Here is a 72,089-nt window from a genome sequence, read left to right on the forward strand (position 1 = left end):
AATTATTAAAATCATATTCTGATACAGATGGAAAAGTCTAATAATTATAACAGGAAAAGATTTCAACATAAAGAGTGTGTGCTTCATACTTATGAAATAGAAATGGGAAATTACTATAACTAATTACTGTTGCATGCTGTGAATACAGATTCAAGCAAAATAAACCCACAAATTCCATCGTGTGTGTGTGTGTGTGTGTGTACACGCATGCATGTGTTTTCCTTTTTGGACAAGCAATTCCATTATCTTTTTTTCAATGGTATTTACAGTGTATTGAAAATTTAAAAGGTTATTTTAGCCAAAATCTCCCACTGAAGTTACTGGCACAGAATCTGTTCCTATGAGAACCTAATGATTAATCAAAGATTCCTATTTTTCTTTTTTGGTCTTTTATCTGTAACAGTGTGAGGAAAGGAGAATAGATTTATTTACATATCTAAGTTACATTGCTTCTCTTTTCCTAAGCATGCTTTTAAAACCTTCTCTTTTTCCCAGCCTCTGTTTGAACCATATGTTTATTTAACATGTGTTGTGCAATTACTCTACAAAGAGCATCCAAAATCCCTCTTCTGTGTTCTTGATAACTGCCTGGTATTTAGTACTCCCTCTAGTATTGTGTTTCAGTAAACTTAACATATTTGCAGCTGGTTCCCCTGTCTGTATCATTTATGCAGATGAGAAACATAAAAAGATTTGGAGTCATAGCACCTGTTGGACTTCCCTCTGTATTTATTTGCAGATTGGCACATTTCCGTTTGACATATAATCTGCTTTCTGTTTCAAAATAGTTTCCTTTCCATTGACACATTTGCTCCTGAATAACTCCCTCCTCATCTCTCCTTTCTGTATCAGAAAGCACCGCTCACAACAAAGACACAGGAAGGATTTGAATAAAAACTTGTGCCAGGATGTATGACAGATTTACAGCCTTCAGAGGAATTTGCAAAAGAAGTGCTAGTGGTAGTAGTCACTGTGCCTGTCTCAGGCACAATTATCATCAATGTTGTGATTATTGTTATTATACAGTCAATAACCTTCCTGTCCTTTCCCTTCATATAGCCCAGTAAGGTTTATATAGCCCATCAAGCTTGACTAATTTTTTTTTAATCACAGTAAATATCCCATTCCTTGAAACATAAAATGATTTTATATATGTTGAGTTGCAAAACAGTTTGCCTCTGGCTACAGTTTTGTACAGAACAAGTGTCAGGGAACCGTAAAGACCACATTTTCTACCAATCCTGTTGGATGGCCTTGGACTCTATCCTAAAGACAGTATATGTCACATGTTATTCTTTCTCCTATCCCGTTTACAATGTGCTCAAGTATTTGCTTTATATTGAGGTGAGCTTTGGCACTGTTTGGTTGCCCTTAAATCTTTCACAGCTTTTGTGTGCCCTTAAAAGCAAAAATATAAGATAGTGTGAAAGTCTTTCTCACCTGATTTTTAATATAATGTCCTGCAAGGAATGATGGACTCTGTGGGCCTAGTCTGCTTACATGAGAAATCTGAGGGTGACATGATACATTTGGGACATCCCTTGGGCTTCAGAGATAAATGCATAGAATCATTTCCAGCTAAGCAGTATTTCTGGTTACAACTAGGAAAATTCAAAGAACTTGGATGAGCGGTATGCTTTCTCATGCTTTCTCTTACGCTTCAAAAATGCTTTTCTTACTTATTCCAAAATATCTTACCAAATCACAATGCATCTGGATGCATCTGGATGATGGTAAGTGAAATGGGAAACACTGCCTGGACTATGAAATCAAACATTCTATGGCATTTATGAAAGATCAGAACGACCTGATCATGGGTCTCAGAACAGTATTTAAGCTTAGAACATGAGGTTTTTTTCCTGTGCTCCATTTAGTCTTTTCCTTTTCTAGGATCGTGAGTAGTTTCCTAGGTTTCTGTCTTGACATCTAAACACTACCATGCAAGACTGAGTCTTCTGGTTTTTTCTTCTTGCACAGAAAGCTGTTTACATTTGAATGCTACCACAGTACGATACAAGCACACAGAAAAGCCAGGAGTTATCTGAGCTTTCCATTTCAGGTGAAGTATTTCTAAAATACTTCTGAAGAAGATGTTCTAGTTCTGATTGACATTTATGAACATATAAAATTTGTAGGATATTTTAAATTGCAAACTTCACTTTCAGCTGTGTTTATTCAACTTGTTGCACTTGCTTTCTTTGCTTCTTATGTTTAGGTGCCATGGTGTGTTTCCGGAGATCTTTTATCAAACTTCTTTATAATTAACACAGGAGATTTTCAAAAAAAAGGACTTAATCTATATCTGTTTGTATTAACTCCAGGAAGAAGAAAAGGTAGCAATGTGAAGTTCCTATTCTGTTTTAAGCACTTTTTAGATAAGAATTATTTTATGAAATTGTATAAATGCTAGTAAATTTTATATTAACCTTTCAGCTGGTTATAGTAACTCTAAGAAATGCAAGAAAGAAATATTCAATCAAATCAATGTAAAAGGACACAACCCCCAAGAGTACGTTATATATTATATAACATCAAATAATATTGTATATTTAGTAATTTATTGCCTTAAAAGATTCATATTGAGTAAAGATGTGCATATCATTCAACAAAACCTGGACCTAAGTAGCCGCTAGACAGCAGAGAATTTATTCCACTCTAATTTGCCTCAGCTTTTTCTTACCCTTGTTAGCATTGTATTAGGAATTCATTTCAGATGAAATGAGCTGTTTACTCTGACAAACTCTCTGCCAAAAAGTCTTAATCTAAAAATACAACTGGATCTATAGTGCCTATTAATAGGAAGCAAGTGTGATATGTAATGTAAAACATTTAGATTCTTCCTAATGCAACACAGATTTTAAACTTCATTGCCAGTACATTTTGGATGTACATGTGCCTAATCATGATAACCAAATATTTTTTAAAAGTCCATGGGCACTTGCCTTCAGTGAGGTTGCATGGGGCATAAGTTGGAACAGCACAGGCCCCAGGAGTCTTTATGAGGCATGACTTTCCATAAGTTGGACCTTTTTATATAATTCACTGTTTCTTACTAAGTGAAATAACAAAGAATTAGCTTCACAAGGGCCACTTCCCAGTTTTCAAGCAAAAATCTACAGTCAGAAATAAAATATTAGACTACTTTTTTCATGCTCACTCACCATGATTGATTTCTTCTGTACAAAATGGAGTTTAAAACACATTTTAGACATTAACAAAAGAAAAGATATAAAGATTTGAATGAATTTGTCATAAAATCATCCAGTTCTATAAAGCAATTACCAAGGCATTTTTTCCATGAATAACACATTTTTGGAAAATAGGAAATACTTCCATGCTTCTTGTTTGCATACCACTTATTTGTGGAAATTGGATTGGTATTTTTTGCTTATTTCAAATAAGCTTAGTTAGATTGATGGAAAAGATACAGAACTGAAAGAAATTGATTTCTATTCAAGCAATAATAGTCTTGACTACAGGGTTTTACACTGAAACCACTGTAGTTACACTGATTTACATCAGCCAGGGATCTTTATCTTATAAACAATTTGGGTCTTGTTCTTACTAATAGTATATATGTTCAGTTTCAAAAGGGACACTCATACACTTGACATGAAGCACATGTGGAAATATTTGAGATATAAAAATAGCAATAGAGAAAATCAATATAGCATGTGATAGAAATGGTCATATTCTGGAAGTGTGTTGGGATTCTTTGCATTTAATAAACAGACAATAGACACTCTATGTTGTCACATAGGCTGTTTTATTCTCTTAAATTGGTAAACAAGAAATTGTTAGTCTTTCTGATGAAATAGGAGAATATCTCTGATGAGATAGAAGAAGTATTATAAAGGAGAGAATCTGAGAAGTGATAGCATTGCTGGAGTTGTGCTGGGAGATTCTACCCTGATTAAACAAACTGATGTTTTGAAGAATTATGTGCAAGCCTATGTAGAGTAACTGTGGTGGTCCTGAAAGATGAAACAATGATACAAACTTATATTTGAGTCTGTAGAAACTGGGAATGTGGGCTCTCAATACTTATCATATTGGTAATATCATATAATTGTATGTATAAACTAATATCAAACTTCAGCATAAACTTAATTATCTTATTTTGTCCACTGTAGAAATAATGTTCCTGGGTACATTCTTCTGACCTGTAGACTTTGTTTTCTGCTATTTAGCTAAATTTATTTACAGATGGGTTTTACTGAATTATACTCTTAGCCCTTTCATAAATCATGTCTTCACTCAGCTTTTGATTTTAGAAGGTGAATAGAATGTTTCAGCTTCACCTGACAGAACCAGATCTCCATTTCAAGACAGTAGTCTTTCCTGCATCTATTCCACTGTGAACTGCTTTCCTCCAGAGGGTGTCTTGCTAGCACTTTATGGAGTAGTCTATTCTGGATGCGACCTGGGGAGACCTCTGTAGAATGACTTCATGGGAATAGGGACACTGTAAGAAAGGATTCTTGTGGTCAGGTGGCAAGTTCCCTGCTGTGGACAACCAGATGAACAGGACATCGGGTCCTGCTTCACATCTTCCATGCAATTTAGATACCACTTAAATCATGGAGATTATTTTTGTCCATGTGGCTATACTTACTTTAGTGAGTAGAGCAGTTCAACACAATAGTTTTACAGAGTATTGTCAGTGTTGATGATGCAGTGTCCGCACCACATGCAGCTGAAGGGTTATATTTCAGAATATCTCATCTGGTCTCAAGCACTCAACACACTGATTGGAGCACATTAGGCATCTTTAAGGAATTTCTCTTCTGGATTCATTTGCTCTGAAAGGAATCCAGTTTTCATGCTTCGAGGCCACTGTGTTGCCAACCACAGCACTGTGATTGAGACAGCCAGGAGATTTTCTTCAAAAATATGCTAGTGATTCTGATTAAAATGAGAGTAATAGATCCACCCTTTGTGTTCCTTTTCTACAGTAAACTATTGGAGTGCTGTTTATCCTGCCATTGATTCTTGGTAGTATCAGAATTTGTGTGACGGTATACAGTGTAGAATAAACCATATGGCACAATTCTGAAAAATAAAAGTAATGATGCTGAAACAGTAAGATATTGCTGATGGTTTGAATTAAAATGAGTAATGAATACTGTTTGAAGTAGAAGTATGTGAACAACAGTTTTTTCTTTGTTACTTACTAAGATGTGATACTTCCTTGATTTGCTTGTAAAAATAGCTCTTTGAATGTATTCTTTATTTCTCTTTTCATACTATCAACAGCTATTGGCCATCACAGCAGGATGGAGGAATAGATAATAGAATGTTCTGTTCCAAAGGACATATGCAACTTCTTAAGAAATATTTAGGTTTATATTGTAGTATTTAGACACAACCCATATGTAGGGTGTGGTATGGATGTGGACAAGACTGAAACTTCTTGGCACCTAAAGTCCTTGGTTTACAGTGGCCCTATACAGCTTCCAGATTTCTTGGAATTTCTCCTGGAATTCATACTGATCTGGATGAGGGAGAACATATGGAGATTTTATTCCATGTCCTCCTATAAGCTTCATGACTGAAAATACAGCAACATGCCCACTTTCTCAGGGAAAAGTTGGTATATTTTGATGATTACTGGAAAGGCTAAAACCTGGTTCTTGATCTTTAATCATAAACCGTGTTGCTGGTCCTTTACAAACCTGCTGTGCAAGCGCTGCTCTTCAGTGTTCCTTCTGACAGGGCACCATTAGGGCATACCTGTGTATTCAGTAGCCCACCAAGGTCATCCTTGCTCAAGACAAGTCTTCAATGAAAAGCAGTGAAGCAGACAATACTGTGGGACCTTAAAACATTTTGTGTATTCATTTTCACACACTTTATTTCTCTTGTAGCTTCTGTTGAGGGAATTTTTAAAGTGCAGTAAGTACATTCAGCAAAATACCTTTATATGACACATATATGCACTATGTCTCACATTGTTTAAATTTTTTAGCCTCTACTTTCAGCATGATACTGGAAATATCTGTAAAACATGGAGGGTAGTATGTGGCACTCTTTTACACATTCTGGGCTGGCATACAGTTTTTTTAGGAATGGGGAAACTCCTGCCAAATTATTTGGGAATTCCTAACTTATTTAACCTCAACATTTTATATCACTAATGAGGCCTTAAAAATAGCAATCAGTAAACAAGATTCTTCACTCAGTTACATTTATAATTAGGAGTAACTTCTTTAAAGTTAACTGATTAAAACCAATTACTTGAGCTGAACTCTGTGATCAATAGCCAGCATGCTCTGTATAAATCCAGAGCATATCTATCTAAATTTTTGCCTATATCTGTACATATATGCCCACCTGTCATGTATTATAATTAAATATTACCCTGTTATAGTCTATGACAGCAAAGGCTGTAAGTCCTACTGTAGTCCCAGCTAATGAAAATATTTTTGAGTACTGCTGATTTACAGGTTCTCTGATTTTGGTCTTGTGAGAGACACACAAAAGTGTGACATTACCATTGCCTCAGGAATAATATGAAGGAGCCATCACGTTCCAGCTGAGGGGAGTCTGATTTGTGTGAAGATCTGCACCTACCTTCAAAAACTAAACACTGCAAATTGCAGCATCTTGGTTGATGAAGGGTCAGTGTTAACCATTTGAGCAATGATTGTGCCTAAATAAATGTGTAATTAACCATGGAACTCAGCGGAACAACATTATGTATAAAGTAGCTACAGTAGGTTTACTTATACTAAGAGTTTTCCAGAACAATGAAGTTTGTTATTACAATACTGTAAATGACAGAAGTCATCTTTCTTCACAAGAAATGAGAGCTAACTGTCATGCCTAAGAGACATTTTCCAGCCAGCAGTGTTTTTTTGCCAGGAATTATGTATTGACTACTGTGCTAAATAGCTGAAACTTTGATTCCTCCATATTTTATTTAATTAGACAACCTTCCAGTCAGCTATGACTCCACATCAACAAAATCAACTCTTGCCATTTACACACCCCTGGTGAATAAAAGAGTTTTAGAGAGAAAACCTATCATACATATCAGCCGGCTACCTTTTTTATGCATTACCCTTACTGCAAGATTTTTTTAAATTCCTTTCTAAGTACATCTATATATCAGTATTAATACAGCTCCATTTAAAAGATTCACGGAGTTTGAAGATGGGCTGCCTTCAGATCATCAAGTCTAAAAAAATCAATTAAAAATTTGTACATGATCTGTAAGTATACTCTGAGCTATTTATTAGGAAGACATCCAGTTTTAATCCTAGATGTTAAAGTGATGGAGAATCTTCAAAGCCCTGGAACACGCACTGTCAGTGGAAAATTGCCTTCACTGTTAAAAAATATTTTCCTTATTTTTAGTTCAGAATAGACTTTTTGATAAAGAGGAACTCCAGACATAATTTTCTGGATTTAAAAAAAAAAAACAACCCACAGACACTTGTATTTCATTGCGTAATACAGTTTTGGTTGCTTGCTTTCCATCTTCTGTGACAAAATATAAAGCATATGATACTGTCACAGCTCTCAGAACAGTATTTAACACAAAAAGATCATGCTTTTACCTCTGCTTCAATGCCTGAACCCAGAGTTACTGGGCAAATGCACCTATGACATTTCCTTACTTCCTTGACTGCACCCCTCTCAAGTTTCCGGCCATTAGATATTACTTAGCTTAGTACAGAATCACACAATTCTTTGCTAAAGCTGGATCATGGTACTAAGGATCATTCACCAGAACAGATCTGGCTTAACTTCAAACCCTTCAGTCTTCTCCCTTTGGCCATACAGCTTCCTTTAAGTTAAATATCACATATTTAGAAGAAAGGCCTAACTCAAAACCCCTTAGGCAGACTGCACATTTTCAGACTGTATGATATTTACTGCCTTCCAAGGTGGTACCCAGTAAATCAGCTGCCTACAGGCTCTTCCAGTTTGTGCAGCTCTTTGAAAAAATGGTGTTTTCAACTACAAGGAAAAAGGAGGCAGAACCTGATTTGCTGCATTATCTTCTAAGTATGTTTTTGACAGGTCTTGGCAGTCAGTGGTATACCTTCCTTCCTTATGCTTTCATAAACTGTAGTTATAAAACAAATATTCTTCAACAATCATTATAAATTTGACTGTGAAGTCACACAGACAAAACTAGCGTGGTCTCATAACATTACGTTGCTGCCCTGGCCCATCTCACCTGCCATGCTCATAAAACTGTGCTTATCAATAGTCAGAATATTCTTCCAGCGTAGCTCCCACCTAACACTTGTTTGATACTAAGAAGCCTGTTGTTACCCTCATACCCAAAGCTGATGTGATCGTATTTTATGAAAAGGTTACCTTCCTAAAACTGTCAGGATCACGTAGCAATCTGTTCCTGCCTCAACTTGCTAGGGCAGGGATCTTGAGAAATTACAGTCTAAAGACTACTTCCAACATGAAAAGTTTTTGTTTTCTAATGGAACTTTAAAATCTTTCTGTTGAACATAAAGGTATTCCGTTACATGTAAGTTTGTGTAGTGGTCATAATCTGAAAGTTTGATCTAAGTAGCTTACAAAAGCAACATTCTTTTGGAAAATGTGAAGACAATAATTCCCATGTAAAAAAAAAAAAATCTGTTTTAACATATGTAAAGAGGTAAATAACATGGTGTACATACAGGTTATACTGCAACAGTCACAGAAGCATAAAGGGGTAGAAGACCTAATTTCCAATATATAGGTACAAACAGCCTATACCAGCTGTGAAAAAAGGCTCTTGTGTAGGCTGGAAGGAGGTCAGGATATTTGCTGCCAGATTAACTTATACAGAAAAACCTAGGGTCTAAACCAGAAACCAGACCAGTCTAGGAGAATACCTTCAGAAATAATGAAAGAATTTTTGGAGGTTGAATGCAGTGGACATGGTTATCTTAAAGAGCTGAAGTTTCTTGTTCTTGAAGTTGGATTATAGGTTGAGAAAGAAACACTCATAAAAGGTGTACCGAGGTTCTCAGTCATAAGTAAACTAATGTAATTTGTAATTTTTGCCTGGTGGTGACATATATATCATATATATATATATATATATATATATGCGCGATCATAGTGGAAGTAATAGCTTGTGTTATTTGAAACTGGACTGTGTAACTTGCCATAAATATTCTCTAGCTTATTTGAACCTTACAAGTTTGGGATTTGGCTGGTTCATGAGCACTGCATATTTAGACTGTCCTATTCAGACTTGCCAAAATGTATGTTTATTTGCTGGCAATGTATATTACTTTCTGTCAAAATATGAGCTCTTCTAGAGGTAAGAAAGCACTTTCCTAACCGTTAGAAATCTCTTGCAGATTTTGAGAACTCCTGGGCCTGACTTCCCTTTTGCAAATAATGGAATAAAACAAGCAGAACTCCATGGTAACGGGTGGAGGAGAGGCGGCTCCATCTGGAGATCTGGAAACCCGGATGCGATTGCAATAGCAAAGCAAAACTGCTGGACTTAACTAATGTCCAAAAGAAAATGCTGCCAATAACATCTCAAAATTGATGACTCTCCATTACCATTCCTCCTCTTTCTATTTATTCTCTGCTATTGCTATCCCTGGAAAGGCTTGAGGGAGTACAAAATGGTCAAAATAATCCTAAGGCCAACAGTTTTTGTTCTGATGTACTCAGAATAAAAAGCCGGCAGACAAATAATAAAACCCACCTCTGCAAGCACCTAAGTTCTACACCATTATGGTTTTATTGTACCTAACAACTTGTTAATGATGTATCTATCTGTCATGATAATCACATCTATCTATAATTTGGGAGTCACTGCAACTCCAATAATGTGTGAGGTTGAGAGAGTGGCATAAGAGGCATTATCATATTGACTGCATTACAGTAATTCAGTCTTAAATGAAGCGAGTGGCTTCAAGATGCACCGAAACCACCAAAAGCTTTGAGCTTCTAGTTAAATGCAGATTATAAAAGGCATGCTTAATAACTGGAAATCCATGTGCTGCCATAGATTTGAAGGGGTACCAAAAATGCAAACAAGAATCCTTTTATGATAGTTTGTCACTTCCATAGAGGTGCTGTTAACACACAAATGTACACTGGCACTACAGCATTTTCTGTCTAAATGCAGTTAGTACATTGCTACACTTCTTCAGCTGTTACTAAAGGTACCTTGTACAGCTTCCATAAAATTTCTTGTAAATGGTTTTTGTATGAGTGAATAATAATTATTTTAGCAAGTGTGAAACTGTAGTCTGTGAGATTTTCACTGATTGCGTACCTTCAACTGAATACGAAAAAGCTGATTTATGCTTGAGAATCAACATGCAAATAGAAAAATAACATTTCACTACATACTTTCTATTGTGACAAGTATTGAAATTTATCAATCTGAAAATACCTCAGATTCCACTGGGTACCTCCTTCTTTCCAAGGGTTTGCATCCATAAATAAGAACCTTGGATTAACAAAATAAATAAATAAAAATGGTGATCGACCTCTTGTGTACTGTAAAATTTTTGAGAAGAAGGATTTTAAATGGAAAGGTGACTATATATCTTAAGTGGCTGTTCATTAGCTAATCATTAAGGTAACTCTTAAGTATTTTATAAGATAAATCATTTGGCACTGCATTAAGTTCAATGGGTTTATTAAGTCAGTTGAGAAGTCCATGTGAAGAGAAACCAGAAAGCAGAGTTTTAAAGGCCTGTCTTGAAAATTCATTATCATCAATGCTTGAGAAAAGAAGGGCGTCTGGAAAGACATCCCACAAAAATTATGTGGAAATTGCATTTCTCTAGGTCTGAATGATTTCTTCATCTAGTCTTATTTATCCTATTCACATCATGAGACAGAGATAAAACGTAGCGTTCAGTCCATCTAGCAGCACGTTCTGCCGTAACAGGATCACTGCAGTTTCTTTCCAAATTAATGCTCTTGGACATCCTCCGCTTCTTAACTAGCACTGAGGGTAGCCTGAAGACCAAAAGTATCAGGGCTATTATATGGAGTCATTAAAGGTGCTAGAAATGTCATTTAATAAAGTTATGGATTAAAGTTGTTAATCCAGTTATTAGTTGACAATCTGGGCTCAACAGAGACGTAAATCTAATTTAAATATATTTACCTGATAATTAATTAGCTGAATTAGAGCATATTATTTTTAAAAAATGCATAAACCTAGTCCAAACTGGGAGAAGCAATACTGAATTTCAAGCAGGGCCATGTTACAGCTATGCATGCTATAGCTGAGATCATAATAGGCCAAAGAAAAATAAGCAGTAATATGCATATGAAGAATATTCCAAACATTTTTGAAAAATACTTTATGATACATGGCAGCATGTTAATTGTTAGTGGACAGGGATTTCATTACTGTGACATCCATGTGTAGATCAGAAGGACAAAAAGCTGGGCATGAGCCTGCAATGTGCACGTGCATCCCAGAAAGCCAACTGTACCCTGGAATGCATCACAAGCTGCATCACAAGAAATTTTTTACTATGAGGGGGGTGAAACACTGGCACAGGTTGCCCAGAGAGGTGGCGGATGCCCCATCCCTGGAAACATTCAAGGTGAGGCTGGATGGGGCTCTGAGCAACCTGATCTGGTTGAAGATGTCCATGCTCACTCACTGCACAGGGGCTGGACTATTCTATGGTTCTATGATTCTATGGAAGACTGAAAGACAACACTACACACTTACACATGCAAAATCAATGTGCTGTACACATGCAAAATCAATGATCTGCACAAAAGTGTGCTGCAATACCTATTAACAAGGCTTATTTCAAACAGTAATTGCTCAGTGTCACCTGTGAAGGACTATGATTCAATCCCAGGTGTCATCTCAGATGTCATTGTATTTGCATTCAGTTCATCTTTAGAAGATATTTTTTATTCCCAACAACTGCATTCACAGAATGTTTTGATAAAGCCTGATGTCTAGCCAGCAAATAATTTTTGCTGATCCTGTACATGGTGACTTGAAAAAGATGTTATTTTAAGCAAGTTCCGGAACACACATAATACTTCTGTGAAAATGGATTTTGCAGTCATCTCAGGGAATTGAGGTGCAGAAAATCTACTAAGCTGGATTTCACGCAAGGAGGAAAAATGTTTCTGAGGCACATACTATAATTCTGCTTTCTGTTTCCCCGCAGATACCTTTACAGATAAACAAAAACATATGCTACAGCTACAAGATAAATTCTTTGTTCACTAAATAAATGTAGTTTAATATACTTAGTATATAAAGTATATGGTTTAGTATAGGAAATACAGGGTTTGTCACATAATTTATGGACACCTAAATCGCAAAGAATACTTTACACTGAATATGTTTCTAAATTAACTTCTTTGTCCTGGGACAGAATATTGGTATACACACCAATGGCACTCTGATTGTTTTGATTCACCTTATCTTGTTAATTCCTTGTGCTCTGCAAACCAGATTCTGTCTTGGTATATGTCATAGCCCACAAATAAGGTAACAATTTTTCAGATTGCTTAACACTGTATATTAGGAAAGCAATTTTTAACATCAACCACAGACCTGAAAAATGGGTCAAAAAGATCAGTACAATAAAATATGGAACTAAATATTTTGTTTTCATTCAATTAAACACTTCTTTCTTCCAGGTTTAAAAAAAAAAAAAAAAAAGAAAAAAAAACCCCAACCAAACACAAAAAACCCTTTTCAAAGAAAACCAGTAAAAATCAGATAATTTCCTGTTATTCACGAAAATGGTGGGACTGTAATTGTCCTTTTCCTGTTTCCAGAGCAGCCCACCTGCAGAAAGTGTGGAAAAGTACAATTCAGTTCTCTTTCTTGGAAGAAGACATTCCACAGACATTCTCCAGACGCTATGAAAATGCAGTGAATCCTTCTTGCCACTGTTGTGTCACATACTTAAACAGCTATTAACAGTTTGATTCAGATCCTTATTCTGAATCCAGCAGAGTATATTCCATTTGCTTGCCAAAAGTGTGTTGGGTGTCAATACCAATAAGGAAGGAAAAATGCCCTTTTTTATATATGTATGTAAAATAATTACTTTGATATTTTAATCCAGAATCAGAAAGTAGGACTGATTTCCTTGCTCAGTGGTTAAGATATTCATGTGCAAAGTAGCATCCTGTCTTTTTCTGAGGTAGCCTATCATGTAGAGCGTGAAGAACTTTTTTTCCTGCACAGTGGAAGATAAATGGATATCACTTTCCTAGTTTAAGGAAAGAGTATGTATCTCCAATAGATGACGTACTGCTTTAATACAACGGTACAAGAACTCCTACTGAAGAATAGAGAAATGCTAATAGATAAATGCTAATGTTTTTTGCTCCTCCTGACAACAACAAAAAAAGTCCAACTACTGACAAATAAAGCGATCCCTGCCCTGTTATAAAGACAAAACCCCAGCATGCTTCTACTCAGAAACTGGCTCTGTAAAATCTGCATTATGCGGCTCTGCATTTATTGTCTCTCAGGATCTGCAGAGAAAGTTTTCTTAGGTATTTCCTAAGTGTGAGTCCTGGAAACTATGAGAGCTGCTTTGATTTCTTTCTGACTTATACATTAACACAAGTATTAAGGACTCTGTCAAACCAAGTCAACTGGGAATACCTTCTTGCCTTCAATTTCTGCCTCTAGTTTAATCTTCTCTAAGCAGAGAAAACTGAGGGCAGAATATAGTCCTGCCTATGGACTTTGTTCTGATCCACTGATGATGTGGGAGCTAAAACGAAATATGAGTCATTTTTCCGTAGCCATTTGGCTCTGCAGTGTTTCACCATGGACCAAAAGCTAATTTTGTCACTAGCATATTTAGCTGTAAATTTTTATAAACAGGTATATTAAGTTTTAAAAGAAACATTATCTGATTGCTTCAGTGCGCAGATTGATAGATCAAATACTGACCTAAAAAATAAATTTTCTGGAAACCTAGTGACACAAGAAGTAGAATATCAACACAAATATTTTTATTAATGTTTTATACATCATAACTGCATCACGTTTTTGAGTCATCTATGTATGCTATGATTTTATATTGAACTTTTCCCAGAAAACTCCAGTCCTTTAAGGCCCATTAGATAGCCATAAGTACAATCTTAATCACAGTAGTGCTAAACAAAACATAGAGGCTACATCAGAGCACAGACATGACCCACGAGGAACATCCCATGTAAAGGATAATGCGGAGGCACCGAGGTGCCTGCCATGGTCTAGAACAGAAATGAGATGTTCTTCCTTCTACACCACACCACACAAAGAACTAAATCCTGAAACAAGAAAATGAGAAGGAGCTAAGGAAAGCAGAGAGGACAAGTGTGCAAGGGGATTATTGAGGTGACCAAAGGGTTGGAATGAAAATGAGAATTTTCCAATATGGAAGAGATATTATACCTGTACTGGAGAGGCAGAGCAAGCTATTGAAACTGAGGTGGAAAAAACTCCCAACAAGCGTACAGTGGAAAAATGTGCTTTTACAACAAGAATATTTACATACCTCTATGCAGTAAGTATTCAAAAGTGATCAGGCTTGGGGTTTAGCCAGACTGAAAAGCCCTGACATAAGTGGCTGAGCCGAAATTAAATATCACCATTAGAGGTGATACCTTGATAATGTCAGTTCAACTGAATAGTGATTTCCTTCTAAGTGATTTTTCTATGGGAAAGAACATTGAATAACAGAAATGCCAGAGTCTAAGAAGTCTCATGTCATCCTACTTTTTTATATTTTAAGTCAACTGTACAGAATGTATGATGGACCCAGGGTCCACCGAAGTGTATGGTAAAATTTGCAAGCAGATTGACTTCTTTGAAGGGAATATAAATACTCTCATGTTTGAATAAAAGCACCTGCTAAAGCACTCTGAGAAAAATCAGGTTTGCTTTTCTTTCTTTCTTTCTCCTCTGCATTTTCCAGTTTCCCAAAGTTATTACATTTGTTATCTGCATTCTCAACAGTTGTTAAAACAGACATAGAAGAATGGAATTTATCATGCTCTCTGTTCCCTACAAGAATTAAACAATGCATAATACTTTGCTTTATTCCAGGGACTTTGTCATTCTGATATCAACATTAAACCATCTGAATTAATAGATATCCAAGCTAAAACTAATTTGGATGATAAACACATCTTGTATGAAAGTTCAGATTTTGTATTAGGGACCCCTATATATAAATGATAAACAATTCTTTTGCATATGTTGGAAGTCAAAAGTGTAAACTTCATCTGTTTTCTTAAAGCATTCTGTGCTTTGACAAGGTCAAAGTAGAAAAAAACTGAGTATAGCAGATATTGGTATATGTGATTTCTTCCATCTGTTTTTATGCAAATACCAACTCAGTAACCATAAACCATCTTATAATTCTTTTCTTGTTTATGCCAGCTTCAGGAAAATGTGTTTCACAGAATTTAGTAAAACAAATTAATTGCATTGACATAAAGTCCTATAAATACAGTGAGCCATCTCTCTCTTTCCTGAGATCTTGATCATCCCCATTGGTCTAACTTCTTAAAACTTTCCTATTGCAGGTATTCCATAGCTTCCTAGAGAATATATTTCTATGCCTACCTATCTCACTACCAGAAAAGAAGTTTCATTAAGATACAGAATAATCACAGAATCACAGGATCACAGAATGGCAGGGGTTGGAAGAGATCATCTTGTCCAACCCCCCTGCTTGAGCAGGCACACCCAGAGCAGGGGGCACAGGACCGTGTCCCAGCAGGGTTTGAATGTCTCCAGGGAAGGGACCCCACAGCCTCCTTGGGCAGCCTGTGCCACTGCTCTGGCACCCGCACAGGGAAGATGTTTTTTCTCATATTGAGGTGGAAGTTCCTGTGTTCCACCTTGTGCCCATTGCCCCTTGCCCTGTCATTGGGCACCACTGAAAAGAGTCTGGCCCATCCTCTTGACACACACCCTTTAGATATTTATAAGCAATAAAACGAGCCCCCCTCAGTCTTCTCTTCTCCAGTCTGAACAAACCCAAGTCTCTCATCCTTTCCTCATAAGGGAGATGCTCCAGCCCCCTGATCATCTTGGTAGCTCTCCACTGGATTTGCTCAAGGAGTTCCACATCCTTCTTGAACTGGTGGACCCAGAACTGGACACAGCACTCCAAATGTGTCTCACTAGGGCAGAGTAGAGGGGGAGGATAACCTCCCTCACCCTGCTGGCCACACTCCTTTTAATGCACCCCAGGATACCATTGGCCTTCTTGGCCACAAGGGCACGTTGCTGGCTCATGGTCAGCCTGTTGTCCACCAGCACTCTCAGGTCCTTTCCAGTAGTTCAGGCCCCAGCCTGTACTGGTGCATGGGGTTGTTCCTCCCCAGGTGCAGGACCTTGTACTTGCTTTTGCTGAATTTCATGAGGTTCCTCTTGGCCCAGCTCTCCAGCCCATCGAGGTCTCGCTGGATGGCAGCACAGCCTTCTGGTGTATCAGCCACTCCTCCCAGCTTGGTATCATCAGTGAACTTGCTGAGGTTACTACTCTATCCCATCATCCAGGTCATTGATGAATATGTTGAACAGGACTGGACCCAGCACAGACCCCTGGGGAACACCACTAGTGACAGGGTTGTAACATCCTTCCTTGTTATAGAATAAGTTATTATTTCTTGCCCTACTCAAAATTGGCATCGGGAATTACTGATGGTTGTCTTATTTGCTACTCTGGACTAAATAGTTTTCTATTCTTTCAGCTTTTTCTTATGAGTCAAGTTTCCATTTTTACTGCTCTTCTTGTCAATCTCCAATGGATTTTCTCCATTTATTGCAGACTAACCATGGTGTCTTCTGAGCTAAGGCTGGATGTCCCAGTGACAACTGGATGTGGCAAACCAGGAGGAGACAAGTAAGGTAGTTAGGAGGCATGTGTCAAAGAACAGTTAAGGAGGGTCATAAACTGAGGGGTAACACAGGAGAAAGAAGGATGAAGATCATGAGTCTCTACAGCCAAGTATGCTCTTGGATCTTTAACCTGGGACTACGATCTGAATTAACATCTGAAGGTCTGGACTAATTTTCATATTTTCTCATCTAATTCCTTGCTTTCAACATCCAAGAAAGGCAGGGCTTCTAGTGTGGGACATGGGTGAATCTCTCTGGGAGCAAATAGAAACTCAGGTCATCACCTGCTCAGGTTGACTTACCCACGATCATAAGAAATTTACTGATATTGATTCTGATATATGTATACAAATCTCAGAAAACAAAAACCAGAGTGTTATTTCTTAATATTATTATCACTTCCAAAGTTGTGTAGGTGCAGCCTTGTTACATAGTTGTAAGCCACTTTCACAGCCAATCAAGCAAAGACTTTCAGTGCCTGGACACAAGACATCAAATAATTTATGTGAAGGCTAGCATAAGTGCAGAAATGAAAAACCACAGAGTCCTTCAAAGCAACTGGAAGCCAGGTTACGTTCAATATTTAATGTTTATTTTGGCACCGAAAAACTTTTCAAGTGAGGTTTTGAATTAAAACCAAACTAAATGACAAATAGAAAGCAGTTCTTTTCAGCTGAGGATGCCTGGGTTATGACTGAAATGATTTTTAATGTTCAGGTTCCAATTTTAGAAGATGGTATGGTAACAAAACTCCTGAAAGCCCTGATTCTGGTGTATGTGAGTTTCCACAATAGTAGAATTTCTAATAGTATTATATTACAAGTACCCAACTTTGCCTCTATAACAGAGTTCAGTTTTTATTTAGTATGGGGGGATTTTATCACAAGTAAAAGGGAAAATTGTTCTAATAATCAGAAGGCCAGGAATCAAAAAAAAAAAAAAAGAACCAGTTGTTTGAAGCTATGAAAGTTCCCTAGAAGTATGCTAATTCCAGAAAGTGTAACACCCTTTAAATCTTACGGGTACTATGAAAGTACACAGTCTGGCCTTACACATCATCAAATAGTACCTGAAGTTAATCTCATTTTGCATGTGTTGTACAGCTGGTTAAAAACATAATTTAACAGTAATTAAGATTTTTTAAAAATATATTTCCTTGGGATTTTCTCTGAACTAGAATTCTAGAATAACCAAATAATAATTTTACATGGATATCCTTTTGCTGCTGGACATCGTGAATCTTTGTAGTATAGTCTCATGCATGGACTGTTTATGCTTATAGGCTTTCCAAATTGCCAAGTAAGACCCATTAACTTGAGCTAGTAATGAGCATAATTTAGATTAAATACACCTTATTTCAAACCTCAGGTGAGTGAAGTATATGCACAGTCAGCTCCTATTGCACAGCTGATGAGCGGTACTTCATTAAGATGCAATTACTTTTGACTGTGTGGCAAGACCTCAGGGACTTCTTTCAAGAGCTACCTAGAATTAACCCTCTGCATACCTCTTTGGTTTCATAATGAGTTTGAAAGAAACTAAAAAGGTAGTACAACAAAGTTAAGTGTAAGGCAACTTGTAGAACCAATTCAGGAGTGGAAACAGAACATGACTATTTTTTCCAAAGAGAATGTATTTAGAGATTCATGAACTACAGCTGGTCTTTTCCCTTTTCCAGACAGCTCTCTACAAAAACATGCACTTGTTACAATATGTAGCATCGTACCGCAGAGCTCAATGATCCACTAAGACTATCTCTTTGGAAGCAACAGAACACAACACTAGTATTGTATGTATTAATCTTTAAAGGGATTAGTTTACAAAGCCATACCTTTATAATCTCAGTCTCTTACAATCCACATTAAATATTCTGTGGAATGCGGAGAGTGACTAGTACATTTATCTGTCCCTGACCCAAAGCTCAGATTGAAGCTTGTCAGATTGTCAGATTTTTCCACTGAAATTCAGGTTTCTCATTTATGGTAAATGTGATGGTGTTTGAGGGTCTGATTGTTTCTTTAAGATTTCTGTGTTGCATCCTTACAAACTTACTTGTAATATGCTTTTTCTTGGCAGGATAACTCCCAGTTAAAAGGGTAAAATAGTCTTATATTAAGGAAAGCAAGAAGCTGAAAACAGCAGGGGCCATGATATCCACCTGGCAAAAAGCTGTGCCCTCAGTGTCTCTCACGGCCCCTCCAGCTGCAAGATCTGATGCAGCCATCCAAACAGAGCTTTCAAGGGAACATGCAGCCATCCAGGTCCTGGGCCACAGGGTGTGCCTGAGTTTTAGCTCAGTATCTGATGGCAGCAGTGGGCTCAACTCTGGGAGATGCACCCAAGCAAAGGAGCTGCTCAGCCTGGTGAAGAGCTTCAGGAGGAGATGTCCAGGCTGAGGAGTATCAGGGAGTCAGAAGAGATTGACTGGTGGAATAGTACTTTACCATCCCTGAGACAGATGTACCAGCCAGCAATGGCACAAGAGACAAAGGACCCCCTATCCCCTCACCACTAGGCAGAAGAAGGAGACCCAGGACATGGGGGAGAATGGAAGAATGTGGCTACTTGGGATGGCATGTGAATACACTCTTAGCCTGCTTTACCTTCCCAGGTGCCCATACACAACATGTATGAGACCCTGGAATTGAATGGGCAGACAACTGATGATGTGGATGTAGGTCCCCTTCTGAGGGGAATGGAGGGTCTAATATGACGACCAGAACCAACCAACAGGGAAGTCTGCTGCCTTCCTGGGGCCAGAGTAAGAGATGTCACTAGAAAACTCCCTAGTCTGGTAAGGTCATCAAACTATTATCCACTGTTCTTCATATCAGCAGAGAGGAGGTAGCAAAGAGAAGTCCAAAGGCAATCAAAAGGAATTTCAGAGCCTTCTGTTTCAACATGTGGGTTTCAACATAGCATCTGTGGGCTGCATGCAAAGGATCCTCTAAATGTAACCTAGCAAAGGCGAGCCTGCCATCAGCAGGTTTTTAGTTTGCTGTGCAATAGTCTACAGCTCTCCATTGAATTTTTCAGGGTCCCAGGAGGCAGCAGATGAACCCAGCCACCGACACAGCACCCACAGAGCAAAATCCAGCCCTTCCAAGAAATATCAGCCTGCTGCCACGTGAGCTGGAGCAAAGTGAGGCAACATGGGAGGACTACAGAGGTGCTGCTTGCCACTGAAGGGAGGAAATTTGCGTGGCCAAAGCTCAATTAGAGTTGAAGTTGGCCAATACTGAGAGGGACAAAAAAGGGCTTTTTAAAATACATTAATGGAAAAAGGCAGGCCAGAAAGAACATTGGCCTGTTCCTTGACAAGCATGGTCTCCTCACAAACAGGGACACAGACAAAGCAGAGACATTTAATGCTTTCTTTGCCTTGGTCTTCAACACTGATAATGGGCTCTGGGACCCCCAGAGCCCTGGGCTAGAGAACCGTGACTGTGGGAATGATAAACTCCCAATCAACTCCAAACTTGTGCAGAACTTGCTGCTTCAGCTGGATCACTGTAAGTTCATGCTGCCTGATGACATTCATCCAAGGGTACTTAAAGAGCTGGCTGATGTCATAGCAAGACCTCTCTCAATGACTTTTCAATGCTCGTGGGAATCTGGAGAGGTCCCAGTTGACTGGAAGCTGGCAAACATTGTCCCAGTCTTCAAGAAGGGCAACAGGGATGACCCCGGTAACTACAGGCCTGTCAATCTCACTTCTGTGCCGGGCAAAATTATGGAGATTATTATTCTGGGAGTTATTTAAAAACACCTGAAAGGCAGTGCAGTCATTGGTCCCAGCCAGCACAGGTTCGTGAGGGGAAAGTCCTGCCTAACAAACTTAATTTCCTTCTATGTCAACGTTACCCACCTTGTTGACCAAGGGAAGCCAGTCAATGTAATCTTTTTTGGTTTTCAGTAAGGCTTTTGATACTGTCTCTCACAGTATCCTCCTGGACAAAATGTCCAGCACACAGCTGGATAAACACGTAATGCAATGGGTGAGAAGCTGGGCTCATAGGGTCATAGTAAATGGGGTTACACTGGGCTGGCGGCCAGTCACTAGTGGGGTTCTGCAGCAATCCATCTTAGGGCCAGTACTCTTTAATGTCCTCATAAGTTATTTGGATGCAGGACTTGAATGAATACTAATTAAATTTGCTGATGACACAAGATTGGGAAGAGCTGTTGACACACTCAAAGGCAGTTAGGCCCTGCAGAGAGATCTAGACAAATTAGACAGCTAGGCAGTCACCAACCATATGAGGTTTAACAAGGGCAAGTGCCAGATTTTGCACCTGGAGCACGGCAACCCTGGATTGACATACAGACAGGGGTACGAGAGTCTGGAGAGTTGCCCTGCGGAGAGCGATCTGGGTGTTCTGGTTGATGGCAAGTTGAACATGAGCCAGCAGTGTGCCCTGGCAGCCAAGAGGGCCAACTGAGTCCTGGTTGCATCAAGTAGTACATTGCAGACAGTCAAAGGAGGGGATTGTCCCGCTCTGCTCTGTGCTGGTTCGGCCTCACCTTGAGTGCTGTGTGCATTTTTGGGTGTCACAGTTCGCTAAGGATATAAAGCTACTAGAGAGTGTCCAGAGTAGGACCATGAAGTTGGTGAAGGATCTAGAGGGGAAGCCATATGAGGAGAGAATAAAGTCACTTGGATTGTTCAGCCCTGAAGAGAGGAGGCTGAGGGCAGATGTCTTCACGGTCTGCAGCTTCCTCACAAGGTGAGGAGGAGGGGCAGGCGCTGATCTCTTCGCTCTGGTGACCAATGACAGGACCCGAGGGAATGGCAGGAAGAAATGCCATTTTTGGTCATATGGAGGATGACCAGATGATAGATGGCAAGAACTAAGAAAATTCCCCATACTATTGACCTACTACATTGTATCTTGTGAGTTTAGTTTTGCTCTTATTGTGTAACTTAATTTTATGCAGCATTTCCTCACAATCCAAACAAAATGCAACAAGAATAAATTACATATCATTTTTATTTACTAAGCTTCCTACAATAATATTAAAACAAGAGGTTGGATTTAGAATGAGAACTACAAGCATGTTTGATAATATTCAGGATTTAGAAAACAATGACTTTCAAACTCCTTTTTTTGAATTAGTAACAAGAAAAAATAATACATTTTAGTACAAGACAAATCCACTTTACTGAGCACAGATTATGTGAGCTTCCAGACCACACTCATACTTCAAATATCCTTTGCTATATGCATTGCACAAGTCCCATCGATATTATACATGAGGACCTCACATTCTTCCTGCTTACTTGACTTATTATCTAGATTACATGTAGGGTACTGACTTTCTAAAATATTACATTTTTCCATCCAGTTCACACTCTTCATATTATCATGCCAAATTTTATCTTTCATGCAGGTGAGTGATTTCAGCAGGAGATATCTGAATGACTCGAGGGACTTCCCCTCAGGCAAGCAAGTGCTTTTTTCTTAAACCTTCCCTCATGAAATAAATAATTAAATATAATTGACTTGTAGAACTGTCTTTATAAAATCATATTTGGAGACAAAAGTTTCTTCTAGCATAAGTTATCTTGAAGTGAAAATGCAATCATTTTATTTGATTCGTTTTGATAAATCCTTCAGAACAGCCCTTTCCTGAAACCAAGTGCTCTGCTGAGACATACACATTTCAAAGCATGTCAGATAATGTTAGAAGTGTTACGACATGACACAAAAAAAAGAAGACCTGATAAATTCATAGTTCTAAACAGACTCTCTGAGAGAGATTAAAATTAAGTCTACACATTCACAAAAAATTAGTTTTTCCATGTTTCCATTTAACAGCATTTCCCATTAGTGAAGTCTTGTTTCTTCAGTAGGCAATCAAGAAAAGAGAGTTCTCTTTCGCTAACTAATGAAAATGCACAGATGGGGAAAATACACAGTTGATGTATGCTCACCTGGTGTTTGAAATATGATAAAGTTTGTAACAGAAACCCTCAAACTTCCATCAAACAAGCTAAGGTAATAGATACACCAACTGTGTTGATACTAAAATGGCTGAAACATCATAATTCTTTTTATAGGCCTCATGGCTTGAAGTCTACCAAAAGTAAACACCACATCTATCCTGAGTAGATTACCTCAGCTTCCTTCCTGTAAAAGAGGAGCCATTAGATCTTCCTTTAATGTTTGCAGAACTTGAGAACATGTAACAGAATTCCCTCTTGTCTAACAACTAACCTCCACGATTTCTCCAATTTCTTCAAGAATTTTTAATAGGCTTTTTCTCTTCAGATGTTGAATGTGTTCACTGAGTTTGAAGGATTGACCTATTCACCCTTGGCCATTTTAGGTGTAAGAAAACTTCTGTAGGCCAAACCTATAAAAGGATCTGAAGAAAAGTAACAGTTCAATTTCTTTTGCAAACAACACTTTGCTGAAGATACTGGGCAAGAGCCGTTGGAATTTTTCTTTCCAGTGTATGTCAAATTCAGATTATTAGAAACAAAAAAGCAATAGGAAAAAAATAGAGAAACATCTGATTTTTTTGTTTGTTTTAGCTCATTGGTGTGTATACATATACATACGGTAAAAATGGCAAGATTTTAGTATTTGGACAGGGAAGGGCTGCAAGGCTTGCAGTGTTTAAATGTTTGTCGTCCTTCTTTTCCTATGTCTACATCAGTAATTAAATGTTTAGTTTATGTTAATTGGCAATAATTAACTTAAATTCTGCAAGTCAAGTCTCTTTTGCTTGTGATAGTAACTGGTGGATGGTTTCAGAGTCTTTATTTTGACCCACAAGTTTTCTCTCTATTGTTCTTATTTTCTCGCCCACACACTGAGGGGGTGGAGAGAGCAAGTGGCTCTGTGGGCACCCAGGTGCTTGCTGGGGCCATCTCACCACAGTCTTTTAAGTTATTTGGTTTTTTAACATTCAGTATCAATTTTCCATCTTAATTTGTATCAACCAGCTTGCTTTGTCTCCTCTGTCATAAAGCAGCATTCTTATTGGACAAAAAGACAGAAAGGTTATTACTTATCAAAACTATTTTAAACTTTACTCATCCTTTGATCTATGGCCTTTTTTTGTTTGTTTTCTGGATCTAATTTAATATGACTAATATTAATGGAATAATAAGAAAAAGAAACACTTCCCATTAGTTTTTATTCCTCTGTAATGACTTGTTTCACTGCACTTCCTGATCTCTCATGTGTAGCATTTTTCACTCATTCCTGACATCCTTCTTGAGATGATTCATGGAGTTATGCCTGGAGCCCTCCCCTCAGTTCTGCCCAGCTTGCTTGCAGTGATAGCTCCACACCATTTGTGCAAGTTTACTTTAGAGAAATTGCAAACCTTCTCCACAGTTAAATCTGTGAGTGTCTTCACCCAGTTTACTTACTTTACTGGCTTCCTAGTTTATTAGAGCTTTAAACTTTATTTGATAATCTTACCTTATTTTTTCTACTCTTTCCCTTACACTTAAGTTAGAATTACACCTGAAATACCTTATCAGTAAGTAAGGGGTTGATTATAAGCTATTATAACCTGAAATCAGTTTATGTTGTACATTATGTTTGGTTTTATTTTGAAAGACTCTCAAGCTTCATGGAAAAAAATAAAACAGAGAATCATTTGATGAAGCAATCTAAACGGTGAAATGAAGGGATACTAAGGAACACTGTATCAGTAACAGTTTCTTCTCCAACCCGTTTCTTGAATTAAGCCCTCCATAATTAAGCAATTCCCTGTAGTACTAATTAATAATTGTATTGAAGAATGTTCCACTAACCAGGCCATACTAGCAGTCAGCCCAGCAATCTCTCTCCCTGAAGTATCTACTTAAATATTGTGATTCAAATTCAGTGATCCAGATATCCTAGTTGACACTGAATTTTACATGGCTTTTTTTTTTTTTCATTTATCATTATTCTATCTCTTCAGACACTTGAAGAAGTAAAATGTATAGAAAAATTGGAAAAGGTCTTCAAGGTTTGGGAAGTGTGCTCCTCCTCTATGTGAAAAGAACAACTGGAAGATACCTTAGATGAAGTAAAAGAAGATGGAATTGATCAGTTATTTCCTTCTGATAAAGTGGTAACAAAAGTTTGACTTCTAGTAATCATTGTCTGAATTTTTCAGAAAGTTGTTTTAGTGGGTAAAGAGCAAGAAACCTGCATTTTATTTCTTTGTGTCATCAGTTGAATTTCAGTTCTTATGAATATCAGATGTACCTTTTCATTCACTTTTGGATGGTAATGCACTTAGACTGTCTGATTTTTTATATCTGCCCACAGTGTAGCTTAGTGCAGTGTACTATTGAACAGCAAGTAAGACAATTGTATCACAGTCTATACAACCTGTGGTAAAAGTAATGAGAGATACTGAATATACTAAATAGAATTTCTAGTCTTTTTTGTGGAAAATAAAATCTGTAAATTATCAACATTTAATATAAGAATTATTGCCCTGCTTGAATTGTCTATTCATTTTAACACCCTTGTCTCATGAAAAGAAGCAATACCCTACATCTGCAAAAAATAAAAGAGATTAATCAGTCACCACCTGAATATGTCTAATATGGAGCTTGGCAGTGATGTATATGAAAATCCAATGGCTGACTTCAAACAAGTATTCATTGAAACTTAACAGATACAGTTTTCCAAAAGAATCATCAAAACTCTGTAAACCATAGATGTTTTCAATAAACATTTGGAATGTAATTCTTCTACAATAAGTATCCTATTAGAGTTATACTTAATAATAGTTGCTGCATAGTTCATATAGACTAAAACAAATGGCTAGTATAAAAGACTTGCCAAAGATCAATGGCTATGAAGGAGATATGTGTACTATATATATATAAATGCATGTAATTCCTTCATGTATGCATATATATATATATATATAGGCTGAATATTTCCCCCATGCTTTCATGCTTCCATCATTATATGTAAATATATTTACTTTATCATACATGCATACATTTAGATCATGCAATGTTTCAATAATTTTTTTTAAATTACAGGATTTTTAAAATAAAATTTCTAATTGTCTTTAAAATCCAGATTTAATTCACTTTCAAGACATCATATCTTTAGTACAGATTCCACACTAAGACCAGTACATTAGAAACACAGGGTAAAATAATTTCCCTATAGACTGCAGAAGTTTATCTATAAACTACAGACATTACAGTTAAATTCATGTAAATGTCTGCTTTTGACCATAGTTTCCCTAAGATCTCTTTGAAGTCTGTGATGAAAAATAGATAACTTTAGGGCATTTCTGTTGAGCCATCTTAATATTCATCAGACTGCTTCCACAAACTTCCTATTGTTCTCCACTAACTAGAAAAGGAGCCTACAGTAATTAATTCAGATACAAATGTGTGCATTACAGGCCCCTGACTTAGGTTCTTAACTCCTACAGTCAGGAAATCATATATTTAATGTGCCTCTGTCTGCATTGCTAATCTATTTTTACAGAGTAGTCGCGAAATAAATTGAATTATTGAGTTCTGTAGGCCAAAAAAAATTGCTCTATACCAAAATATATACCAATCTATCTCTGAAACACACTCTGAAAACAGTGTATTTTGCATTCAGTTACAACATTTTTATAACCTGGACTATTTAATTCTGATAGTGAATTTACAGCAAATAGCTATATAGTAAAATATAAAAGAAATGTCAGTCATTTTGAAATAATGGGGAAAACAAATTGAAATATAAAGCAAATCATTATTAGTCTTATTTTTTGTCAAGAGTATTTTTATCATATGGACATGCCTTGATGAGAGAAGGCATTATAAAAGCGGTTTTAGGTTTTTTCAATTAAAAAATCCTGGAAAATTTCCAGCCAGTGCTTTTCCAGAGTAAAACATTCCTTATTATTAAGGGGAAGATAGGTTAGACCTCATTTTGCATTACAAGGAATAGATTTATCATATTTTGAAATTTTATCACTTGAATAATGCAACTTTGATTTTATTAAATTTGTGCTCTAAATGCTGTATGCTGAACACTGGCATGCTTAAATCTTACTTGATATGAAACTTTATTGTCATAATAGCCTCACTGTATTTAGTGACATTTCATGCAATGAGATGACAGGATTTGTCCACTGGAAAACACTGGGAGATGTCTTCATGTGGAATATTTATGCAACCACAGTGTGTTAAAAGTCTAGATGGAGTACCCTGGCTGAGATATAATAATTTCCCTGAAGTGAACCCTGATCATAAATCTAGCAGACATACCAGTATCTTCTTACTCAACTCAAATTCCCAGCAGGACCTACGCTGAGTTTATCTGGCTCTACAATTTCAGTCTGGCATGAAGTAGGCAGTGAAAGTCAGAAAGAATGCAAGAGCTGAATGCGATCTGACTGAATCAAGTTTAGAGCTACATATTACCAGCAGCCAAAAAAAAAAAAAAAAAAAGACATTAATGACTGAAATCTGCTGTACAGCAGGGTCTACATGGAAGATTAATTAAGCCCCAGAACTTGGGAGAGTGTTACTGGAGGACCAAGATTCAGGACCAAGACAGGAACAAGATCAAAGGAAAAAAAAAAAAAATCTTGCTCAGGAAGAAGGGATTCTGATTTTTTTCCCCCCACATTGAATCCAAAACTAGTTTCTCCTCAGTTTTAACCCTTTACCATTGCACAACTGCATACTTTAATGGGAAAAATGTAGAGAAACATAGAATCATAGCATGTCCTGAGTTGGAAGGGACCCACAAAGATTGAGTCCAACTCCTATCTCTACATAGGACAGCCTCAAAATTCACACCATGTCTCTGAGGGTGTTGTCCAAGTGCTTTTTGAATATCACCAGGCTTGGTGCCATGATGCCTCCCTGGGGAGCCTGTTCCAGGGCTCCACCATCCCCTGGGGGAAGAGCCTTTCCTAATACCCAACCTAACCCTCCCCTGGCACATCTTCCTGCCATGCCCTCGGGTCCTGTCGTTGGTCACCAAAGAGAAGAGATCAGCTCCTGCCCCTCCTCCTCCCCTTGTGAAGAAGCTGCAGACCGTGATGAGGTGACTTTACCCACTCATATGGCTTCCCCTCTAAATTCTTCACCAACTTCATGGCCCTCCTCTGGACACTCTCTAGTGAGACTAACAGGCCTGTAGTTACCGGGGTCATCCCTGTTGCCCTTCTTGAAGACTGGGACAATGTTTGCCAGCTTCCAGTCAACTGGGACCTCTCCAGATTCCCACGAGCATTGAAAAGTCATTGAGAGAGGTCTTGCTATGACATCAGCCAGCTCTTTAAGTACCCTTGGATGAATGTCATCAGGCAGCATGAACTTAACAGTGATCCAGCTGAAGCAGCAAGTTCTGCACAAGTTTGGAGTTGATTGGGAGTTTATCATTCCCACAGTCACGGTTCTCTAGCCCAGGGCTCTGGGGGTCCCAGAGCCCATTATCAGTGTTGAAGACCAAGGCAAAGAAAGCATTAAATGTCTCTGCTTTGTCTGTGTCCCTGTTTGTGAGGAGACCATGCTTGTCAAGGAACGGGCCAATGTTCTTTCTGGACTGCCTTTTTTCATTAATGTATTTTAAAAAGCCCTTTTTTGTCCCTCTCAGTATTGGCCAACTTCAACTCTAATTGAGCTTCGGCCACGCAAATTTCCTCCCTTCAGTGGCAAGCAGCACCTCTGTAGTCTCACTTTGCTTCCACTGGCCATATACTTTCCTCTTTTTCCTTAATTCTAGAAAAAGATCCCTTCTCGGCAACTGGCTTTCTGCCTTACCTGCTTGACTTCCTACATTTTGGAATTGCCTGCTCCTGTGGTCTTAGAAGATGGTACTTCAAAAGTGACCAGCACTGATGGACCCGAACACTTTCAAAAGCTTTTCCCCAGGGGACCTTACTAAGTAGTTACCTGAGCAACTGTAAGTCTGCTCTCCTCATATTCAGTGCTGAGATCTTGCTGGCAGTTTTCCTCCTGTTACCATAGATTTTAAACTTGACTGCTTCATGGTCACTGCGGCCAAGGCCATCCCCGATCTCCGCTTCACCCACAAGACCCTCTTTGTTAATAAGCAACAACTCAAGGAAGGCACCTTTCCTGGTTAGTTCCCTTAGTATCTGTACCAAGAAGGAAACATCCATATGGTTTAGGAATCTTCTGAACCTTTTTGTCCCAGCTGTGTGGTATTCCCCGTCGACATTTGGCAAGTTGAAGTCCCCTATAAGGACAAGGGCAGATGACTTAGAGGCATCCTTTAGTTCCTTAAAGAATAACTCATCAGTGTCATCATCCTTAGGCTTCTTCTGTTTGAATCTTTCTGCTCTCTTCCTTTTCCCTAATGCATCCAACATATACTGTAATGAACAATCAATCTTTGGCACATAGCTAGATTACCGGAGGCCTTCTCATTCTCTAATTATTGTCTCTGGTCCAGTAAATCTGTTAAAAACATCAGTTTCTGTGTCAAAACATTAGGCTATATTTTTAAATAGAAAATTAACTAATGATATCACATGTTTTGCAGTCCACCTGTTTACTTCAGAATGACAATAAAAACTGAGCTTCAAAGGAAGAGTAATTTTATTCATTGATCTTTCCTTTTAGATTTACCAGATATTGAGTCTATGAAATTCGGTATTCTGAAGTGCCTTTAAGGGAGTAAATACAAACAGAAGAAATTAATGTTTCAATGCACAAGGGGTACAATTCTTTGCATGCTTTTCAGCAACTATTTCTTTTTAATTCATAAAATATTAATACAAAATTTGGTGAAGGCAAAGAAATCAAGCCAAGGACTGTTAATAATTGTGGAGTGAATTCTGCAATTTTTACTCATACAAAGTAAAATTTTTCTTAACTAATTAAATTGAAACTAAACATTGTTTCTACCTAGTTTGACCTCCACTTGAGGAAAGCAGGGCGAGTCCAGCCCTAGACAGAATGACTGTTCACTGCTCACATCAGTCTCTGGTACATCCCTTGAGACTTGGGTGGGATTACACAAGGGAAGGAGAGTTTCCCTTTGTGACTAACATTTATAATCTGGTCCAGTTCCACTTTGACTGAGCAAATGCAGTCACTGTGTATTAATGAGGCCTAAAGGATCATTATTCAGGAAGTGTGTGCAAGCAGTGTACAAATAGCTAATCCTGAATCATTTTCAGTGAATTGCTTAATGTGAGCTCAGTGACTCAATTTCTTCGCTCTTTATGTTCAGCCACATATGATTGACCTCAGATAAATTCCCTGCTCCTTCAATTATGCTATTACTACTGTTTACTTGCTGGTGTTGCCACAGACCTCTCTCCTAACATTTTTCCTTAGCATAAAGCAGTACTTTGAGAGTGGAACAAAGACATTGCCACTTCCATTTCTGGGCTTTGCTGGTTTGAGTGGAACATAGGTGACCTCACAGATCTAGCACAGAGATAGACCTTCTTTCTGGCCACTGCCAGATGCAACTGTGAACACCAAGCAAGTGAATCACAGGAGAGTCAGGAAAAAGTGAGAAGGTCAGTTCAATGCTATAGAAATGGTGGGAGTATGTTGACAAGAATAAAATAAAGCTTATTAGACTTAATTTAGTCAGCACAGACACCTGCAAAAATGTATACTTTAGTCTCATTTAAATCTCCAAAATAAAGCTTAAATAAGATGTGAATAACCCTTCTTTCTGGTAGTCGTTCTATGAATGGAGGAAAACTTTCTGCTGCATGAGGCACAGTAGTGTAAACTGTAATCCTGCATCTAAGCCGAGCTAAAAAACCTACATTCCTGTTATATATGTTATTGATGAAAAATAGAAGCTGTTTTTCTCTCAGTCTCTTGTAACAGTTACAATTGTTTAAAGTGCAGCTTGTTAAAGTAAACATTTCCTAGCTGTTCTTTTATTTATAGAAGTTTCTCAGCCATTACTAATAATAAATAAAAAGGTGAATAGACCGAAAGTTGATCTACGCCCACCGGTTATGAATGCTGCTTTTAGGACCCTTTATTTTTTACACATTTGAAGAATGCCATTAAGGAAAACACATATGTCAGAGCTGAAAATGCTACATTTTGCAATTGTATTTCTACATATGCAGATAATAAAGCTGTTTTGTCAAGACCTGACAAAAAAATTTGGTTATGTAATCTTTTAAACCAAACATATTGAAACACAATTTGATGTGTTTCGATTCAGTCTCCGTGTCTTGTCTTGAATTCATGAGCAGGAGGCTGAATTAGGCTAGGTCTAATTCAGTTACAGACAAGTAAGCCAAGCCCCAAGTGACGTGCCACATTTACAATAATAAACGGATTTTGTGGAACTACAAAATATTTTCCAGACCTAGTTTTGGAGGTATTTATATTGCTTCCTCAGAAGGTCAACTCTGGAATGCCAATCTTATGGTCAGTGTTTTTGAAGTCATTGCTAATTATTTCAACATAATTTTCTCTTTTTGATTTTCTCCAGATTGTTTCATTCAAGATGAATTCTTATGGTATTTGGCTTCGTTCAGATTATTTCTTCACCTAGCCCACTCATCTGTTTCAAGAAGTATTCTGGATGATTTCTGCAATTTAATAATTAGAAGAAAAGCAGACCTATAGAGAATAGGTTGTAAAATCCTATGCAGTACCATAAAACCGGACAGTAGTATGTCTTTCAACTTCATAATTATTTTTTTTTATTTACAAGTGAAAAGGTTAAATATTTTATCTCCTATGAATAGATGAGAGTCTGCAAACATTTAATAATATTTCTGGCTAACTGGCTTGGATAACTGAAGCCCATTAAAACTATTGCCAACAGTCCCATGCATGGTCAAGCTTTGTTGACGGGAGCAGATGAATCATTAATGATCTAAGGAATCCAACAAAAAACCAAAAGTGGAACCAGATGGTAAGTGATTCCTGTCTGATCTACAGTTTCTACTGAGTGGGCTTGATTTGCAGGTATAATCTACCTGCACCCTAACATATCGCAAGAATTAGGGGTATCGCTTGTACCTTGATATCTCTGACCCAGACAGTGTGCTTAAGGTCTGTGTTATGAACAACAAGTTATACTGGAAACTCACATTACTTTATACAAAGCCAACAATGTGGTTAACCTTACATAAAGTCCAGCTTTATATAACAGCACAGGTAATACATGCTATTTACTCTCTCAGTATATAATAGTACAATTTATGCAATCTGTAACATACATCTTCAAAGATCTGATGGTTCCTGACTTTTAGGGCATATCACATCATAATTCCTCCACAGGAAGTCCAGCAGCAACTAAAGCAACCCTTTACAGGATGTGCTGGAGACTTGGCCAAAGAGTAATGCTTGGAGCTAAAATAAACAAAGTTTTCACCTCTCTTAACAGAGTGAGTTTTTCTAGGTGTTTTTCATGATTTGTCCAGCTGCCAGATTCTGAGCCTTGGTCCCAGTCCAGTGTGATGGAGACCAAGGGAGGCACCTTTTCTCTCAGTCAGTAGAGATTCCTGTTGTTCTGTGAACTCACCAAAGCAAAGTAGTTACAAAATCAAAGTCAATGACAAATCGTGACAAATACTGAATTTCCTGCTACTTGCTGTATACTCTAGTCTATGGCATCAGGATGGAGGTTTGTCCTTAAGAGATGCTGCTGAACTACTACAATAGCTACTTGTTCCTTCTCTTAACTTTTCTTATGAAAGTTTCATATCTAGTTCAGAGGTTATTCAAGATGAGGATGCTATATGCAGTTTCCCCCCAAAATACCAAAATATCAATGCTGTATTCACTTTTGATCACCAGCATTTCATAAAGGTTAGTTATTTGCTAAGGTATTTTTAGGGTACACTAGCTAGCTCACTTTTTAACAAAATCAGGATACAGTTCTCAATGCAGTTCAGTCTCAGGTGTTCTTCCAATAGACTGCAACATTTAATCCTAGTCTCATGCAACAAAAACATAATCTGGGAAGATCTGATAGTATTTTTCATGATGTGGCTGGAACTAAATCAAACAAAAATTCCAAAATATACCTAAAAAGTAATAATATATAGGATAAATGGAGCAAATGGGATTGACACTGCCATTGTCTTTCTCTTATATGGCAAAGCTGCTTGTTAGAAAATTCACCAAGAAATGAGCAAACAAGAGTCTTGAGTTAAGGTCCCTGAATGAGTAATGGAAGGAAATGAAGAAGGAAAGGAATGCAAGATCCAATGGACCAAGAAGACAAGTTCAAAGGTGACGTATGCTTGTCTAGCCTATTTACAATGTGATTTTGTAACTAACACACTGAGCCAAATTCCATTACTGCTACTACAAACTGATTATACAATAAAATGGAGTGGAAAGTGGAAATTGCCCTGGCTTTACTGTGATGGAACTCTTCCCCAGATCATATAATTTTTTCATCTTCATGGTCATTATCACCTTAACTATTCCATTCTGTTCCAGTTTCTGGAACTTGAATTTGTTTCCATTCAAGGTAAAGTCTTAAAAGAAAGCAAGATAATGTCCACAGCTGTGATCCAAGAACAATGGCCACTGTTTGAAAAAAGATTTTTAGGCTCAGTAAAAAAAAAATATTTACTTGACTCTGATTATTTCATTTAAAAAATAACCCGGAACTTGGAATTAAAAAGAATCCTGGCTAATAAGTCTATGGCTATTTATAGAATATATTCCTCACATTTACCTGAATCTTGAGTCCAATTAAATTAATGTCAGTGATATAAAAAATGACTAACAAGTGGCATTTTCTGCTCTCTGGCTGCCCTATTTTCTTTTCATAGTGTGGTACATGTTCTGATACTTTAAAACCAAAGCACAGTCTTTTTACTTAAGAAAATTAAGAAGTCAATAGTGTGAAGAGCTGTCCCTGAAGAATAACCATGAGCATGTTGAAAGATTATGGTAAGAACCAGAGACAGAGGCAACAAAGGGAACCTTGTGGCTGGTGGTTACTACAGGCCACCTGATCAACGGGAGCATACAGACAAAGCCTCCTTCCTCTGACACCAGGAGGCTTAGCACTCGCAGGCTCTCGTCCTTCTGGGGGGCTTCAACCACCCTGACATCTGCTGGAAAAGTAGCATTGCAAGCTGAGGCAATCCAGGTGATTCCTAGAATGCACTGAGGATAACTTCTTGAGCCAGGTAACAGACAGCCCTACCCGAGGGGATGAAATACTGGACCTGATGGTCACCAATGCAAGCGAGCTCATTGGTGACGTCAAGATTGGACGCAGCCTGGGCTGCAGTGACCACGCATTGGTGGAGTTCACATTCCTGAGGGATGTTGGAAAAGCAAGTAGTATAGTCATGACCCTGAATTTTAGGAAAGCAACTTCCAGCTCTTTAAGGAGTTAGTCAGCAGGACCCCCTGGTAAATGGTCCTCAGGGACAAGGGAACAGAAGAGAGCTGGCAGGTCTTTAAGGAAGTGTTCCATACAGCACTAGAGCTCTCAGTCCCCAGGTGTAAGAAATTAGGCAAGGAAGGGAACAGACCGGCATGGCTGAGGCAAGACGTGCTGGTCAAACTAAAGAGCAAGAGGGAACTGCACAGGCAGTGGAACCAGGGACAGGAATCCTAGAGAGAGTATAGGAACCCTGCCTGGTTGTGTAGGGATGGGGTCAGGAGGGCCTAGGTACAGCTGGAGCTGAATTTGTCAAGGGGTGCAAAGAATATTAAGAAGGGCTTCTACAGGTACGTCAACCAGAAAAGGGAGGTTAAAGAAAGCGTACGGCCCCCGATGAACAGGAATGGTGGCCTAGTATGAACAGACAAGGAGAAGGAGAAGACTGAGGTACTCAACAGCTTTTTTGCCTCAGTATTCACTGGTAACATCTCCTCACCCCTCCCAAGCTGATGGACCGCAGGATGGAGACCAGGGGGGTAAAGTCCCTCCCACCGTAAGAGAAGATCAGGTTCTTGACCATCTGAGGAACCTGGACATACACAAGTCTATGGAACCTGATGAGATGCATCACAGAGTCCTGAGGGAACTGGCTGATGTAGTTGCCAAGACACTCTCCAGGATATTTGAAAAGTCCTGGCAGTCAGGTGAAGTCGCTGGGGACTGGAAGGAGGCAAACATTGTGCCCATCTTTAAAAAGGGTAGATATAGGACCCGGGGAACTACTGACCTGTCAGCCTCACCTCTGTGCCTGGGAAGATTATGGAACAGATCCTCTTAGAATCTATGCTAAGGCACATGGAGGACGGGGAGGTGATTTGGGACAGCCAGCATGGCTTCATGAAGGGCAAGTCCTGCCTGACCAACCTAGTGGCCTTCTATGATGGAGTGACTACATCAGTGGACAAGGGAAGGCCTTCGGATGTCATCTATCTGGACTTTTGTAAATCCTTCACCAAGTTTGTGGCCTTCGACACAGTCCACCACAGCATCCTGTCCAGAGGAGGGTCACATTTTTTACGATGAGGGTGGTGAATCACTGGCGCAGGTTGCCCAGAAAGGTTCTGGAGGCCCCATCTCTAGCAACACTCAAGGTCAGGCTGGAGGGGTCCCTAAGCAACCTGATCTAGTTGAAGATGTCCCTGCTCACTGCAGGGTGGTTGGACTAGATGACCTCTGAAGGACTCTTTCCAACCTAAACTATTCTGTGATTCTATGATTCTATGAAAATGAGCAAAGGAAAGCCTAGTCTGAATATGAAGAAGCATTTTAGCAGTTAGGAGACCATGCTTTTCCCTGCCATATGGTGTACTTTTTAAGACCAGGCCTAAAAAGAATCCAGTATGTAAAGGCAAATAGAATATCAACCCCTGGGGATGTTTCTTGTGCTAGGAATGTGTAATTGGTCAAGTGCTGCCCACTAACACACCATCACTTAGGGTTGAAAGATGTCAAGCATTTGGATGGACTTTGGAGAATATGCTCTCTATTCCCTGTTCTATATGCATATCTCTGGTGCAGTGCCACACAGCAGATACTGCTGGATGTTACCAAGCCTGAAATGTAGCCATTTCTTCTTGGAAAGTTAAGGAAACTACATGTGTTAGGTGTTGCACTTTATAAAAATGTCCAGCGCTAGGAACTAAGCAGCCCAATGTCCTACTTAGAGGTGAGAGCTCTTGGTGAAGATGGTAGGAACCTAAGGGGCAGGACTAGGTGCCATAAGACAAGATCTGAAATAGTTTTGTTTCTGAGCTGGGAATACCCAAGGGAGCTGAAATATGCACTTTGTTTGAGCTTGAGATGCCTGATTAAAATCTGCAGGAGACAGTCCTTATCTATGCAGGATCATCATCTGCCAATCCTCCCCAAATGAATCAAGAATCTTCCCTTAAAAATATGGCTGATCAGAACTGTGTCACTTTCCAAATGTTATGTGCTACTTATGTCACTAACACTATCTAGAAATAGGAGACACATACCATCAACAAGCTAAAGGACTTCAAACACAGAGCACTCACTCACCCTCAAATTAAACCACACTGAGCTGAGCACCTACAATTACTCTAGTTCCACAGACAGCAAAAAAGGGTGTTGAATGACAAAAAAAAAAAAAATTGTATAATTTTATGCTCTACTGGAATCATAAACAGAGGATTTTTTCTGTAAAGAAAACATGTAGTCTATCAGAAGATCCACAAGGTGTCAATGCATTAATTTTAAGGATTTTGTTAACCAGATCATGTGCAAAGAAGAAAAAGGGATGCAGAGTCAGAGGTATATTTCTATATAGGATCTTTACAGTATTTTTTTCTAATGTTCAGATATCTCAACTTGCTAAGACTCAAACTGCCAATAATGTATTGATTCACTCAAATTATATTTAAAATCTTTTAGCAAAGCTTTGTGATTTGTGGTGGTTCTTTTTCTAAAGCAATTTCATTATAAAAGAAGTTCCCTGTTTGAGAATAGACCAGAAATTGTTTTGTTTTTCATTTGCTTTTATTTTGGCAGTCAGTGCATTTCAAAGTGTATCTCTACAGCCAAAAACTACAGCTGAGTATTTGTTACAACAAATCCTTCTCATGCAAGAGGGTGACAAGCCTGTATGATATAAATCAAATTCCTCTTTCCTTCAAAGCCCAGGAAAACAACAAACAAACAAACAAACAAACAAACAAAATAGTTTTTTATTGTTCACATAGTTGTGAAATAGTCTTTATTAGAATATTTTAAATTTATCCAGATTCAAAACCAATGGCTTTAATGGTCTGATGATCAGTCTAGAAGACATAAATAATGAATGGCAATATCTTATGTATAAGAAATGGAATGTAATGGATACATGCTTCTGTACAAAAGAGGAATACAGTTATTTGGAGAAACCCTTCCATAAGACAATATTATGTCCTTGATCTACCTGGCCACAGACAGTGATCAAAAAGTCTAAGTATCGTGCATGATCAGGCACATCAGGAAACAATCTTCTATTGAAAAAGATGTTTCTGTCCCCACCCCTGCCATACCAGAGCATATCAGCTAAGCAAGCTGTGTTCAGTCATTTTGATGCTACATCACCACATAACTGTAAAATGCTATAGCAACATCTAACAACTCCAGTGCTCTATTAACATTTTTATAGTGGTATGGCACTAAATTTGATTTACCAATATAGCCTTGGAATATGTTGCAAGGTTTAGAGAGCCTGACATATAACAAGAGAAAGTGAGAAAGAAATGGCACTTTCCCAAGGATGCCAAGAGAACAAAGAAAAATGTAAAGTGGCAGCAGAAGGTACAAAGTTAAGTTTATAGTATGGCTGCCTGCCTACTGCATGCTGTTATTTTTATTCTTAAGTACTTTGCCAGTACATAAACTTTTATGCATACTTTGACTTACTACAGCAGTGAAAACTGTGAACTAAACTGTTGCAACTGCAGGACTGGCACAGTGCTACCTACCAAGACACTCAAAACTCTGTGGTGAGAGAATTTGTAAGGTCATTGAAATACCAGAAACAACTCTAAGCCATGAAAAAAGGGTATCACATGTTCTAGCACTGACACACCCAACATTTTTTCTTTCACATTGTTTTCTTATTTATAAGGAAGACCTGTGATTTACCAGTGCAATAATAGATCCTGAAGAAGCCAAATGTCTTATATAACTATTCAGTTTGGTGTCGCTGCTTGGGCAAGGCTGTGAGAAAGGGTTAAATAATTGAGAAATGAACAAAAAATTCCTGCAAATTTACTCTTGGAGCAAGTATGGATTCAAATGCAAATTATCCTGCCCACAGACAGTTCTCATTTACCAGTGTAATCACAACACTTGTTTTTTTTCCCTATTGTAGGAATGGAAAGAGTTATTTCTTTCCAAGGGAGCTCAATGGAATTTTACCTTCAGGTCAGGAAATCAGCTGAAAGAATTATAAGGAAACAGAGCTGTCTGTCCCTACTTTTAAACATGCCCTGATTTTTATGAAGTACTAAATGCACTGAAATGGTTTACTTCATGGCCTGTATATGATGGCTCTATAACTTTTTTCAAGGAGTCCTCTGTGTCACCGATTTCATACACTCACCTATACTCTACTATGCTTTTACATAGGAGCAGAACAGAAACTTCTGAAATGCAAACAAATGTCTGAAATTTTAAATATTGGAAAGATGTTAAATTGGAATATTATTTTTCCCTCTCATGGAGGTTCAGAAAAAAATAAGTGAGGTTTAGACTGTACATTTAAGGAACAAAAATAGACACAGTAATTGATTTCGGTGGTAGGATGTGATTTCAGCTAGGGTGGATATCTTTCTAAATTTATATTTCTTTTGAGGTTAGTGCCTGCTTTCTGCAACAATGGCTTTTCACCTGCCCCCATTCCTTTCCCACTGCTTTATCCATCGCACACTTTGTCCAATCAAGTTCCAATCCAAATACTCATTTTGCTGATATTCCGGTAAAAAATGGCTATGGATTTTGTTTCTAAAATCTCCCCCTTTTTTTTATTTTCTTGATTTTCTAGGGAGATTAGGCTAGAAAAGCACCCATTAAAATGAAGGGTATTTATATTCCCTGAACTGGAATGAATACAGCTCAGATTTGTCCTGATAGCTATAATCAGAATGTAGTCCAAATTCCATTGCTATCTGTAGTATTTTTGGCAGACCAAAGACTGAATCAGAGACAAAAAACAGGATGTCATCAAACACATAAATGTTTTTCTTTTTCTGAATGTGTTCATTTAGCCACAGATACCTAATCAGCACAATATAACTGGCTAAATGCAATGTTTACATAACAGAAATTATGAGAGTCACATTTTTTTGTAGTGCATTTATGCAACAAAATGTATGTCCCCTGTATGAGCAATTCCAAGATGCTATTCCTGAATGTACCATTCACTGAGCACATTTTCTCTGGGCAAAAACTACATGTTTTTTCTGCCTACCCAGGAAAAATACATTACATAAAAGTAGTTTGAATAAAAAATTCTAGATGTTACAAATCTGCGTTTCTACAATGAGGGTTGAGATGGCACACCCATCTCAAAAAGTCTATCCGACTTGAACATTTGTTAAGGTACTTCATGTAAATCAGGGAAGTTTGTAAATTATTTTGGATTTTAAGTGTTATGCCATGTGAATAAATGCTGTTGAAATTAATAACCAAGCAAGATCACTGGCAGCTTTCAAGCAAAAATCTAGAAATCTATTATTTGAAAGAACACGTCATTTTTCTACACTTTGCATTTTCTGCACTAAATGTATTTGCTTCTAAGCATGGGTGAACAACAAATAAAGTCGCACTCAAGATTGACTCATTCCAACAAAAACCTCATTGGTATCTGTAGCCAATGAAATTACTACTGTTATTACATTTGCATATGGCTTTAGAAAAAAAATCAAAATATTTATTCGCAAACAATTCTTGTGACAGAAGAAGATACTTGTTTCACTATGGCTGCTCAGCCTCTGAAACCTTAGTATGTGCAAAAGTCCTCAACTGATCAGTTGCACCCTCAGCACCTACAGGACTGAGGCAGACGACGCATACCTACAGGAGCCAGCCATACCCTTCTTTTGAGAAGCATTTTGTTATCAGAGGATATATCCATATCATATTGCTTGTTTATTCCAAATATGAATGAAAAACTCCAAAAACTAAATCAAATTGTTAGCTCCGGAGAGAAGACTTTAATTTTTCTTACTGTTTAAAGGGCAAACTTCCTTAAAATGTTTTGCAACACTAACAGGCAAACTGTAAATTGCTGTTCAGCATCTTCAATAACTGCTTGCTCCTTGACTTTTCCAATGGCATAACCAGCCTTGGTGGCAATTGCCTGGATATTGATGGCAGCTTTGCAAAGTGTAAGGGAAAATTTTGTGCTACAATGGGGACTGAAGCAGTCAACAGATTTCCAGTAAGTCTCCTGAACAGCCATTAGGGATTATTGAGTTTTTGGTTATTACCAACTTGGAACTGATTCAAACAAATAACCCATATTCAGTTAATAAACATCTGAAATATCCAGTCCTCAGACTCATTAATTTTTCCATGTGCAATCTAAAATATTGAGAACATATTTATAATTTAACACAGTTATTGTGATTCTGTGCCAACTATTAGCTCATGCATAAAACTTGAATGCAAGGTTATAGAACAACCAGAATCTACAGAAATGTAGATTTTTTTTACCCACAAAATCTCTACAAATTACAACTTTGTGCTGTACTTTAAACAAATTAATTTCTGGTTTTACTCTTACTATAAAATGAGAGCAATAATATTTATGTTAAATTAGTACAAAATGCAAGAAACACTGCCATCATGTGAGTACATACAAACAAAATGTTTAGTGTAACATCAATCAACAGGCCTTTCCTGCCTGCAATGTAAAAAAAAATACTAATCTATAAAGGACCTAAGGGGGTGGATGTGTTAGTTTGATAAAATGCACAGTGCGCTTTGTGGATGTAATTAACAAAAACTAAAATGCTGAATCTAATGTGGATGTTCAAGTAAAACTGGATTCATTTTTTGCTCATCAGAGAAACCTGGGCCCATTTTAGGTCCATGGTAATTTTTATCTTTACTTGAATTTACTGAGGCCAAGATTTTATCCAATAGCTTTAAAAAGAAAACAAAGAATGTGGCCTGGCTTTCAGTACCATGGATTGTCATATAAGGATTATAGCAGCAGCGGTACCATTTTGCTGAGGACTATTCTAAAGAATCCCAACAATCTAGACATGCATAAAATGTCACAGCTGTTACATCTGTCTTTACCCAAATACTTTTTCACAACATAGAATACACACTGCATTGTGTGAATTGCCTTTAAATTAGCAGTTGGAAAAGGCACTGCAACTCATTTATAACGCATTTTTTGTTAAGTACAGATCTCACTAACACTTATTTTAATTTCCATATCAACATAGTACTTGATCTAGCTTCAGCAAAACTACAGATTAGAAAGCTGGAGAAGGGAGCATTCACCCACTGGAATATTTTCTTTGTACTGTAAATGCAGTAGAGATTATAAAAAAACCAGACAGATTTGTTTCAGTGTCTAATGTATTTAATTTAAAAAAATTTTTTGTACTTGCTTTTATTTCTAAATAAGGTCTTGCAATGTAGAAAGCAGCAGCTTCTCTGAAAGCACATTTTTAGACATTAGAACAGAAGGGTCAAAAGTCATATTCATGTTTCAGAAGACAGTTTAACCTTGAACTGATGTTTTTTTTCCTAATAACACAGATAGTGCCTGCATTGCTGCTTTTTACTGTATATCATAATTTTTCATTTGTCAGCTAGAAACCGCTGTCATATTCCATACAATTCAGTCATCACTCCCAAATTTACAGATTGCCCAAGTTTTGCTTCTGAGGAGAAATTACTTTCCTTATTTGAAATTGAATAGTAGATATACAGCAATTTCATATATGTAGAACAGTAACTTTTTCTTAGTGCAGAGCTTTTTCCTCAATTCACCTCTTAGAAAGTCACTTTTAACAACATTTACAATTCAGCATAGGAGGTCATGTGGCCTGATAGGAGAAAGGGATTTGCTGCCACTGAATACTTGAAAAGGATAATAAGCAGTAGTATGTGTAATTGGAATGGGTGATTTATTTTTCTCTTTTTTTGTGTGATTTTATTCAGGGAATATTGTAATCGTAAACCTTCTGATTATTGTGTTTTCATATGAAAAATAGTTGACAGCAGGCATCTCAAACCTTCCTGTCATGGCTTGAGTTTGGAGAACCTGTTTCTATTTCTAGAGTACTCATTTGCGAAGGAAAAGTAATGTCTCCTAGTCCACATTTGGAATCAGAGGGTTTTCTTTCCTCTTATATACAGTTGGTCTATAACATCTTTCCTGTCTTTCAGTGCTGAATTTTAAAAACAAAGCTTAATTTATTGACTTTTTGGGGGAAAAACTTGTGCTGTTGTACGTCATGAGAGCATGTGATTTAGAAAAATGAATTATCATCTCAAACTCATACTGAAGGATGAAATCAGTGTAGCCTTTTAATTCCGCTTCTTTTTCCTGTCCTTAAAGAAAATAGTTTAATTTCATTTCAAGACCTCAACATGATCTGGAAGTGTATCATCTCATTAAACTTCACAGGTACTGCCATTTCAAATATCTCTTTAGGACTGAAGTAGTGCCTGGGCACTGGTAGCCAGTGAGCTTTTGCTCATTCTCAACATCCAGTACAGCCGCAGAGGAGGGGCACACAGGAGCCCTACAGCAGCCCTTGCCTCTCTGCAGCAGCAACTGGAGGCCAGGCACAACAAGCCAGGCTTGGAGCATCTCTGCTAGCAGTAGCCATCTGTGCTCTGGCAACTGAGTCATCCCTGTAGCTATTCCTGCTATCTGTAATGGGAGCTGAGATGTCTAATTTCCATGAAAATACCTATACATAGGCATTTAAATTTAGGTATTTTTCTTTGCTTGGTGAATCCTGCCTGTGATGTTTCCCCTTTATTATTTGTCTGCATTGCAATTAAAGCTATCATGAAACCTGTTGTTAGCTAGGGTGAGCATAGGCTCCCACCAGGCTCCTTTTATTCTCTGTAGCTACTATCACCTGCTTGCATTGTGCTATCAGGGACTGCAATAACAGCAAGTATCATTTTAGATCCTCCTTAGAGGTAAACATAAAGAGTTCCCCTCTTGCTGAAAACTAGCTCTGACCCTGTGTACATTGGTGGCTGTTAGATGTAGGAAGGATAACGCATCACAGCAGAGTATTGTGAAACAGAAAATGTCCGGTGTTGTTCATGTGTGGTTGCTCTTTTTCAATGAGTACAGTGCTATGTTCCTTTAAAAGTAATCTATACACTTATATGTACATCAGTGGGCACATATATGTACAAAAATTTTGAAGAGCTTTACCTCCAGTTTGATTTATACTACTTTGAACTTCCACATTAATAGTTAGATTTGGATATATAAGCTAAAAAATAGTCTTCAAAAAATATTCAGATCTTGAGAAGCTGAACACTGTCATTGCTGCTTGTTCTTTTGTATAATATTCATAAGAAATTTTCACAAATTGCTTTTTCTCCCTTTTGATACATGGAAAACTGGCATTTTTATTATTACAGAATCATAATTCTTGTGCGAAGAGGTAAACTGCTATGCATAACTAACACTGATTATTTTTGTTTAATAGACCAGGTTAAAAGATTTTAAAATGTTTCTGTTTCAGTGAAGGGAGAACTGAAGAGGTCACTGACTCCTTTTTTTTCTTCCCCCCCCATCCCCCAGCTATCAATTCTATTAATTATTCTTCGTTCAGAAAAAGCCTGGCAAGGAGAATAAGCAATGCCATGTGTCTTGGCTTGTCCTTTGCTGATGTCAACCCACATAATGAACTGTAACACTCTAAATAAATAGTTTGAAAACAACACTTCACCTCTGAAATATAAAACTCCTTTATATATCATCAATTATTTGAGGGCTGCATTTACACTGAGGCCACCGAGGTGAAGGCCTCTGGAGCAGTGAATCACGCCAGGGGACACTTCCTAAAGCAGCAAAACCACAGCCAAACCATGAAGACAAAACCAGAGAGTCAGAGAGCAAAGACAGAAGGAGAGGGTGCACCAGCTCCCCCCCAGAGCGCGAAGGAGTTTGCTCCTGGCAAGCGGCAGCTCTGACTCAGCAACTCCCTCACGTACAAGAGCAGTCCCCAGGGAGCGTGAGCAACCAGGAGCAGGGCGAACAGGGCATGGGTGTTTTGCCAGTTTGCGTGGCAGTTTGTGCAGGCAGGGCATGCGGGCAGGGCGCACTCCCTTTCCTGGCTCTAAAGGGTAACTCTACTAGTGGTGATTGTCCCTCCAGGAGAGGCCCTAGCTGTGGTTTCCACTCGCCACAAATCCATTGCCAGAAGAAATGTGGTGACCCAGATGGAGACCCCACGCAAACGCGCTGCTGTCCAGGTCTCTGGCTGTAGGGAATGCCTGAGCCTGGCGCTCGTACCAGAGGGCAGCAGAGACAGCAGCTGCTTGCAGTGTGACCAGGTGGATGATCTACTCTGCCTGGTGGCATAGCTGAGGGAGGAAGTGGGAAGGTTAAGGAGTATCAGGGAGTGTGAGAGGGAGACAGAGTAGTGGAGCTGCACCCTGCCATCCCTGAGGCCAAGACAGTGGATGGAGGCTCCACAAGAAGCAGGGGGTTTCCTACCCTCTTGCCACCAAGCAGAAGGAGGGGACCTAAGAGACGGGGTGGAATAGAAACAGGTACCTGCTCAGGGTGGCAGGTGAATCCCCTCCTGGCCTCCCTCACCTTCCCAGCTGCCTTTACACAACTGATATGGGGCTCTGGAACTTGAGGGCCAGGCAAATGAGGATGTAGGTGAAGGTCTGTCTGGGGGGTTGCCTAGGGACAGTCAGTCAGCCCCACGCATTATGACCGCCTCAGTCAAGAAGAAAAGGAGGGTGATTGTAGGCAATTCCCTTCTGAGAGGGACAGAGGGGCCAATATGCCGTCCAGACCCATCCCACAGGGAAGTCTGCTGCCTCCCTGGGGCTCGGGTCAGAGATGTTACTAGGAAACTCCCTGGTCTGGCACGACCCTCTGATTACTACCTGCTATTGGTTGTGCAAGTGGGCAGTGTTGAGGTTGTGGAGAGAAGCCCAGGAGCGATCAAAAGGGACTTCAGGGCACTGGGACGATTGGTTGAAGGATCGGGAGCGCAGGTAGTGTTTTCCTCAATCCCACCAGTGGCAGGGAAGAATACTACTGAAAGGAACAGGAAGTCTCATCTGATTAACACGTGGCTCAGAGGCAGGTGCCATTGGCAGAATTTTGGTGGTTTTGGTCACGGGGAGGTTTACATGGCACCCGGCCTGCTGGTGGCAGATGGAGTTCACCTACCTCAACGAGGCAAAAGGATTCTTGCATGAGTTGGAAGGGCTCATCAACAGGGCTTTAAACTAGGTTTAAAGGGGGAAGGGGATAAAGCCAGGCCCACTAGAGAAGAGACTAGGGGTGGGGTGACAAGGTTGGGGGTGAAATCAATAGCCCAGCTCAAGTGTATCTACACCAATGCACGCAGCATGGGCAACAAACAGGAGGAGCTGGAAGCCATTGTGCAGTGGGATAACTATGACTTAGCTGCCATCACAGAGACATGGTGGGGTGACTCTTATAACTGGAGTGCTGCAATGGATGGCTATAAGCCTTTCAGATGGGATAGGCAAGGAAGGAGAGGCAGTGGGGTAGCTCTGTATGTTAGGGAGTGTACTGATTGTACAGAGCTCAATGATTGTGTTGATAGGGTAGAGTGCTTATGGGTAAGGATGAGGGGGAAGGCCAACAAGGCAGATATCTTGCTGGGGGTCTGTTATAGACCACCCAACCAGAATGAAGAGGTAGAGTTCTACAAGGGGCTGGCAGAGGTCTCACAATCAGAAGCCCTTGTCCTCATGGGGGACTTCAACTTATTGGACGTCTGCTGGAAATACAACACGGCAGAGAACAGTCTAGGACGTTCCTGGAGTGTATGAAACATAACTTCCTGACGCAGCTGGTGAGTGAGCCTACCAGGGGAGGTGCTTTTCTTGTCGTCCTGTTTACAAACAGAGAAATAGTGGTGGGAGATGTGGTGGTCAGAGCTTTTGGGCTTAGTGACCATGAAATGATAGAGTTCCAGAGTCTTGGTGAAGTAAGGAGGGGAGTCAGCAAAACCACTACCATGGAATTTCAGAGCGCAGACTTTGGCCTGTTCAGGACACTGGTTGGGAGAGTCCCTCAGGAGGCAGCCCTGAAGGGCAAAGGAGTCCAGGAAGGCTGGGCTTTCTTCAAGAAGGAAGTCTTGCACACGCAGGAGCAGGCTGTCCCCAAGTGCTGCAAGATGAACTGGTGGGGAAGACGACCAGCCTGGCTGAACAGGGAACTTTTGCTGGGCCTCAGGAAAAAATGAGAATTTATCACTCTTGGAAAAGGGGAAGCAACTCAGGAAGAGTACAGGGATCTCGTTAAGTCATGCAGAGAGAAAATTAGAAAGGCAAAAGCCCAGATAGAACTCAGTCTGGTCACTGTTGTAAGGGATAACAAAATATGTTTTTACAAATACATTAACAACAAAAAGAGATCCAAGGAGAATCTCCATCCTCTGCTGGATGTTGTTGCATTAATGGTAGGAGTCTGAGGAGTGGCTAGGGGGAGACCCTACCATTGAGTCACAAGGTTCAGACAGGACCCTCTTGCTTTCTAAACTCTTCTATGAGAGGAGTCTAGGTGCGGCTAAGCCCAGTCTTAGTCTCAGGCTTGATCAGTGGTTTATTTTCTAAGAGTTGTAGAATAACCACTCATCAGAGTATTTGTTGTTAGTAACCAGTTTGGCAGATGCCCAGGCCAGTCACGTTCAGTGAGAACGATCACAGCTAGATTAACGAATAGTGCAATTTATTAAAGCAACAGATACACAGGTTCTTTGGATTACCGGTGATAAGACTGCTGGTTACAGGACACACATAAATACCAAAGATATGAGTACACTGCTAGGCTACAAGTATGCTAAACAAATATGAAGAGACTCTAATATGAAGCGAAGCAACTCTGATACGTTAGGGATTTAAAGTAACTCTATAGAGGTTTCCAATCTTACCCAAAGGTGTCCCAGTGGGGGGGGATAGAGGCTCAGAAGTCAGAGTGGTACGTGATGGTATCTTCCCTAACACCCTCTCTCTCTTCACACATTTTATACTGTTTTTTATCTTTCAGGTGGAGCTTGAGTGGCTCTAGTCATCCATACCTTTATTATGATTGGTGTAAAATTTCCTCGCTTTACTTTTAAAAGTGTTGACTAGAAGAAATTCAAAGCACACACCCAGTGAGGGGTGGTCACACCTTAGAGGTGGGTAACTTTTGGGATGGAGGTGTGTTTTGGTATTATAATGATATTATAAAGAGCAAAGTTCACCAAAAGGACAGCATCTGGTCAAAAGTAGGATGGACTGTTGGCCCTGGGTAGCAAATATGCAGCGCACCAGCTTCATGATACCTCGAGTTCCCATGTATCACAGAGCCTGGCCGCGATGCCTCCACACCACTCCACCCTTCGGACAACTCCTCTTAGAGTTCCTTGTCTCGGTCCTTAATAGTCAGACCAGTTATCCCCAGGGTATTTAGCGCCCTGAGATGGAAGGCAGGGACGGATCACAGAATAAACCCCCCAAAATCCAGGAGGAAGCAGTTTACAACACGCTGCTCCACCCGGACACTCACAAGTCTATGGGGCTGGATGGGATCCTCCCGAGAATACTGAGGAAACTGGCGTAGGAGCTTGCCAAGCCACTCTCCATCATTTATCACCAGTCCTGGTTAACAGGGTGTTGCAAATGCAGGTTTGTGGATATGGCCGACTACACCAAATTGTCACAGATAACACCTTGTGTATCCTGCCCACTGTACCAAATTGTCTGGAATATGATTTGTTACACAGCTTTAGTTAGCAATTTAAGATTTATTAATCTATTGGAGATAGATCACAATATTATGTTGTATAATTCTTAACAGCATTAGCCAATTTTAAATAGCAATGTGATGGAATTTTTCACAATCAACAGCACCATACTTAAAGTTTCGGGAATGGCAAGGTTCACTCTATTACTTACAAAGAAGAAGTGCAGAAAGGAAAACTGAGATATACTCAAGTTAGAATGGGATTTTGGATGCAGGGGATAAGGAGGACCCTCCTGTTGAGTCACAAGTTTCAGAATAGATCCCCTTGCTTTCTAAACTTCTTTCAGAGAGAAGTCTAGGTGCAGCTTAGTCAGTGGTTTATAAGAATAGGGATAATATATATATAGTTGACCTGCATATACACACATACACACCCCAAGATTAACCTGTGAATAAAATTTCCCTTTCTGTGAGTTTCACAAATTACTCACTTTTACATGCTGGCATTCGTCTGTGTATGGCTGGCAAACCTCACGAAATCAGGCCTTTGAATCCTCGCAAAATCATCAGCAGATGATCTTTCAATCCTCACGAAACCTACCCTGAGAAGCATACCAGCTCAGGGGGAGATACAGGGCCACACAGTCCGCTGTGATCCCAGAGAGCTCAAAGCGTCTCCCTCTTGGATTGCTATTTATAGGACCGAGATGATTGGCTTTGGTCAATATTTTACATTCTGGCCCCAATTCTTGTACACAAGTAAGGGAGCAGATGGCCCAGGTATGCACAGAGATTCCCTGGCACCCAAGTCATTATGAACAAGAAAAGAGCAAGATGGGTCTTATCCTGAGATCTCAGGGTGGTCCTGATGTGCCATTCAGGCAGGAGCAGGCCTAGGTGTGGACAGAGATTGCCTGGTGCCCAAGTCATTATGACTAAAATAACAACACAATAGGGCACATTCTGGAATCCCAGAGAGGCCTAGGGGGCTGCACAACCACACAGGGGAGGTCCCAGACAACTGGAGGCTTGTCAGTGTGACACCCACCTAAAAAAGGGCCAGAAGGAGGTTCCAGGGAACTACAGGCCAGTCAGCCTGACCTCAGTACCAAGGAAGATTATGGAGTGATTCATCTTGAGTGAGTTTACCAGGCATGTGCCGGACAACTAAGGGATCAGGCCCAGGCAGCACGGCTTCATGAAAGGCAGGTCCTGCCTGACCAACCTGATCTCCTTCTATGACCAGGTGACCCACTAGTGGATGAGGGAAAGGCTCTGGATGTTGTCTACCTGGACTTTAGTAAAGCCTTTGACACTGTCTCCCACAGCATCCTCCTAGAGAAGCTGGTGGCTCACAGCTTACACAGGTGGACTCTTTGCTGGGTATAAACTGGCTGTATGGCCAAGCCGAGAGAGTTGTGTGAACAGAGCTAAATCCAGTTGGTGGCTGGTCACAAGCGGGGTTTGTCAGGGCTCTGTTTTGGGACCAGTCTTTTTTAACACCTTTATCAATGATCTAGATGAGGGGATTGAGTGTGCTTGCAGTAAGTTTGCAGATGACACCAAGCTAGGTGGAAGGGTCAATCTGCTGGAGGGCAGGAAGGCTCTGCAGAGGGCCCTGGACAGGCTGGATCGATGGGCCAAGGCCAACTGTATGAGGTTTAACAAGGCCAAGCGCCAGTCCTGCACTTGGGTCACAACAACCCCATGCAACACTACAGGCTTGGGGAGGAGTGGCTGGAGAGCTGCCTGGTGGAGAAGGAACTGGGGGTGCTGGCTGACAGCTGCTGAACAGGAGCCAGCAGTGTGCCCAGGTGGCCAAGAAAGCCAACGGCATCCTGGCTTGTACCAGCAATAGTGTGGCCAGCAGGAGCAGGGAGGTGACGGTGCCCCTGTACTTGGCACTAGTGAGGCTGCACCTCAAATACTGTGTTCAGTTTTGGGCCCCTCACTACAAAAAGGACATGGAGGTGCTGGAGCGTGTCCAGAGAAGGTCAACGAAGCTGATGAAGGGTCTAGAGAGCAAGTCTTCTGAGGAGAGTTTGAGGGAACTGGGGTTGTTTAGCCTGGAGAAGAGGATGAGGGGAGACCTTATTGCTCTCTACAACTACCTGAAAGAAGGTTGTAGTGAGGTGGATGTTGGCCTCTTCTCCCAAGTTACTAGTGATCGGATGAGAAGAAAGGACTTCAAGTTGCATCAGGGGAGGTTTAGATTGGATATTTCAAAAAATTTCTTTGCTGAAAGAGTGGTCAGGCATTGGAACAGGCTGCCCAGAGAGGTGGTAGAGTTGCCATCCCTGGACATGTTCAAAAAACTTGTAGATGTGGCACTTCAGGACATGGTTTAGGAGACATGGTGGTGTTGGATGACGGTTGGACTTGAAGATCTTAAGGTTCTTTTCCAACCTTAATGATTCTAGATTCTATGACTAATAAAGTAAACACTGTAGGACTCTAGGTTCAAACACTGGTATGTGGTACTGTGTGCTGGTGAACATGCCCTGTGTCATTGTTTTGACTTCTGCCAACAGTTATTCTCCCAGCTAGTGCTGAGAACAAGGCTGCTCCCAACAGACAGCTTGTATAGGGGTGCTCTGTCTAGCAGAGGAAGAGAGTTTAGTGATACGAACATATAGTATGGATATTTGGTGCCTGAGGGCCAAAGAATTAACTCCAGACTATTTCATTTCGAAATACAGATGGAGTTTAAAGGAAAATCAGAGAGGCTAACTCAGGTTGCAAGTAATAAAAGTTTTACAAATAAAACTTTACAGAACCAATATTTGAATCTTTGTGTCAACTGCAAGTTTAAAAGAATTGTTTGAGGGAAACTCATGAACAAAGAGCTGCATTTATTCAGACAAACCTTTTCTGGTGGTAATTGAGCTAATTTTAAGTATGGTCTTTTTCTTCATTAGGAATTAGACTTGTTTATCTGAAGACAGAAAATTCTAAATGTTCCAAAGACTTTACTGAGGGAGAATTATACTGCAGAAATGTTAAACATTATATAATTCCATCATTATGACAAAGGAATGTTGTGTACAACAGTAAATTTTACATGAAAAAAGTGATTCTAGGGCTTAAAATGTCTTTTTCCTATAAAATCTAATATAAATACATAACTTACTTAAAGCAAGTTCTAGATAATTTGAGCATGATTTATTGTGGTATCTTCAAATATGTCAAATGCCTCAAGGACAAAAGGAAATGAAAATAAGAAATGTGTTTAAAAACTGAAACTCTTCAGCATATTTAAAATATTCATGGGTGGTGGATGCACTTTGGGCTGTAATAATCCTAACAGCTGGTTAAAACAGCTTCTTCCAAAACAGAGAATTTTTTTAGTCAGATGAGTTTTCTTTCAGCTTTCAGCTGATAAAGTTCTTCCAAACTGCTGCCTAACCTTTAGGTAAGTTGAATACATGCCAGTGGAATTAAAAATTAAAAAAGGCTTAAATTTTATTCATGCTTCCTTGGAGCCTATTTATTATGATAACTGTGGTTAATCTTAATTGAAAGACAATTTTATGCATGGAAGTCAATGTTATCCCTTTTTTTGAGTAACCACATATAGAACCAGAAAAATTTATTCCCTTTTTCTGAAAACATGACAGAAAGTGATAACAATAAAATTATCAGATGTCATAGAATCTCTTTAAAAGGTACATCTTACAAGAAAAGTAAATAAATCTGGCAGTTAACTGCCTTGGGTTATCATGAAGCGCAGATATATAGCTGGGTTCCAAGAGGTGTTAGACAAATTCACAGAGGAGCAAGGACTCTAGGGACTATTAGACAAGGGGCAAATTTCATATGAGGAAGTGACCAAGCCAGCTCCTGTCAGAGGCTCCATGGCCAGGGGAAATGTCAGCCTATGCTTTCGCAGTTCTTTTATTCTTTCCATGAACACTGAGAGTGGCACTGTTAAACACAATCCACTGGAAGAGGTGGGCCTTTCACTGAACAGAGTAAAGTTGATTTATGCTAGTGAAGACGCTCATTATCAATTCTTTGCATGCCATCTGTTAGAGGTTAAAATGTGTGTATGTATTCTTTTTGAGGGGTCAGAAAATATATACAAAATATGGTAGAGCAGGCTCATAAACCACTTCGTATTTGATATATCTCTGAGCTTATATATATATTTATAAATGAAAATTTAAAAATGAGATATTAAATTTAGAAAAGTAATATGTCTTACATTAGGATAATGCAGAAATGTATATCTACCTGACCACAAAAGGAAACAACAAGACATGGAAAAAATATTGAAGGAACACTAGCAAAAAAAAGAAAATTGAAAACAAAAAATAAATCTTTTTTTCTAATTCATCAGAACCAGGAAGCCATCCAGAGAGTCTGTAGAGCCAGTGATGATTAGGCAAAATCACACAAGAAAAAAAATTGGGGATCACTGTGGAAGGAACTCGTTAAACCAGAACCTTTCATTGTAGGAGATTATTCATATTTATAAATAAATATAAATAAAATCAACAAGAAAATGCCAGAACCAGAGCTTGGTAATCACCCAAGAATTCTATGGGCACTCTAAAAGATGACATAGCTGAAATGCTAATAGTAATGTGTAACCTCCTGTAAAAATTGCCATGATATATAATGACTGCAAAGCAGCAAAAACTTAAAGGGCTTCAGGACACTTCTGAAGGATACAGTCCTCCAAGTCTGATATTTGCTCTTACCAAATTACTAGAAACACTAATAAAGAAAAGAATCTGTGGATACCTTTAAATATAGTCTGCTTAGGAAGTCACAACATGGCTTCTACAAAAGGATGTACTGTCTTTAAAGCCTTATAGCGTACCTTAGAAGAGTCAACAGAAGCATGGGAACAAAGATGTGTTGCTGACACAGTTCTGCTTGGATTTCCAAAAGCTTTTGACAAAACCTCTCAGCATTAGCATCTCAAGAAACAAGAAGCAAAGCATAAGAAAGATCATCCCTGCACGGAGAAATCATTTGCTAAAAAGATAGAAAACATAAGGCTGAAACAGCCAGCTCTTGCAACAGAGGGACACCAGCAGAGTTGTGCAGGGAGCTGTACTGATACCTGTGGTTTTTATCTTACAAATAACTGTCCTAAACTAGGGGGTGATCAGTAAGGTAGGAAAGTTTGCAAAGGTTGTTAAACTAATCACATAATAGAGATGAGCAATGGCTGTAAAGCCTTGCTAAAGGGCTTCATGAGACTAAGCTATAAGGTAATAAAATGAAAGATGGAATTCAAAATGGATAAAGATAAAATAATGCACCCAGGGATAAAGAATTCCAACATCACATATAAGAGGGTGGGCTCTGAGCTGATCATTGCAACACAGGTTATGAGAAGTTGGGGTTATGACCGATAGAGTCATGAAAACTTCAGCTTAATAGAAGTTAAAAAAAAGAGCAGTATTAGGAATTATTGGGAAGAGACTAAAGAACAAAACAGAAAACACTGCACACATATCTAATCTCCATATCTCCAAAATGATTTTAATACAATTGGAGAAGGTGCAGAGAAGGGCAACAAGGGTGTTCAGCAGTGTGGAATGGTTCTTTAAGTATTCTAGGACCCTTGCTATCTGGAAAAGCAATGACTTGGAAGGTACAGCAGAAGTCTACTCAGTCATGAACGTGAGGGAAAAGGAGGTTAGGGCTAGACTGTTCATTGTCTTCCAGGATAAAAACAAGGCTGTAGACGTGAAGTCAGGAGGGATCAAGTGTAAAACAAACAAACAAAAAAGAAGGTGATACTTCATGCAGTGGATAGCAGATGTGTAGAACTCTAAGGATGGTGTGCATGCTAAAAATTTACAGGACTGACTGGAAAAGTTCATGGAAAAAACATTCACTGAAGATAACTAAACTACATCTATCTTAGAAGAAATCACTGAACTCAAAACAGCTACAAGCTGGGAGAGTACACAGAGAAGCTTTTATGTACGGTTGCCTTGCTCTTACTCTTGCCTAGGTTTCAGCTTATGTCCATCGCTGGAGGCAGAATAGACTAATAGTTCTGCTGACCTGATACCACCATTCTTAAGTTTCCTTGCTCACACCTGTTTGCAAAAGGGAATAATATGGACCTAATTCATGAAGATGATGGGATACCCTCCATGAGGGGGTGATAGACAAAGATGCAGCCAAGCTATGAATGGAAGCGATGAGTATTCATGTTACTGCACAGAGAATAGTTTTTATGATGGGAGCTGCAGCCCTTTATCTCCCCCAGAAAGTTCTGCAGCTGAATGAGTTAAAATTTGGGACTTCCCTTCTGCAATTTTCTGACAGCTTTCTTTTAGTCATGTGACTTCTTAGAAGCAAATTCCTCAGTTGTCACTGTTGATAACTACTCATGACAAATTTCACATTAGGTCAGTTTAAACTGTGTTTTGCATGCACAAATCAAAGTTAAAATGATCGTTTTCTTTACTGCTTGTATATTGGATTTCATGTGTTTATTGGTTTAATGGTATTCTAATTCCATTAGCCAACATTATAATTTTTGCTCTCTGATAAACAAACTATTTGGTAGCAGAGAACATAAAGAGACTTAATTGACTCAAACCTCACAAAGTTTTAATGTCTTGGATGGTTTTCTTCATTTTCCTTTCCTGACAATCTAGGCAGTCCAGCCACTTAAAATACAAGACAGCAAACAATGGATCAGACACCAAAACTTGACTAGTGCTTTGGTAAGTTCAGAAAGAGCAGACATATAAGGTCTTACTTGAAAACCCTCCAAAATGTCGGGGCGGGGGAGAGACAAAAAGATTAAAAGGCAAGGGAAATACATTTTTTTTCATTATCTATTTTAATAAAAGCACAACAAACTTTAATTCTATACCAGAAATTGTTCCTATCTCTTTCAGAATGATACTTTACTTGTTTATTAAAAAGAAGTATGGAAGATGTTTATGTGCATGTATTCACACAAGTCACCTTTTTAAAAAAAAAAATATGTGGGGGCCCCCGTCACCATTTTTATTACCTCTTCAGAAGTATATGGAAGTTGTAGGAAAAGGCAGGCTCAGTGATGTGTTGTTAACAAGGCATTACATTTGTGCTTTTCTTTTTCAACTTTATGTTACTTTTTTGGAGGTAGAGAACTACAAGAGGCAGTCTTACCAATGCCTTTTTAGTGGCCATAAAGTGTGCTTTTCTTGGCTACTTCATGTACTAGCAATATAAAGCTCTACCTATAGCCAAAGGTAACTCTAAATCTGATCAGAATTAACAGTTTATTTATTTCTTTGTTTGTTTATAACTGTGGTAATTGTACCCCTCCTATAAGAATTTGTTGTTATTTGACTCTAGTTTTGGATGACTTAGTGGATCCACTGGCCTAATGTTAACTGTCAGGAAACAGCTATGAAAGCTGTGGGGTGGATTTGATTTGTAACTACGTCTCTGGAGTATGAACCATTATGTCACATGAATGAGAAAAGAAATAACAGCAACCAAGACTCCCGAACAGCTGCTTTGTTACTCCCCTTGCTTCATCCATGAATTACAACCTGGACCATATTATCAAGTCACTAAAGAGCATTTCTAAACCAGACTGTGTAACTTATCCTACTTCCACATGTGCGGCAAAAGGAGTAAAGGGTAGTAGTGTTCCTTTACATTTTGTACCTCAGTGAATGATCATTATGGGTTCCTTCCAACTTGAGATATTCTATGATTCTATGTTTCTAATACTATCTTTTTCATTTGAAAAATTAATTTGAGAGTGGATAGTTTTCAAAAACATATACTTTGTTTCGGTAAAATATATATGAGTTTGATACAGAATTTGCAGGGAGAGATTCTGCAACCTGTACCATGCAAGATATGAGATTACAAGGGTGTGAAAGGTACAGACCAACCAGTCAAGTTCTCCTGTCCCTGTTGTGATCACCTTCAGGCTGTATTGTGCAGCTAAAAAGTAGTGGGAGTTGAAAATACATCTTTTAAGATGGTGACATGTGATTATCTAACTTATGCCATTTAAGTCCTCTCAGCAGCACTGCCTTTAAATAAAATTCAGAATTAATTGTAGCTACTAGCAAGGTAATCAAATGAGATAGCAATATATATGCTTGTAAGAATATACATTAATAGATTTTGTTTATTTATGAAATATTTCAGCTTTACTTTAAAGTGTCAAAGAATATCAATGAAGTTCAGTGTTTAAAACTAGCCTTTTTTCAGAAACTATTAATTGCATAAGGTCTGAGCAGTAAGGAAAGGAAAGGAAAACTGTTTAATAATAGAAGGCTTGTTATACTCGAAGCTATATGCAGACCTCCTTGGATTAAGTGCAGGGAGCTACTTAGAACAGGGTTCACAGCCATCAGCTCCTTCAGTCTCATCTGTTCTTCTCAGGTTATATAAAAATCAGAAACATTTAACTGTGTCATTCTTTTTATAGTTTTAGGTTTTTTTATTATTATTTTGATTTAAAATAACCAGCTTTGGTTTTGAAGACCTGTTGGGATTACAACTGAGAAATCTGTTACACTTTTAAAGGTCTATCTGCACCTTGCTCTTGTTTTTTTGTACAAATTCTTCCTCATGAGGACAGCTTTTGAATTATTTGGTTGTACACACACACAGGGTTTTACAGTTTTTTCTGAATAATCTAGTACATATTTACCTTTCTCCCATACACTGTCTCAAAGGATATCTGAGGATTTGAAAAAGTCTGTGTTTTGATTGATTCCTTGCAAATTTCATAGTATGTTACTTTTAGTTATAAGGAAGAAAAGCGCAAATAGAAAACCACTTGTCTAACGAAAAAAACCAACCCCAACAAATAAAACCAACAAATATTATATTAGGCTTAGGACTGAAACACAAAATCCATAAACTTTAACCTATTTATCAATACAAATATAGCAGAATATGTATTGGAGTCACAAGACAGATTGTCCTGTTCTAAAAGTTTGCAAGAAAAGCTATATTACTAGAGTCCAAGGACCTCTGGAAAACAGAAGTCAATACCATTGAGTATGTATGGATTTAGATGCTTGCATTATTTCATTAAAAAATGTGAATAAACATTGCAACAGTGTGCAACAGATGAGTTCTACACGTTACAGCTTTTTCTACATACTGTTAAACTGTGTCCATGCTTATTTGAATGGAACAGGTTCAAGAACGTAGTTATTAAACTCCATTATAAATTTCTCTAAAAAATGTAGGGTTTATTCTTTACCAGTTAGCTGGGTTCTTTCTATAGCAAATGATTAGAGAGAGCGCAATGCGCTCCAGAAAGCAATTCACCCTCTCTCTAAAGCAAGGCGAATTTCTTTCTGGACGCAGTTGTCTTTTTCCATTGACTAAAGGAGGTCTACTCTGAAAATGCTAAAAAGTTCTACTGTTTTCTTTTTAAATGCCTCACTGCTACATTTTCCTTATTTTAATGATCATCCTGCACACAAAATGCAGTCAATCAGTATACATTAATATCTGCCTCTACTGTATTCACCATGCATAGCTTTTGTCAGCTAGTCTAATTATTGATTGGCATACGTTACCCTGAAAGACCTCACAAGCAGCTGAAATTAGAGTCTAAGTTTCCTTTCCTCATTTTGAATCCTTTTACTAAGCACACAGTATATGGCCAATTTACCAACTTCTCTGCAGCTATGTAAAGCTCAAGCACACACCAGTAATTCTTTGAAAATATGTTCACTGTTAAACAGATTAGTCTAATTTAGCTAACAGACCAATGTGATGTCTATAGTATTGCCTGTTTCTGAACTAAGCTACCTAAGCCTTGTGCCTTTTTGTGCTTGGAGCGTGCTTTTCACTCTGACTCAGCATGCTATTTTTTCTCCCTCTTTCAGCTCCCCCTTCCTGAAGCTATTGCTTCCCATTCACGTTTTCAACAGTGCCTCTTTTTTCCTGGGCCACCTATCTTAATTCATTCTACATAATAAGAAATGCACAGAAAGCAAATGTGTATTTTACAGAAACACGAATAATTACATCTTTACAGACTGCATCTTTCCTTCTTTTCTGGCATTTTTCTGTGTATACCTCGAAACACCTGAGTGAGTTCATAAAGGATTTTTGTGTGGAATTGAGCATGTTAACTTTTTTTTATACTTGAGTTCAATACAGGATATTAAATAAAGGCTTTCAGGATGTATATTTGTATACTTACATTCGTATGCTCTCAGAGAGCTTCACTTTTTCTCTTCAGTACCTTTACCAATTCCAGCTTCATTTCATGCAGGCTTCCCTAAGTATCATAAAGAGAGTGGCTTTTTGGAGTTGGTTAGCTAAAACATATAAATCATACATGCTTCTGAGACTTCCCTCCAGACGTTCACCCAGGGAGCATTCAGTTTTGCCTGGGGAAGTAATTTGAATGGATAGCTGATCAGGTCAAAACGAGAGATCGTTTCTGAGTGTGTGGTGACATCATATTAAATCAGGAGACCTTGGAGAGATCCTGGCCTGAGTTTAAAGTCTGGGGGTCTGGTGAGGTTTTGGGGGAGAAGACAAGGATGAAGTCATCAGACAAGCTCTCATTTCAAACTTTTAGCCATGGAAAATTGCTTTTAAAATACAGCTTATTTCTCAAGGTCTAATCCTGCTGCGGATGATGTTACAACTCTCAAAATGCAACAGCAAAACCAAAATTCACTAGAGAAATTATCCAGCCTTACTGGCATTAAAGGACATACTTGAAGTGTCTGCTTTGGGCAAATTAGGTAGTTGCCCAAGATTTCAGAAAAAGAGGAAAGGAAAAGCCATCCATAGCCCCGACCTCTCTCCTGATATCCTCTGCCTCCTTCTGCCCTTTTCCCATCCCAAAGGAAGAGGACAGATTTGCCTCTATTGCTGAAAAGTTTCTAACCATGCTTCTCTGCCTTCAGCACGTAGCACGGTGCGTGTTGTGACCCTGAAGCCAGAGAGGAAATTCTGATCTGACAACAGCACATTGATGTCGTGCAGCATCCTGACAGAGAAGACTGATACTAGCCTAGGGATAACAGTGTGGTATAGACACGCACATTTCCATATGTCTGACAGGAGCATGACTTTTTGTTTCGTTCTTGTATGAAATCATCTCTCTTCATAACCATTGAAATAAAATGCCAATATGTTTATAATTTTTAACTATTTTCCTCTTTTCATTGTATTAGGCAATGTCTAGACAAAAAAAAAAAAAGACAAAGAAAAAACCCACCCACAACCCAACCAAACCTTGCTTTTTTACAGTGGTTAGTTTTGAAAGTTCAGTATTAGTTTCAGCAAAAGTATAAGATCTCATAGCTTTTTTTATGGGCAGCACTATTAAACTTCCACTAACTGATAGCAAGTAAAGTCATGCTATTGTAGCTTCTAAAGGCATTAATTTCTGAATCAATTTTAGTGATTTTCACTCAGCAAGTTTAAAATTAGGCACATAAATACACTTGCTACAACTGCTGTGTATTTAGATCTATAGGGCAGTTAAAAAAGCAGAGCAGCTGAGTGAAGCAATACTATAGGATCTTCTATATTGAGAGAGGGTGAAGAGATGGGATGATAAAAATGCATTTGAAATTTAATATTATATGGGAAATGTATATATAGCACATATTACTAATGCACACATACCAGTGCTGGAAAAACAAAACTTGAACTGAAAAGCAATCTCTGGTAACTATGCTCTATTGGTGTTATGACTATGGGAAATTTGGGATTCAAAGATGATGTAGACCAAGGAGGCAAATCCACTATATACTCAAAGCATATTGGCTCAGATGTTATTAATATTTAACTAGTGATGAGCCCACTGGAAAAAAAAAACCATAAAAATCTCAAATTCCTGATAGCCCAGGTTTCAACTTTTGATGCCTCTCTTCAAGAAAAGGGAAAATCTTTAGCAGAACAAGAGCATTAGCGAAATTAATCAGGCTTGTTTTAATGGAAGAGTGCTTCCATCTGCAACAGTGACATTTGTATCCATGCTACAAAGATTCAATATCTCATGGATTCACATTAAAGCCCAAACTAATGCAATGGAGGAAAGGAAAAAAAAAAAAAGAAGAGAATTTTTGGGTTTTCCCTGTGCAAAATTAAGTACCTGATGAAACATCTGATATTTGTTCATCAGTGAATGGTATGACAGAGAAGGAACAAATCCTTCATACCAAAATAAAAATGTTTGCTCTTTTTCTCCCTGAGCATCAAGATGTTTGAAGGAGGCTGGGATAAGTCAGGAGCTCCTTAGGGCCATCTGCTTTTCTGTTAGCACAGCCCAGAGGCTGCTCTTGCCCTACCCAGTCCTGTTCTCTAAGGAAGCATGCATCAGCTGTGAGATGACAAACAGGCCCATGTACTCTCATCTATCCCAATATAGAGAATGAGGAATTGGCTGGCTGCCTAGGATATCTTCACAGAGAAAAGTACACAGAGAATTTTTGCTTGTAGATCTGGCCATGGTAAATAAACACTCTGAAAGAAGACAGTAGTAGAAGAAGACACCCTATGACACTGAGATTTAGACAGTACAGTCTGCACAATGTTCACTGGAATAGCATAAGACAGCCAAAATTCTTTACTTTCAACGACATGGAATAATAAAAAATGCATAGCCTACACCTTACTCAGTCAATACCACCCTCACTCTGTATTTGCTGATATTTGCAAAGATTTAGGATAAAACTGGAGATGTGTAAAAGCATCTTCAATTGGTTTTGAACGAGCATTTGGTTTAGATACCATTGAAAACTGGAAAGTTTTGTAGTGAGACAAAATCTTATAGATCAGGGATGGTATTGGTCCTCTTAATTTCTTCAAACTAAAGATGATTCTGAAACATTTACTTACGTTTATTACTGTTTTTCCCCATAAATGGTCCCTTTGAGCAATTACATTTCTTTAGCCTTTCCTGAGCACAGTATTACATGTGGCCATGTATAACGCAGCACTGTTTGCCTAACCTCTCCCTGTCTGCTTCTGTTGCATTTTTATTGGACAGCTTCCAAAAATCTTTGTTGAAAACCATTCGCAACAAGATCAACAGAACACTTGAGCTTTGTTGGAGTACTGGTTGGGAAACATGCATGAATAGCATTCCCTGTATAAAAACATGCTAAATCTGAAACTCAATAAAACAAAATTCATTATTATAGAAGAACGAAGTCACTCAGCTGCAATCTCAGAAGTTACAAAATCACACAAGCAGTGAAGCTGCCTGTCCCCCAAATACAAAAGAAATGACAATGTGTTGTCAATGACTCTTGGGTCACAATTTTCCACAGAACATTCAGACAATAGATAGAAAATTGTGTATGGATTAAGATATTGAAGACATACAAGGAATAAGTCACTGGTCATAGGAAAAACTGAAAAATGAATATTGATTAATTATAATATATGGTATGGATCCTGACTGATGACTCAATCAAATGCTGGAGAACAAAATATTGAGACAAAGGTTGGACTAGAATTATTGAATGTTATAATAAATTTGATCAGGCTCAAACTGTAATTAAAAATAACAGATGATGGCTTATTAATCACTTCATGACCTGTTCAGTTACAGTAAAAATATCTATATTTACCATTCCACAGACAGTCACCACAGTTCTTGGACATCCTTGACAAGGTATCCAGCAGAGATAGGAAAGGTAGGATTCTTCCAATCTAATTTAGCTCTCTAAAAGTTAAGCATCTGATGTAGTCTTATTTAGGTTCAGAGGCCCTTCAGTACACCGAAGTTTCCTAAAAAGGCCATTTATGGTGTATTAAGGCAGGCATATGAGATAATTCAGATAAACAATTATCTGGAGATGCTGGCAGAGATGATATGGTAAATTTAGATGGGACAGTTAACCTTAACATGTTCAGAATAACGTAGTGAATGAAACTCACCTGCGTATTTGACCTCTCAGTGTCTCTACTGAGTCACTGAATGGTGGGTGTTGTCAGCTTTCATCAGAGCGCAATAAATAGGATACTTCAGAGGCCACTGCTGTAAATTTGCCATTATCTAAAGGGGACTCTATTTTAGATTAACCCACAGAATCAGTTCCTGCCTGCTCATGTAATCACAATTCAAATGTAAATAAAGGATTGATTCTTCACCAGGGGTATAGTTCTCTAATACAACGAGCCAAGAAAACCAGCCCATCATCTTCCTGAGAGCTTAGAAAAGTAAGAAACAAGCTATAGAGTTTTGTACATTTCATTTTGAAAACAACAATGGAAAAAGCAGGAAATACGTCCAAAAGACCAATATAGTAGTCTAGACAGGAAATATATAGGGCATGAACCATTATTTTGGCCCTTGATAAAGTAAGAAATCTGAATTGTTGCGATACTAAGGATATTTAATGTGAGCGATCTGGCAATTGTACCAGTAAGAGTAGCAACATTTAGACTAGTGTGAAATCACTGATTCTTAAAGATGAAACAGGAACTAGGTGTGAAGAAATGAGTTCGAGAAACTCTCTTTGACGTTACTGGAGCCAGGATTTCCCCGGCGAGTGGAAGCCATACCACATTATAACAGAAGCATTATACATCTGCTTACACTCATTTCACACAGGTGTGAACTGATTAGAGTCAGATGCATAAATCTTTTCTAGGAAGAAATGTAGACTCAGCATTATGGAACTGCTTTGTAAATATGTTCTCGTCTTGTTATTGACATAAATTGATGTTTCAATATTTTAAAAATGGAACCATTTGAAATAATTTTCTATCTGAGAATTTCATTTTAGTTTCTTAGAAATTTTAGAACCTGGAAATTGAAAAAAAAATTTGGTTTTCACAAAGCAGAATGTTTTAACACATTTGAAGTTCAACTTTTACTCTTTTGCTTTGTTAGAAATCTCAAAAAAGTGTGGTTTTTTTCCAGAAAAAAAGTTTTAAAAGTTTGAAATTGACAATGAACCTCTCAAACCTTTTTTTCTTTTTTTTTCCCCAAAGTTATACCAGATATAAAGAATGAAATTGCAGCTAGAAATATATAGATTCTTTTTTGTGGAAGTGGAAGTGGAACAGTAACCCTTTCAAAAATATTTTAGTTTAATATGGTGAGCATCATTATGCACTACTTATTTAACATTTAATGAATCCTACTTATATAGGACAAAAAAAACATTTTCTGATGAAAGGTCATGGTGAAAGAAGTTTCTAAATATAGATTTTGCAGTTAAGGATTAATTGGACATTGGCCAGAAAGTTCTAAGAAAACACCAGTGTCCTGTGTGCATGTGTATACATCTGTGCAAATAATAGCCTTGCAACAGCAACTGAAAGACCTCGCTTAACTGAAGGCCCAGAAAGTGGGTATGCCTTTCACGGTAGCAGATGTGTAACCGTGACCACAGCTGAGCTGTCCCTTAGTTACGCCCTCCCTAACGCAGTGTGTCCCTCAGCGACTCTGCTACTCCTCCGCTCGCCAGCAGCTCGACAACCCCAGTTATATTACATAGGAGAGGAGGACTCAGCATCTCCCAGCATTAAGCCCAATACTTGGTACTGATAGTGGGGTATTTCTTTTAAAACCATGGCAAATAATTAGTGGTTCTATATTCATTGATACTTGATCTATGCACTAAAAAGCAACAGAAATCTGATCTAGGTCTGGTGTGAGCGTGTGATCATGTTTCAGTTGTGGCATGCATGTGGTGCCAGAGCACACCATATGGTGCTTGGGCTGCTTTTGTGTAGCTGCAAAAGAACAGATGATACTTGATCTGATCCTGAGTCTGCCAGGACAAAATTACCCTATCAAAATATTTTGAACAAATTTGAAGCAGCAGTATGAACTCACACCAGTTCTGTACTTAGTGGTGTGTGGCTTCAGCTCTTTCAGTAGATTACTAGAAGCTTCGAAATGGTCTTAATCTTCTATGAGAGGCTATTTAATTCTTTGGAAGAGCAGATTTTCTGATGCTTAGTTTCATACAGCAAAAAGACAGAGTAATAAGATGTTTTCATTGTTGAAGTGGAAAAGGAGGGAGTACTTTTACTGATTCAGCTAAGCTACATTTTCATCCAAGGCAAAAATCAAATATAGGCTTCTGACTAGATCTATGTCCAAAATAAGAAATTCAGATTTGAAGCATAGACCTCATTTCTTAAATGTAAAGCTTTCAGAACTATACTCAGATCTCCCAGATATTAAGGAGAAATTTAGATTTTTACTTGGGTCTGTTTTCTTCTTGTAGACCTTTTAGCAATAAACCAGATTAGCCTTTTCTTCTTTGCTTGCTGCTTCTTCTTTTTTTTTCCACTTTTTTTTTTCTGTGTCTTTGCATTTCTGTGTCTTTGCTTCAGTAAGGACTGGAGAACGAGAACATGGAGGGCTAGAATCACACCTGCAGCCTGCAGATGCAATGTCCTTCCCTGGGATTTCCAGACTAAAGAAAAATTCAGATTTCTTCTAACTGAGCCCTCAAACTCATTAAGCTTTTGCTTAATTTCAAAACATTTCAATCAGTGCTCAGAGGAGAATGAGAATTCATGTTGGATTTCAGATCTTGCATTGAGAAGCACTCAGGGACAGACCACACTGAGACAGAACCGGAAATTAAAGTAGATGAAAACTCTACTGAACACGTCTGTTTTAACCACAGCCCAAATCATTAAAGTTTTTTTACTTTCTAAGCATACATACTAATTCTTTTCACACCATTTCATTCTTCTGCTGTTTGACTGTTTTATAGTAAAGCCATTTTTAAGAGATGGAAATATCCATATAATCAGTTTCTGAAGGGGATGTAGCTGCCAAGCCCAGCTTCTGTTGGCTGCTGCTTATTTGTCTCTACTTTTTCCTCTTGTCTTTCTTATTTAAATATTTTAATGAGCTTGGTTTTAGGATCTGCATATTGCTGTGTGTGACAGCAAGCTAGAATTACTCCTCAGGTCATGCAATGAAGAGTTTGGGCCACTGAGCATGGGGGCTAATGTCTCTGAAATCTAATCCTACTTTTGTTCTGTCAAGTCTTGCATGGCTGACAGCAATTCAGCAGTAACGAAAGGTCAACTTGGAAGTCAAAGACTTAAAACCTCTAAGTCTCATTTGTCTGGAGACCACAGAAGTCTTTTTTCTTTCCCCATATTTAAAAATCAGAAGGCTTATTCAAGAAACCACCTGCTTTACAAAAGACCCATATTCATTTCCCTGTAAAAATACAATTCTGGATTCAAATAGAAATAAATTAAATGGGCTCAAAATGTAAGTTATAACTAACAGCCAAAACTTTTGCCATTGGGAGCAGACACACTGTCTTCCAGGATAATGCTTAATGGAGTTAGGTCAGTGCTCAATAGTTTCCCCATGGCTTGAAGTAAAGTCCTTGACTCTGCACATATTGCACTGCACTAATGGTGGCCTGTGTGCTTATTTTGCCTTTGAGAAATAAACTTGCTGTATCATTCCTGAACTGCATTGACAGGAAATTACAGCACTTTTAGTCGTTGGCTCCATTTTGCCAGTGAGTGTCTTTTGAGATGGAGTTGAGAGTTGTCTTGTTCCCCATCTTTTTTGCCCATTGCTTGAAGAGAAATATGAAAAACAATATCCTGGGATGGGTATGTGCAAGAAACAGGTGTAAAAGCTATTGTTCACATTATACCCATATACACACACACTTAATTCACTTCCCTATACAATTTAAGTCAATATTAGGTTCTCCAGGAACAAACCTGAAACCAGATGATATCCTAGTTTGCACCAGCAGGTATTCGGGGCATTTTGACAGGTTTTAGACTTTGTTCTTTAATCCTGATAAGTTTTAAATCTATGTGGAGATCTGGTGAGATAAAAGAAGGGATGCACATGTTCCTTCTGCTGATTACCCTGGAAGTAGTATACACACCTGAGGACAGATATTGCAGAGTGGTTGTTCCTATAAGTGTTTCGCAACAGGTTTATTTTCTCTGCAGTATATGGAAGTTGCCTTTAATTCCCAAGATTTATTACAAAAGGTTTTTTACGTGCACTCAGGGTTTTGGCAGACCAACATATTTCTAAATAGCCTGAAATAAACAAATAGATAAAATAAATGGCCTTGTATTTTGCTGTTACTCTTTTGTTTGCACAGAATACTCAGAGCAATATATCCTTTCCCATTTTCTTTTCATTTCTATTTCTTTCACCTATATTTTAAACCATGAGGGAGGGAAAAAACTGAAGTTTGAAAACTGAAACAGCTGTACTAGAATCAGGATAATGCAATGGTTCATTTCAGTCTTCTTTCAGAAGAAAATGTAACACTATCTCCTCTTATGGCTGCTTAATTTGGAACTTATTTTATTTAATTATTATAAATGATCCTGACGAAGAGAGAAAATCACAGTGGCCCAAGAAAGTTATGACATTATTATGGCTTCTTAATTAGAACAAATCACTCATCTCAATTAAAAATTAATATCTGTATCAAGAATTAAACAAGGTTTTATTCCTCACTCATCTTTACATTTGGGAATACACCTGGTCTGTTTTTAATGCATTTTCAGTGCTAAAAAGGGTGGCATCGTGTTGCTAAGGTCTTACAGTTCTCAGTCTGACAGCCTTCTGCTACAAGGCTCTGAGACAAGCTATGATCCTTTAATGAACTTCATGTGAGGAGACTCCTACAGAGGTGCCATTGAAGGAATAGGCAAGAGGCAGATATCCACAGGGATGGTGCGAGGATATTACCAAAATAAGAACATGCTGTGTCCATTACACTACTCTGCAATGAAGAGACTCTGCAGCTCTTCCTCACCTTACTAGACTTGGCTTCAGGTCTGCATGCTACGAGACCACGCACAAGGCAATTTGCTTCCAATCAGTTCAGTGCGGAAGAGCCTTATGGTTTGCCAGGAGGGCACCTGAAGCAGATAGGATTTGGGTTTTTTTCCCCCACAGGACATAATTTGAATACAGGACTGAGGCAGAAGACTCTAAGGAAAATTAAAGCCTCAGAAAGACTCTTTTAACAGCTAAGAGACTTTAGGTAGTGAAGAGATGCAACACTATGGTATTAATAGGGATTTGGAGGCATCTGACAGATGTGAACAATGAAGTTTTTTCCTGAAAAAGCAAGACTAAGCTGAAGAGAAGGTCACATGGAAAACAACCTGACATTGTGTGAAGTGTGTTTTATAAGGAGAATAAGAAAATTACTCTATGATAAAATATATTTATACCTCCTATAACAGTAAAAGAGTATTAAAAACTGAGGTAATTGGGACAGAGGAGTCCTGGCTGGGAATGAATATCAACACACAGGGATGGTACACCTGTAGGAGAAAGAAAGAGTAGAAACAAGAAGAAGCAGCCAAAGTCATGTGGTGCAAGCTGACCAAATATAAAATTAAAGCAAAAGAAACCCAACCCAAACCGCCCACTTGGATGGGAAACTATTAGATAAAAGGCTTAAAAGTATGAGAACAGACAGGCTTGAAAGTGAGGATAGAAGGACACATATGTACGTACATACACAGACTTACAGGTAGGCAGATGGAATGACTCTGTTCTTTTTTTTTCAATCACTATGAATATTGCTTCAGTGACCAACTCATGGAGTCACATTTTCATGGAAAACTATATACATGTAAAATGGAACAGAATAATTTCATAGGATCACAGAATCATAGAATTGTTAAGGTTGGAAAGGACCCTTAAGGTCATTGAGTCCAATTGCTAAATTTAGATAAAAAAAGATCCAAGAATATGTATTTAACTAAAATAGATTAAACATGTCATTTTATTCCTTCTGCTAGTACTGAAATGTATGGACTTTCTTGAATAAAACTCCATGAAAACCTTCCCTTGGGGTAATCAGTGTCAACTATAAGTCCTCATATAAATACACAAATGTTTACCAGAAATTATTCTCCTTGAATATTTTAAACTAAATGGTTCTTCCACTAGAAACACTTATTCACCAATTCCAAGTTTGATCCTAAACTTCAGTAGTGAAGGCTTTCTGGCTGAAAGCAAAGCTTGCTTAGTTAAATAGGAAAGAGGTATTACATCAATACCATATTCTGAGAAATCAGGAAAAAATATTCTGTATAATGTAAACAACAGGCAAGAAATATGCAGGACCACACACATGAATAAAATGAACAGAATAATCCTTAATATTCTACATGGTATACCTTTGTTCTAGGCCACACAGCTTGATCACTCACCTTTTTTAGGTAGCTCTGATCACCCAAAGCAGCCTGGACCAAATACTTACAAGACTTATTGCAAGAAAGAAGGGAAGGTGGAAAGAAAGATATGCAAGGAATGCTGGTCCTGAAATATTATGTTACTCATTCAGAACTTGCTTATACTCTTACAACCAAACATAATTCAAGAGTGAAAGCTATAGACTCTATCCAATTGAGTAACAAGATTGGATTGTGTCTTTTAGTGTTTTTTTTTTTAACAAGAGGTGAAAACTGTGAAGGCACCAGAAACTGGGGAAAAAAATTACAAAACTGCAAAATGAGAATTTAAAATATTATGGGGGGTTTCTTACATTTTCCTGTATGTAAAGCTTTCCTGGAAAATAGAATTTCTAAAACTCTACTTTAACTAGTAGAAGTGCTATGTATCTATTGCATCTATAATTGTTATATTGATGGCTAAAATTTATCTTACCCTGAGGATAACAAGGTTTTGGGGAAGTTTTGAAAAGTGTATGACATTCAGTGGACCTCATTTGCCTTATCAAAGATGATGCGTGTATTTGTAATTCTATTTACATTTCAGTGCAGAGCTATACTATGTCTATAAACCCCAAATGTTCAGTGACAAAGCAAATCACTGTATGTACTGCCTTCCTTATACAGACAATTTCGATCACTATTTTGTAGGCAACTGAGGACAATATATACCAGCTATGATAATTAAAAAAACATTTTTCTCATTGACTGACATATATTGGAAGTTATAATTTGATCCTGAATTAGAAATTATCAGCTTTGCTAAAGTCTGTAATTTTTTTTTTCTTACTGGAATACCTGGATCTTATTTTAACTAGTTTCCTTTCTGATATATTCTAGCATGAAAAATTAATCTCCTTTCAAATTATACACTCAGTCTCTACCATGAATAGGTCCATTTTCCTTAAACATTCAATGGGCTCATAGTTGAGGAAGGAACAAATTACTTTCTGTGCTTTGCTTCTCAACATGGAGGCTGAGAGGGACATACTATGACCTCTTACTAAACTGTTAGTTAAGAAATGAATTAGCTGTTTTCCAGGGCTTTTGAGTCCAAGGTCCTTCTACCACGAAAGGAAGCTGAGTGGGGAGCTGTATTTGGACCACATACTGTCTGCGACTGAGCCCCCTCCATCTCCCAGAAGTTAGGCTCTGGAAGCCTTATGTAGCAGCTGATCTTAATCTGAAACATTCTCATATGCAGTGTCATTATATGTGAATATGACCCAAGAGACATTTAGCCTTGCATCTCACCTTTACAACCACTGCACGCTAGAACACAGAGATTACCCTGGCAAATGTCTGCAAAACAGGCAGAAAACTGTGGGATAGGCATGACTGTGGGCAGAGCATCAGGCCCACTGGACAAGTTAAACCAGGCTGCACTGCATAAGGAAAGATGGCAGGAAAGTTCATGCAGTGGCCTTGAAACTGCAGGAGTTTCTTTGCCCTTTGACCGCTCACCGTGGTAAGTAATGATACCTGCTTTAATAAATGCCACGGTCAATTGCCACAACATCAAGCAGATCAAGAGGTACGTTGTAACTTTCTGTATCTTCTACAGATGTGCTCATAACCATTTGCAATACATTGCTTGCATTGTATCACAGATAATAATCAGCTGTTAACCCTTCATAAACAACACATGAAAATAATATAAAGCATGAGGGATTTTTTAATACTAAACATGATCTAAAACAGAACAAGATCAGAAGGCAACTGTGGAGATATGTGGTTTTTCCCATTCAGGGTAAGGATTCATGGGTATCTCTGAAGCTTTCAGATAGCTGAGCACTCCAATACGAACCACCAACAGAAGCAAACTAAGCACCATGGGTTTAGATGGTTGCTTTGATCCCATCAGCCTCTGTTATTTCACTGTCCTGAGCTTATCCCTCATCCTGAACTTCATTTGAAGTAACTGGTTGAGGCTTATTGATTTCTTGATATAAATACTTTAATTTAGGCAGATCTCAACATACCAATTTTCAGACACACTTAGATAAAATTCACATATCGTACTAAACCGGGGGCTGAGACCAGGGTTTGCTTTGGCACAACAATTCAGAGTCAGCGTTGCCATGTGCATGGTGAACCACAAAACTGAGCTGTGTTATGCTTGTCTTCTTTTCTCTGTTTCATTACACAGTGCAGGGCACATTGTGGTAGGCCTATGTGACAAAGACTGGCAATGTGGAAAGAATGAAAAAAACCCATCTTTACCCATGGTTTAGGATGTGTTCAGAAACCATTCTGAGGCATAACGGAGTGTAATCCAAAGGAATACAGCTACTATCAAGGAAGAAAAAAAGGACATTTAAAAGTCAGTTAGAATCCTTAAACCCAGTGCATTCCAGTCCCTGGACCCCAGTCACATGGGTCAAGTCATGAGGACTTTTGGCCCTAGCCCAAGGGCTGACGCTCCCAGAGTGGTGGTGCAGCACACAGAGTCCCTGCTGCCTTTGCAGCCCTGGAACTCAGATACAACTGTAAGGGAGACAGTTAAGTCTCATACATGGACTGTTTAAGCCTTTCCTCATGCTTCCTGGCAGTATAATACACTTTCATGGCAGGGTTAATCACTTTTTTGTCACTCATGAACCCACGTGTTATGTATGTTCGTGGTCTAACAACCTCCCAGTCATACAGATGAGATACACAAGGTCAGGAGGTAAAATGGAGATGTAGCTTCCTCCAGCAAAGGCTCTGTATTTAGTTCCTCTGTGTATAGCTCCCAGCTGCATCCATCACATGAAGAATCAAATTGCAAGTGTTGCCCAATTTATGGCCTTTTACTGGGAAAGTAGATACCTGTGAAAGACATGTGTGTGCCTGAGTTGTTCCCAAAAGGCAGAAAGGCAAGAGGCAGACCTGCATCTGTCCTCTGGTGACTGCATAACCAGCTGAACTGGGGGGCACTGCTTTAGGAGTGGTGCCAGCGTGTCCCAGGGCCACACGCTCCCAAACATCATTGGCAGCTTTGAGGGGGAAGCTTTGCAGCAGCTTTGGAGAGGCACCCCCTGAAGTGAAGCCCAGAAGCTGAAGGCAGGTGTTTGGAAGCACAGCTTCTGGTAAATGAAATACCCACAGGTCTGGGGCTGGAGCGTGGAGGGGAAAAAGTTTCATTGAAGCTAAATCTCATTCTGGTTCTGGAAAGCAGTGAATTCTCTAGGGAATTTACACCTTTAAAGTCTGTTTTGAGGGAACAAGCAGAACAAAATATTACACTGAAGATAAATTATCTGGAGGAAGAAAAGAACAATCAGTAGTGAAGAAATCCTTATGAAAGGTCATTTATTAGAGAGAGAGGGAAAGGCTGAGATCAGAATCATGATCTTAACAAGATGCAGTCCAGGGTGGTATTTCTTAATGGAAAACTTCTGACAGATCACAGGGGGAAACAATCTGAAAACTCTGCTTCCCAAAGGCCCTCATGTGATTTTGATTTCAGAGCATGAACAGTGCTGAACCCAAATGGCAGGACATCTGCTGACTAAAGCTTAAGAGAGTGCTTTCAGTTTCCAGTCATTTCTCAGTTGCAATTAATTTCTCCATAGTTTATAACATTTCTGTTAACTCCCTCTTCTCCACTATCTAAATATACATGTTAATGTAAAGTTTTAGGAAAAAGCTTCCTTTACTACAGGTGCCCATTTTTTTACTAAATAACTGAAGATTTTGCACCATCTCATATCCAGGTTAGCAGTGTTGTGAAGCAATGCTAGGTCCTGTTAACTTACACATAAAATTCTTCACATTTCTGTGACAAAATTTGATATTTCCTTACATTTTGTACAGCATAAAAATATCTGCTGACAGGTGACAAGTCAGTTAAATTTTATTCTGTATGGGGTTCCAAAAGTGATGAAATAAAGTGGACCTTCACATTCATTTCAGCATTTAACTTGTGCCGTAACCCAGGCATATGCATCTGCGTACATTATATGTTAATATATTTATGCTGTAGATGACCTGCATATGCCAAAGTTTGTAACAGGATTGTGAAGCATGCTGGCTATGTGTGCTAGCAGCGTCTATGAGTTACTAGATGCATCTAATATCAGCTCAACAGTTGCTGTTTCATAGGATGTCGGTAGTAGCGACTTAAAGGAAAGAAACCCAGCATTAATCTCCACCTTTGGTAAATTCTGATAAGCTTAAAACTGAGCAACTGCAGCACTCCTGCTCGCTGCAAACTGGGACAGATCTGAGACTTCTACGAACAGGTGGCTTTGCTCTGCAAACCTGCGGTACTTTTACAGACCCCCTCTTCTGTTCCTATCCTGTCCCTCCCTGCCACTACACCCCCTGCTTTAATTATATT

Source organism: Phalacrocorax carbo, chromosome 1 (assembly GCF_963921805.1).
Source record: "Phalacrocorax carbo chromosome 1, bPhaCar2.1, whole genome shotgun sequence".
NCBI lineage: Eukaryota > Metazoa > Chordata > Aves > Suliformes > Phalacrocoracidae > Phalacrocorax > Phalacrocorax carbo.